At 38.2% G+C, this 72,089-nt stretch overlaps 2 protein-coding genes across 6 annotated transcripts; one reads left to right on the forward strand and one right to left on the reverse strand.

Annotated features, from left to right (window-relative positions):
• Positions 1-9,767: 9,767 nt before the first annotated feature.
• TBC1D17 (TBC1 domain family member 17) lies at positions 9,768-58,176 on the reverse strand. 4 transcript variants are annotated; one of them, XR_011922650.1, is made up of 18 exons: positions 58,111-58,174; positions 52,926-53,024; positions 50,382-50,456; positions 46,106-46,223; positions 45,557-45,761; positions 42,291-42,402; positions 40,964-41,125; positions 38,577-38,708; positions 38,275-38,378; positions 36,778-36,872; positions 35,932-36,048; positions 35,755-35,855; positions 33,769-33,868; positions 29,635-29,732; positions 27,470-27,586; positions 20,705-20,791; positions 17,501-17,961; positions 9,768-16,118 (listed from the first exon to the last, which is right to left on the reverse strand). XR_011922650.1 is itself a non-coding variant. In XM_072425687.1 (18 exons), exons 1-17 carry the CDS (start codon positions 58,129-58,131, stop codon positions 17,749-17,751), a joined length of 1,956 nt encoding a protein of 651 aa, XP_072281788.1. In that variant the 5' UTR covers positions 58,132-58,174; the 3' UTR covers positions 9,768-16,118; positions 17,700-17,748. The 4 variants fall into 4 exon arrangements, 3 of the variants coding, with proteins under 3 accessions (XP_072281788.1, XP_072281787.1, XP_072281789.1); XM_072425687.1 differs by having other exon boundaries at positions 17,700-17,961; XM_072425686.1 differs by lacking the exon at positions 9,768-16,118 and having other exon boundaries at positions 17,134-17,961.
• A 3,147-nt stretch (positions 58,177-61,323) lies between these two features.
• On the forward strand, positions 61,324-67,878 carry AKT1S1 (AKT1 substrate 1). Of its 2 annotated transcripts, none has more exons than XM_072426279.1 (5): positions 61,324-61,474; positions 63,312-63,807; positions 64,782-64,862; positions 65,768-65,913; positions 67,479-67,878. In XM_072426279.1, the coding sequence occupies exons 2-5, from the start codon at positions 63,333-63,335 to the stop codon at positions 67,611-67,613; spliced, it is 837 nt and encodes a 278-aa protein (XP_072282380.1). In that variant the 5' UTR covers positions 61,324-61,474; positions 63,312-63,332; the 3' UTR covers positions 67,614-67,878. The 2 variants fall into 2 exon arrangements, with proteins under 2 accessions (XP_072282380.1, XP_072282381.1); XM_072426280.1 differs by having other exon boundaries at positions 61,370-61,485.
• The last annotated feature ends 4,211 nt before the right edge of the window (positions 67,879-72,089 follow it).

A 72,089-nucleotide genomic window follows, 5' to 3' on the forward strand; every position in this document is an offset into this window, starting at 1 on the left:
GGCTCTGAGTCAATTAAAGTTTATTATGTATTGACATATTTCAGATTCATACATAATTATTCATAACAGATACTGTGTATCTCCTGTTCTGTTAACTCATGATATTGACGGTACTTTCTAAATAAAATTCTGTCTGAGAGTGCTGAGGGAGCCATAAAAAGTTTGATGTTACATATTTAGACTTGCAGGTCTCAAGGATGCATTCAATCAAATCATCCAGCGTATATTTGGTTAGTTAACTCCGGTTAATTGAGCCAGATATGAGGATTTATTGGTCAATGCGGTAAGGATTATGGTGTAAATGGTATATATTTATATATTTTCACCGGGGAAAATCAGGGTAAGAGTAGGAAGATGTATGAAATCAGTGGAATGCAAAATGAGACGTCTGCATGGTATGCTGCCACGTGAGTTATGGATAAGGCACAGTGCCCCTTTCAGCTGTTCCTTATCCATGTACCCCTAAAGAAGCCTAACCGTGGTGAAACGCGTCGGGACATATATGGAAATATGGTTATAAAAACCACTCCTGCTAGCGCATATCTGTATAGGAATTGGTATCCCAGTTCTGTGATTATTAACAGAACAGGGGTATACAGTATCTCAATAATATGAATAATTATGTATGAATCTGAATGATGTCAATACATAATTAACTTTAATTGACTCTGAGCCTCCAACCTCTTTCTTTCCTCTCACACATTTTGCATATTTTGGCATTTTCAAAGAGGGCAGCTCACACTCATACCCCCCTGTGAAAGAAGATCTCAATACCTGTGATCTATTTTTCTTTATGGTTGTTCATTCTCTTTATTTGTCTACAAGGGGTGCACAGCCCAGCTTGCCATGTTGATGGGCTCCTCTGCCCCTTACCGTGGAAATGCACTCCTTCCTTTGGGGGTTTGTGTTCCAAGTGATTGTGGTGGTGTGCACCCTCCTGCTGGCATCTAATGTTCCAGATGAGGTGTGCTGTGAGATGGCATACCTGTAGGTGTGGGGTTTTCTAACATACATCACTTACGGTGATTGTGGGGGCCTATTACCCCACATGGAACACCACGAGGATGGCTGGAGCCTTATAAGGGAAGGAAAGTGTTGGAGAGCAGATCTAGGGAGCACAATTATTTTCACTAGAACTGTTGGCATTGTTGACTTCTGTGGATCAATCAAAGCAAGTTTGGATGATTATTTTGTATGAAGGCATATAAGCTGAGAATCCGGTAGACTTCATTGTACCCAGGTTAGGATTTCTCTGGAATAAAGTGGAGATATGTTTGTCTCCCATGCTTTATATACATTTGTGTCAGTTGCTTAGCTTACAATTGATTCAATTGAATATTTGATTTCCATTCCATGCCCTTATTCATGTGATATGTTACATCCATCCTAATTCATTAATTCATGTGATAAATACATCTTAATTCTTCATTTTTATAGATTAGTATATATCCTGTTTAAGCTATGTGCCTGTTTCCTGGATTTTTTCCTTAGTCTATTTTCCCTTGCTGTTGGTATTCAATGTGAAATACATTTATTCATTATACTTTTTTATGTCACTGGGATTATTACTATTTTGTTATGCCTAACAAGCCAGTTTAATTTATTTTGTGCACTTTTTTTTAATATGTTACTTAATTTGCCAGATCAAAGTCCCTGTCCATTAATTTCCACCCCCATAGTACTCCTGGGCATTCCTAAGGGTCATGGACCAATAGATTAACTCTATGTGACATTTACAGCAATGCATTACAAGCAACATTCACAGTGGTATATTGGCCTATGTCATGAAAGAATATAGACACGGAATTGAACAATGGGTACATTTAAATACTAAATAACTGTTGCAAGGAAAAGATAAATAGCCAAGAAGATGGATAGAGATAGAAAAAGATGGATCTGAAAAAGCTGCCCAACTAGTATGCAACAGCCAAGTGCTTTCCTTCTTCACCACCCCATATCTAATTAAAGGTTCTTTATTGATCCCACCTAATGCCTGAAGGGGGTTGTGCTCACTGAATGTATTTGCACTGCATGGTTAACATGCTTACACCACCCAAACACTGTGTATAAAGCAATGGCACCCTCTTGAAGGCACAGGGGAGGGAAATAGATTTATCTAATAAAACATTCTAGGTAAGAAGCCATATGATATTTCTATTCATGAAACTTTTTTCAACAATGTGAGAACCTGTTTGGAGTTCATCTAAAGTCAGATACTTAAGCCACTCATTTGATCCACTTATGTATTTATTACAAAAAGAACACAAATCCCATAAATAATTAAAAGGTAATGGTATTTCAATGGTTATTTTGACTATTTATAAATCTTGAGCTAATATATTATATCACAGCTATATTATTAAAATAATACTTGGTGATTTTGCCATGAAGGTTTTTGTTCCAACTGTTACTAAGTTTCTAAGGAAATGTGTGTGCTTTTCTCTCATTTGTTCTGTGTTGTCACCCTGTCACATGAGTTTCCATTGAAGACATGATATTCCTGTGTCATAAGCGAAGACAAAAATATAGGAAAACCTGGTCATTCAGGTAGTCAGCTTGCTTCATTTCTTGGGAACATACCAATGTTGATCCTAGTCCTGACCAACTGAAGCAACCCAGATCATAATACTGCTGCCACAGGTTAGGGGTTTTTTTTGGTCATGCAATGTATATTGGCTGCTGTTGCTGACCATCTTTTGTTAGGAGACACGCTTCTGGCCAGCAATCCTGCGCTGTGCACCACTGACGCATAGCACGCCCAGCTTATGCCCTCCAGTGCCAATGCTTGCAGCAGAAGAGATCTAGGAATTAGTTGTAGCATCCCCGGCTTCCCTTTATCTGTGCACTTTGCACCTGAGATACATCCTTCTGAGCTTCCCCAGCTCATACACACAGGCTGTATACCAAAGGGGATTTGATGTTTATGCTGCAGCCATTGAGTAGAGTTGTTCCTTGTCTCAATCCTGCATTGTTGTTGGCTGCCAGAGCTTTCTGCTGACAGTCTCCAGTTGCCTGTTGAATCATTATGCTGGGCTGACCAACTGCTGGTGTGTTTATGTTTTAGCGTTACCGTTGCTGACCCTGCTGTGTATGCTGCCTTACCCTCCTTTTGCCTGTAACCCCAGCTTCTTTTTACCCTCGGACACCTTGTTCGGTGGACTAATTACCTGTGTATGACCCCTGGCAGTGTATTCTGGACTTGCCTTTGGACTTGATGGAATCCTGTCAGTCCTTCCTCAAATGCCATCACTTGTGCACAGAGGTCCAAGGGGCAACTGTGTGCTAGGATGGTGCAACTAACCTCCCATGGCTGAGGAGGGGGATTGCTATAGGTAAATAGTGCAACGTTATATTGGAGGACTGGCAAGCATGCGGACAGTGACTAGTCTTCACATTTATAGCAGATCTCCACAATTTTTTAATCCAGAAATAAATGTATAACAGCCAACAAAATAGCATGATGGAATGGTGCCCCTATACTTCTCTTATAGTAGATTTCTAACTTCATTCTTAGTACTGAAACGTCTTCTTTAGGGGAGATCATATCAAATGTGTTGTCAAGCACCTTTTTCCTAGAAAAGATAAAACTCCATCAGAACAAACTGCTGCATTCTATGAGATTATTGACTTGTCACAAGCTTCATCAATCTTATTTTACAAACACAGATAAAAGGTTTGACACAGAACAAGCAGTGGAACAACTGGCAGGAGAGGTTTCTGCCTGGCAGCTCTGTCATCAGTCTTTAGTCAAAGTCTAGGTGTCAGGGAAGAGATCTTCCATCTAAACTTACAGAATATTCTAGAATAGTTAAGTATCATGCAACCCTCATTTAAACCTTACTATTGTCTTCGGAAAATGATGAATTTTTACATCATAAACTGCTTAATATTATAACAATTACAAGATTATATAGTCTCAGCTCTACTAACACAAGGTCTGAGTACTAGGATGTCTTGGGTTATAATTCCTGATTATACAGTAAAACAGTAGTTATACAACTAAATATTGGATCAGTGAATTAAAGGTAATCAAAATCTTGAAACATTTTTTCAGTTTATACAGAGAATATTTAAATTTGTAAAGAAGAACGCAGACACTGCTATTATTTTGCACGGATATTTTAAAATATGCCTAATATTTTAGGAATAACTAAGGAATAACGCAACTTTGGTTCACTTATGTTTTGATTTGGAAAAGAATGTGCAGTGCTCTAAATGCATTTGTGTGTATGGAAATAAAAGTTAATAAAGAGGAACTATACTCAAAATTAAAAAAAAAAACAAAAACACACTTACCTTCAATCCCGCAGGGCAGTCCGATAACTCCGGGGGTGTCCTGCATCGGGTCCTGCATCCTCTCGGCATCTGTCCCGCCAACTTCGTCTTTTCTTCCAGGTTCTTCGTTCTTCATCCTACGTCACCCGACCCAGGCGCGAGATCAGGTGAGGTAGGATGATCTGAGATCTGCAAGATTTTCCTTTTGAGCAAAAAGGCTCAAGGCGGCCGAAAATTAGGGGGTGGTGTTGTTTCTTTTTTTTTTTTTTTTTTTTTTCAATTGGGTGTTGCAAAAAAAAAAAAAAAACCAGAATTCTTACCTTGTCTACCACTTTTATGTAATGTGAAAATTCTGAGTTTTGGTACGCTTTAAGGGTTTTGAGCTTTATTCACTTTTTTAACTGCTTTTATGAACACAACTGTATATACTGGTTTTAGCAGTTTGGTGTCCACCTTTATAGGCTGCGTGCCATTAGTCACCCACTAGGCAGTAAAGCAAGCATGTTGATGGTAGTCATTGTACCACATAGTACCACAAAGCCAGCTCCTGCATTTCCATATTGACAGGTTCTCCTAAAAGGGAAACTCAAATTTTGCTTCAGTTCACTCTGCTCTATGACTGACAATTTATTTACCACATTCTGTGCATTATTGTTATTATTATTATTAGTAAACAGGATTTATATAGCGCCAACATATTGTGTATGTATTCGTGTATATTTAAAATGTAAAGCATGTAGAGGTCAAATTCGCATGTGCATTCTGCATCTCATATCAGCATCTTCTAGTACTGAGACTTTAGCTGGAAGAATTAGATTTTTTATTTGTAGCTCTGACATAATGCCCATCATTCAGGGCCTATAGGGTAGTAAATCTGGTGCGAACTGTAAATCCCAGCCATAAAAGAAATGACTTTCTGGTTCCTTTTGTTTTATGATGCCACCTAGTGACGGCCTAAAGAAAAAGCTAAGCCATACAAAGGTGATGATCTGATCTCCCAGGGCAGGAATGGGTTAACAATGCAGCATTTCCTATTTGCATTAATATAGTCTTTATTGTGTCACATCCATTTTCTCACAATAATACCTGTTATCTATTTTGTTAGTCAATCTTATCAGGTGCACAAAAAAAAAAGAGCAAAGTGCAGTACCTCCAATTAGAAATCAGCTTTCATTGTTCTGAATTGTTATTAAAAGGTAATATCTGATTGGTTGCTCTTGACTTCTTTACACACCACCAATTGCCCCTACCTTGGTAAATGATATTTTGTTTTCTTTTATCTTTCTGGATGCTCCCCGTGACTGAAACACAAAGACTTAACTTAGGAAATGTTCCGTTATTCTGGAGCCGCCTTTCTCAACCTTTTAAACCACTTACATTGCTGGCCAGTGGGAAGAATGTCACCATTACAGATAGCCAAAATATCATTACTGTCAATAATAAACAACCTAAAAGGTACAAATGTTTAAGGCTCAAACAACCTCTAGAAACCTCTGAAACAACACTACTCTGGAAGTGGCTATAGGTTCCTCTCACTGTGCCTAATTGATCTTGTATTTGATTATGTTGTAAAGTTTTGGGGTCGACACCACTTTGCAGCGCCAGCTGCATGATTCTAATGATGTGTTTAGTTGTTTATAAAGGAGTATTCTAGCCACCACTGTATACCGTGTATGCTTTCCACTGATCACCAATTTAAGAGGTTTTTTTCCAACTAACCCCCAATTAATTGATGTTAGCAGGGGCTCCCCCATGACCTGAAAAATAATTTATGGATTCCCCAGGAGTAAAAATGTTGAGAAAGGTTCATCATATAATGTATCACTTTTAATGGACTTAGACTTGCAGCGTACTATCAACCAAAGACCAGTAATGAGTACAGGGATAGTGCTACAAGAGGTAAGGAATAATAATTGTGTATATTCAAGGATAGACTATGGAATAAAAACAGATCAATATCTATTATATGGCCATAACCTTACAAATCCCAGCCCAGTTCACTGTTCTGATGCATGGATGGAACCAGGTAGAGGTGGAAGCAGTTAAAATTCCTGATTCAGCAGTTTTGTTTCCTGTGTTGCCTTATTGCCTGCAGCTTGCCCATATGAACCAGTATTATCACCTCTGTCTAGTCAGCATGGTGCTGATCCGGTAACCAGGAATGACCTTGCAGAGATGGGTATTTTAGGAGAATGACTGGCCAAAATTACAAAATGCTTTGGAAAGTAACTTAGTAAATGTAAATGTGTTGCACTCGTGTATTTATAAGTTTGTCTGTAGATCTACTTTAATTTAGGAAAATGTATACAATGAATAGTACTTCTGGGGTTCTCTTTGATCTGAGTCTATTAGGACCCTAGCAATATCAGTCCTTCTTCACCTTTTTTCTCCTGAGGAATCCATGAAATAACTTTTAAGTATTGAGGAACCCCTGTTCAATTAAAATGTTGAATTGTTTTTTTTCTATAGCAGCTTCTATTAGCTGATAGCCTTGTATTTCAAATGAAAGCAACATTGCGGCATTCAACATAAAGTAAATCTTTAGCGTGCACTATTATCAGTGGTGAACATTATTTATTGGACTGAATGCATTGGCTACTTAATAAAGATGGCATACTGCACTGAGTGCCAGTTAAACCAAACCTGCCAAAGGTGGCAATTCAATTCCGTCTTGGAAATGCTGTTTTACACAGATTCCAGCAGCTGAAATCTCCAGGGCTCTTTGTCCTGATTACACAGCATGTTGTGCAAATGTCTTTTTACAGTGTATAGGTTTATGTAGGACAGGGAGCAGCTGCAGCAATTTCACAGTATAAATACAGCACTATAACAACTGTGCAAACACAAGGCTTCATTATCAGACACTCAGACAAGAGACCTGTCCCTGCGGCCCCCAGGGTTAATACACAAATGAGTCGTCTGATTTTCAACTTTCAAATTTTTGTAAAAAAAAATAGTTATATGCACATTTTTGGATTATCGATAGAGAGCTAGGAACGTGAGCATGTTCAGGCTTAGCAAAAAGCTGTAGTACCTGACAGAACCTGCTACATATCTGGTAATTGGAACAGAAAAAGTGGGGGAAGCTCTGAAATGAAAGAGAAAAAAAAAGCCCCAAACCTCTGATTCTAACCCTTCATAATCTAAAAATCTGGTTTGAGAAACTCTGATTTTAAGTGAACATGTACTAATCTAATGTAACGAAATTGGTAATCCCCTTCTGGTGGCTTTTGGTTTTGCATACATACCATGGCACATGTGCCATGGAATATGGGGCTAGCAGGAATAAATCTAAATGCTAGGGACAATGTAACTCAACCTATTTGCACCAATGGCCAAGCAATTGCATTAAAGTGGACACAGAAGAGTCATTGGCAGAGATGGTGGTTTCAGGAGATGAAACAGAAAAGATAAGTGTGTGTCATAATTAGCAAGTATGTTGTACATAGCTGCTGATTATGGGTATTAGACCATCCCCTCCAGTGAAGATTTAGTTCATTAAATCAGGACAGCCAGGGAACTAGTGTTAAGTCTCTAAGAGGTCGCTGGTTATAGCCTCTATACATCCTCAGTACAGCTTTGCATTCAACTATGAGAAATTCCTCCTTGTTGACTAAATCCCAATCTTCACTTTCACAGTGACTGTAAATATAATCTTGAAAATGGTAGCATGTTTATCGCTGCATGTACATTCCCTTCTATTGTTCATGGCTTGCTGTATCCTTACACCCTTACCTACTGTACCACTGTATCAAAAGTTGCACAGTACAAATGTGAGAAAAATGTGCAGTCCTATCTAGACCAGAAACACAAATGTGCCTGTAAACATATTCAAACCTCAGATTTTATTTATTAGTTCTGATTCATTTAAAATGGGGGGATGAAATGGGAAATGGGGTACATTTTTAGGTTGTTGTTCTGTATGTCAGAAACCTATGCAATTAACTTAATATTCTAATCGGTGTTATCCTATTTTCAAACACTTGCATCTTTGGCTTCACAAAGGTTTTTTATAAAGAAGGATAGAATGGGTTTTACTCCTCCTCACTATATGAATGTGTCGTTATATTGAGCCACCCCTATGTAGTATAAGGTAGATGAGGGTTTACCTTTTGGACGCGGGTTGTTGAGTCACTTGTAAAAGTCAAAGCGTTTGAATCTGGATATTATAAATCAAATCTCTTGATAGTAAACCAGTGTATCCACCCCCTTCAAACTGACTGGGTGATCCGCCCTGACATGGGGACGGGATGGCTAGTACAGCGCGTGCTGCACAAGAGCCGAAGCGCCATATAGCCAGGGGGGGTTCTAAAGGAATTACCCAGCGGATGCAAGGACCTGCAAATGTATGGGGTTACAATATGTGGTTTAAACAGATGCTGATGAGTAATACATTCTGGCATTTGCAATCAATATGTAAAACATTACAAAAAAGTGCTTACATTTCTTTGTACATTGCAATATTACAAAAATAAACAACCATGTGTGTATAACATTTTTACCCAAACTTTTATGATTGGTTGTTTATTTTTGTAATACAGCAGTTTAATGTGTAGTTTGATAAAATTAGTAGCATACGAATGTTCTTCTTTGCTACTGTGTAACGCTGGTTTTACATCACGAAACATCAGGGTTCTAAGAAGAACAGAACAAATAAAAATATTGAAGATAAATGACCAGATGGAATTCCACATCTGGTGGTACAGAGCATTCTATAATTGGAATCTAGAATTGAAAATGAACATCTGAAGTCCTTATTTGGCAATGTATGAAAATAACCTGCTGCTGCTGCTTGTTTGCTGCCTGCTTGCTGCCTGCTTGCTGCGGCCTGCTTGCTTGCTGCTGCTGGGTCTTGGTGTCCAGGCCAAGTGCCCCAGGTATGGGGTCTGTTACAATGCCATCTACATTTAATGTCCCTTTTAAAAGAAAAACACTGCCCCCATACTTAAAATCAGTAAAGCACAAAAAGGCCCAGTCAACAGTTTGCGGTCTTAGGGAGAAGTGAGCAATGACTGGTCCATTGGATTTATAAATGAAATACACTACCATTCCATACTGTTCTCTAATTTGCAGCATAATTGTTTGACCAACAAAAGAGCTGAAACGAGTAATGATATCAGACTACCATCATCCGAAAATGCCCGTGGAATATATCTAGTACCTTTGACAAAGTAAACAATTCTTCAAGAGGACTGTATAAATGCACATATATACACATTAAGTGGGGTGGGTTTATGTGGTTTAAGTGTGCCGGTGCAGTGGTGTTAACAGAAGTCAGTGCTGTAATCCTTTTAAGTTAGACACTCACTGTCTAACTTTGTATGTGTGTATGTACAGATTTCTAACATGGGCTGGAGGACTTTTAGTCAAGTGATTTAAACAAATTGTTATTGAAAAATCAGGGTTAACATTTCCTTCAAGAAAAAAAATAAATAAATAAATCACAATGTCATCTCACACCCAAGTCAGTATTAAAATACAATAAGAGAATATCTGGCAAAAATTGCTTTACATTTAATGCATTTTTAGGAAGGAAGCCATTAAACAAAGAGGTAGACAGCATGCCAAAAGTAAGTGTTTTATGTCATTACACAAGGGTATTCAAAGCAGTAATTTTATTTCTCAACTCACAAGGTGAATATAGTTGGCATGTGGCGAGCGGGAAAGGCAGAGCAGAAAATTAAATGACTGAATCCCGCGCTAGCCAGTTTTCCCTTTTACAACAAATGGTAACAAACTATATTAGCATTTACGCCAATATAGTTCTCTGCAGGGACTTCCCTGCTGACCTGCACCAATCTATGCAAATATATAATTGTGTGTCAAGTACACAATACAAATCTAAACAGATATAATACATTTAGAAGAAAGGTATACAGATGTATAAAAAGTGCAAAGCATTATAACTGGAAAACCTTTCTGGTCAAGTAACTGCCCCTCCCTAATCCATTAACCAAAGCTCCTCCATTTTGTTTTGTTCACTGCAGACAAGCATAGATACTGATGAATGAGCTCTATCTTGGGATTTTTTTGTGTTACAGACAATTACCTGCTTCCATCCACCCAACCCACCCCACCCCACTAATACAGCAGATGCTTACATTGAATTTGAATCTATTACTAACAGCTACGTGTCCATAAAAATGTAATGTACAGATAATTTCACTTTGGAAATCAACCAATTTAGGTCTTGTTTACACATAGCAAACATTTTAAAAATTATAATCAATTTATATGACTGAATATGTTCCAGGAAGTGTTGTCAGCAGGATAGAAAAAAAAATAAAGAAGAATAGGCTACATATAAATGGCTATCTGCCTAGGGTGTAGAGTGCCTGGAAGTTATTGTGCAGGATTACTAGAAAAACATGCAACAAATACACCATTTTGATATGACAAACCATATATTTCATATGAATACTAAACCAGTTTTTGCTTTTTTCGTTTACTTGTTATACTAGAAATATGAAAAAGTAAGAATTTGACTGGCTGCTATGAACAAAATCTGTTGTTCCGTCCTACAAATTAACACTTGATTTATTGGTGCCAAGTAAAAGGCATGATTAAATATGGTGTCACTATTGGGCACACACTACTAGTAAATAAAATAAAATACCTTTAAAATAGATAAGCTTCACCAAATAACATATCCAACAACCCCCTTTTAAAAGCTCAGTCCTATTAAAATGTATCCTGCAAGGCCTCAATTTAGCACACCACAATGCATAGATGTGGCATACGTACATTGTGGTGCATTGAAAAAAGTGCATGTGCATTTAAAATTCCATTGTGGAGTGTTGGCGGGCCATTTAGAATGTGTGCAGTAATGGAACACAAAAATGTAAATTCAAACTGAACAGCTAGTTAGAGGTTTGCATAGGAACCCAAATTTAAAACCATGGTCCAACAAATGGATTTGTATTTGTAGCTTTTTCCTAAGAAAACTTGGGATCTAAAGGAGTGGTTATTCTAGCTGTTAATACAAAGAGGAAGCCATGAACATTCTTTACAACATTCTCCTACTTTTATAAAAATAAAATATGCTGTTAGAAAGTAAAGTGATATATTGATTATATGAGTTAACATCTATTGATCACTGGAATCATATTACCAAAATTAGAGAGTTTTAGGAAATCTACAGAATTTTCCTCCCATAATGTATTTTGATTCCTTTTAATGACCTCATGGTGCACATCATTTTATTTGTATGTAATCTATGCATTACTTGCTTGGACAGATGTACTAGATACTCTATGCCTGCAGCCTTCCAGGCTCTATTTGTGGCATGTTTTACTCTATTAGGCTGCTATAAAGGCACCTTAAAAAGGTGAACTTTCCATATTTTCCAATGTGGGGCTCCTCTCTATTTCCACTTTCTCAGAAAAATTAAACATTCATTCACAGCAAAGAAGAATAATGGAAACAGACTATGATGTTTAGTGGGTAGGTAAGTAAAGTAAAGGGTGAGCAGGGTAAAAATCAGAGGCTTTCACAACCAAGTGAAGTGCAAAATTATGACCAAGGTTAGGACAAAGGGGTGCTCATTTGAGTAGGTTGAAAAGCCTAGGGCTCAGATCCTATGGAGTCAACAGAAACTGTGCAGCAGTTAAGCAAAAAAAGCTAGCATCAGTAAGGAAAAATGTAGAGCATACTGGTAGGAAACTGGGAGCAGATAATCCTCTAAACAATCTCCACCTGTAACACCAGGTGATGTAGACAGTTCCATGTTAGGCAAAATAAAAACAACAGGGAGACATAATTTCCTGATTACAGTCAGAAACTGCTAGAATTTCTGTGTCAACTGGGCCAGAGGGTTTCAGTGTGCACAGCAAAATAAATCATTTAAATATTGACCTTTTTCTCATTCACGGCTCTTTGTGCCACCCCATGACTGACTAACATGGTAACATCTAACCTCCAATAGACTGTGGTAAAGTACACAATTTAGAAACCAGACCGATTTAATAGATAAAGGGAAATTTTGGGACATGCACATTTAAAGCAGACAAAGTTTGAGGCCATTTATTTCCTGCCAATGACACTGCTGATTTTGGCAGGGATACAGCAGAGGATTTGTTTGAGACTACAAGCATTTACACAATTGGGGAGCAGACCTTGAATTGCACTTTACAAATTCTATGGGCTAAAAAAATTCCACAGGACTTCAGGATATGTAGCCAACCCACAATTGGCAGACATAAGAGGAAATTCTGCATGAAGTGAATTGAGCTGGCAAACCAAAGCTCTCATAATTTTATGCTTCAAGTCATTGAAGATGTTAAATACCAATTAGAACAATTAAATTGTGAAAAGATGGTTTCTGACACCACTTAGAATACCTAATTATTTAAAGACTGATACTTGCATACTAGTTTACACTGAAATGACCAAAAGGAAAATTTGTTATTTTTACAACCTTGCATGAGTTTGTAACAAGGGCAGGATTAGGACACGTATGCTCATTCATATCTAAGTGTGTTATCAAGAACCTGGAAGATACTGAAGTTAAAAATTGGTAGATTTCCAAGAAATAGGCAAGTACCTGATGGTATATGACTTGTAAAAAAAAAAAAAACATATGGCCTTAAATCCATTTAAATTCCACCCTAATGTCTCATGATCAAGCTACGTAACCCTATCAAAGTGGGATTCTCATGTACAAGCTTTTGTGTCCAAATAACCTTCACATGCAAAGGATATCAGTCATTTTTGTCAAAATTCCTTGATGTTCAGACAGCAGACATACTTAAAAAGCATGAACTTTAGTCCCTAAAATTGATGGGCTTACAGCCAGTGGCATTTTTTCCTTTCCAACATCCCATGTCTCTACCTACAGGATTTAATTTTCAGGGATTTGACTGTCAAAAAAGGAACTTTTTAAAGTTTTTTTTGCAATCCTGATGGTGTGGAGAGAACCGCGAGACCATCTAATCGACTGCTATTGTTGCCGCGTCAACAAAAGTAAATTCTCAGGTAAAACGAAGCACAAAGTTGTATATCCCAGCCTCGATTCTGCAATTAGGCCTGTTCCCTCCGATGATTCATGAGCCAGTTCCGGTACCGCCACATGATGGACTTGCTTCTGTAGAAGGTCATGAGAAATGCGCTGGAGTTGCAGCCAGTTACAACCCCAAATCATCTGATCCTTACTACTTGGCCGATGAAGATTCAGAACCAGAGACCTTTACACAAGCAGAGCTTAATGATCTCATTCATGATCTAAATCTCTCCAAAGACAAAGCAGAACTTCTTGCTTCAAGGCTTAAACAAAAGTACTTGCTTGCAAAGGTTGTAACTAAAACTCACTACAGAAAACAAAATGATAACTTGACAACGTTCTTCACTAGTGATGGCTCACTGTGCTACTGTCATAATATAAATGCACTCTTTACCAGTTTGTCGCAAAAGCATGTTCCTTCTGAATGGCGTATCTTCATTGATTCCACTAAAGGAAGCTTGAAAGCAGTCTTACTGCATAATGGTAATTCGAAACCAAGTTTACCGATTGCCCATTCCGTTAACCTAAATGAGTCCTTTGACAACATGAAGTTACTACTTGAAGCAATCCAGTATAAAACACACCAGTGGAACATCTGTGGGGATCTAAAGGTCATTGGCTTGCTGATGGGAATGCAAGGAGGATTCACAAAATATTGCTGTTTCCTACATCTGTGGGACAGCGGATCTATAGGAGACCATTATGTCAAGCGTGATTGGCTAGCAAGAGATACCTATAAGTCCGGAACAAGCAGTGTCAAGTTTCTGCCTCTGGTTGATCAGCATAAAATATTTCTGCCACCTCTCCATATCAAGTTAGGCCTAATGAAGAACCTTGTAAAGACCATGGGTAAATCAAACTCTATGGTTTTCAAACATAAGCACTGCAAAAATGAAGGTAGGGATATTTATTGGGCCACAGATCAAGTCTGTTTTGCAGGATGATGTTTTCAAACAATCTCTCCCAGCAGCTGAGCTAGAAGCTTGGGATGCATTCAAGTGGCTGTGTGAAAACTTCCTGGGCAACCATAGGTATCCTACATACAAGGAAGGAGTTCAGAATCGGCTTGATTATTACGAGAAACTGGGCTGTCACATGTCATTAAAAATACATTTCTTGCACTCACATTTAGAATTTATCCCAGAAAATCTTGGTATGGTGAGTGACGAACAAGGAAAACGTTTTCAACAGGACATTCAGGTAATGGAACACCGCTACCAAGGTTTTTGGAATGAAAGTATGATGGCTGACTACTGCTGGATGCTGTACTGCGACAATCCAGACAAGGAGAACACAAGAAAATCATACTCTAAGCATTTCCGAAGAAACAATGGTACCTGACTGACACTGTTCAGTAGATCTATACCACAGTGTGCCTTTTTTACTTCACACTGAAGATGTATTAACATTCACTTCAATGGTTTCAATTACATTTTAGTACAAAATACATGCATGTACAATGTTAGCTATAATAGTACTCATAATTCAGGAACTGTACGTGTTAGGGTAAAACTTAAAACAGACCTGAAATCTGGTTTAGAAAGCTTTGCTGTGGTTTCTGATGATTATCAGAAATAATTGTTGATTATCAGAAAATACTGTTGACCTGTGTAATTGATGAATCGGTAGGGACCTTGACTAGTATGGTATGCCTTGCCGAATGCTTCACAGCTCACCATCCTGAATGCAGCCACACAAAGGTACGTAAGGTTTCCTTGGCAATTTTAACTATAGTTACATTGTGGATAGTATTGTAGCCTGTAGAAGATTAATCTGGCTTTAAGAACTTAAAAAAATAATTTCCTGTTCAGGTATACTTTTTTATAGTCCTACCTGTTCTCTATCCTGTTCCCTATACTAAGTTTCTTCATTGTTTGTTCTGATATTCTACATCTAAACCCTAAAAATAGAGATGTCTCCAAAACATTAAAATATTGCCAATATTTAGGCTATGAAATGATAATACATCTTTCTGGGATACTGGACTGTGGTGTGCTAGCAACATTGATCTTTTATGTTGGTAAACATGATGCCACTAAATGGCATGCAACCTGTGGACTTAGGTGCTTATAAGTATTAGTGTTAGTTGTTATTTGGATGATAGGGAATAGAGACACCCTGTCGAGATGACTATGGTTGACCAGGGCAAACCCTTCTGAAAAGTTACCCAAGAATTCTTTATATATTTACCAAGCCAACATATGTGGAGACCCAGATACAAGGAAAATGTATAATTGTCAAATCCTGAGACCTCAGAAAAGTACTGTTTCCTAAATAAGACAAATGTGCCATGTTTTGCCATACCAGTAAGGCACCAATTTAAAAGATTTGGTATCATCTGAGTCCACTATCATATCTTTAAATGTATGCAGTTCAGACAACCAGTCACTGACTAGATCCACTACAGTGGTAGATGAAAGATGGATCTAAGAAGATACAGGATAGGTAGAATTGTCAGCAAGACAGGGAAAGTGAGTGGAAGAAGGGTCCATTTTACAATTGCTGTGAGGACCTTGTAAGGGCATCTCACTCCATAGGGGCACAACTTTAAACTCATGCTTTCCACTAAACTCTGGTCTGTAAAACCACAAAGATCTAATGGTCCATCAGCAAACAGAGCTGGTCTGATGACTAAACTCAGATGTCAGTACTATAAAGCCATGGAATAGCAGCTCTGCACCTATAAAGGTCAAAATTAGCCCTCCATGGAGATGCTAATAAAATTTGTCAGGGTTAAGTCTGAGATGACTGATCTGGGAGGAGCTCAATGATGGGATCTCCAGGAAGGGATGGTGGTAGCAGCAGCTTTGTCAAGTTTTGGGTTTCTGTTCTTCTTTAACAGCTTCTGGAAGACAAAACCACCAGCATTTAAAAGAGGTGTTGTGAACAGCATCTAACTCTGCTCTGGTGGAAGGGTATTAAATGTTTACTAACAACTAAGGACCTCCAAGTGAAATTGCACAATAAGGAAGGAGCAGCTGTCAATCTAGCGAGGGAACAATGGACAGAGCAGAAAACAAAGTGTGTGTATAACCCACTTCTAAAACAATTTCCATATTTGCAGCATAAAGGTGCACCTGAATGCACCTAGAGTCAAAGGAAATGGTCTCTCCTATTACCTTTTCTACTGAGCAAGTTGCATACCCATTATCATTGGAAATAATCTCATCCAAAGCAGGTCTGAAAGGGCATTGTTTCTGAAAGCTCAACTGGATTACGCGTTATTTGGAAGTGAGATCCCCAATCCAGTGACAGCCATACAAATTTACACAGGCCTATGGAATGCAAGGCCATATAAAACTGAGGTAAAACAAGCCATCACAAATGCTAAAATTTTGTTGACATTTGTAGAGAGCTCTGCAAAAGGACTTACCCCACAATACCATAGTCTGGAAAAAGCATAGTTGCCTTAGGAACTTGATTAAGAGCAAAGCCTGCTGGGTGGAACTAAGCTATAAAGAGAGGCTCCATCTGCTCATCTAAAATGTCTTTAAAATGGAGGACTCCTGTTAACATTTGTGTCCCCTTCATAATAATTACAGTTGGGTACATTACAACCCATAACCCACAACCAACATCTATGCCTAATACACAAATTTTTGGTGGGTGTTGGCTCTTATCTTTGCTTAGAGTAAGTTTTGTAGAGCCACCTCCTAAATATTTGTTTTAGAACATATTGTGTAGATATAGAGGAAAGAAAGAAACCTCTTTCTTTCCTCTATATCTACACAATACGTTTTATACACAAATATTAAAAACCAGAACCACAACACATTAAGGAAAGTTAATGGTCATAAAAATGTGCAGAGAAAAACACTGTAAATGCCCGGTTATTAATAAGGTGCTATTCTAGTTAAATAAGGTAGTCAAAGTTATTGCATTTTATTGTGCCAATGGAAATAAAATAAATGGGAGTGATGGAACACAGCTACATACTGCATAGCTGCAATATTCTCACTGGCACCTTCTAAGCAGATAAAATCTTATTATGCAGTCAGACATACCATACCTCACCTGACAGTAACTTTTTACTTATAAATGCACCAAGATTTAAATACTACTTTCCTGGTTTCTAACTGCAGGCATTACATCCCAAATAATTCCATATTGAAGGCTATGTATATTAAAATTATCTGATTGCCACAAAGTTAAAATCCTGGTATATTTAAATATTTTATACATCACTGTTTTTTGTACAATGTGTTCTTAAGGTTTTTATATACTTACATACTCCCACTTGGGTGGATGGGGGACTGTTTTTTTACACTTGTCAGTATACAGACTTTGAAAATGCTTCTATTGTTAACAATAGATTTGTCCATTTCCAATAAAGATGCACTTTTAGTAAACAATGGATTTGTGAATATGATCACATAACTATGCAGAACCTTTTTAGGGCTGAAGTTCTGGACATGAGTCTGCTTACAATGTGGATGTGTTATAGGGATGTGTAGCGACACCAAACACAGTCCAGGTCAGGGGGACAGGCTCTGTGACGTTGTAGTGTCCTCTGTTGGAAGGATCTCTATGCTACTGTCAGGCTGGCTGGGGGATACACTTTCAGTGAGGTCTATTTCGTGGTCTTGGCTTGGAGAGAGTGGCTGGGGAGAACTGCCAGTGTCTGTGCTGGGTGCTGGGCTCTTCATCTCACTCAGGCCGAGCAGTTCTTGAACATTAAGAGGCAAATCCTGCAGATTAAAAACAGAGGTAAGGAATGAACATTCATCACTCAATTCATTTGGAGGTGCTTGGTTTTAAACAATTATGCAAATGTGTTGGGAACAATCTGACTGAAGATGGAATGTCTGCTACTTGCTCCAGTCAAAAGAGAAAATGTAATTATTTTGCACCAAAAGCATTACAAAAATCCTCTTCAAGCAGGATTCGCCAAGAAGATTCTAGGTTAACTTTCTAAAATGTATTTGCACGTTTTGACATCTAATTCCTATTATGCTCATATAACAATACTAACTCTTGGAAATTGGCTGTGCAGGTCAGGAGCCTTGATATAGAGGCTGAAACATCTATATATCTTGTAATTTGCCTTTATTTAGGTTTTATACTGTACAGAAAAGAAGTACTAAACTAGCAAAAGCTGTGCCAGCAGTTTGAATATAATATTAATGAAAAAACTACCACTGAGCAAGCATGCTATGCTCCCTGTATGCATCTCAAGGTATAATTCTGACTGGTATATACCTTTAAGATTGTTATCCTTTATCTATATAACAAAGTTCTTCGCAGAATAAGGGATTGTGAGTCTAAATAATTAAATATGGAAAAAAACACAAATCTCAAATTACTGCAGAGGATCACAGCACAGATGAAATCATGCCCTTTGTTTAACAGAAACCTAGATACATAAAGCAGAATCTATGTTTAGGATACATTTTACTACCCTGCACTTTCCACTACAATGTCCTTGCTTTCTTGGTCACATTGCAATCATTTCAAGGATATTTCATTCCCCTATTTGTGGTGGTTTAGAATAGAGAAATCTACACTTGCAAAAGTATAATAGTAGTTACCTAATTCACTATTGCACTATTAACACATTTAGCCTATTATGAAAATAGGTAGGTAAAGGGGTGTCATTCCCTATATTCAAAATTTTATTACCCACACACAAACTCTTTCATGTTCACATGGGCAGCTGAATTTATTCTAGCAAATAAAAACTGGTATTGTGACATTTTCACTATAGATCTAATAAAATGATTATATTTAAAGTGAATCTAAATCTAAGGGAAATCAACAGCCAAGCAATCTTAAGAAACTGATTTTTGGTCTTTGATTGGAAAAGTTGGTGGACATCGAAAGTACATGTCATGTGTACAAACAATTGATAAAATCTTATCCAAATTCTTATAACTTACTAGGTAAGAAAAATGATTGCAAGAGCAAAATATTGTACACATTTATGCAGTGTTTTGGATTACCAACCAATTACTGTTTCAATCAGATGGTCAAGCACCAAACCAGAAGCGGGTCTGCTTGTGTGTACGAGGCCCAAGTATTTATGTAAAATACAGCAATTCAGGATAGAATACGTTAATTCTAAAGTCAGCTACCAGTGGTATTTACTAGATGGGATATTTTAAATGAACCCAACAAGCACATTTAAAGTAAAATTGTAGCTGAATATTTTTTTCCCTATTTTTAATAGAATGGGTCAGAGGATCTTTAAAGATGTTGTGTCTCTATCAGTCATTAGGACATAAAGTGAAAAAGAAGCTCACTTACAGACAGCAGAAAAAAAATACTATAAAAGACTGGGAGCCTATAAATGGGAAAACACAGAAATCTATGTTAGAGTAGCCGTCTGTGTCTGCAGCTGCCTGACAACAGGTCCTCGATTCTATTGCTTGTCCAGGTCACTGGGAAGAGAGGGGGGTGTTCTAGTTTACAAATTACTGATGGGTACAAGCTGGCACATTGAAAACTTGAAATTGACTACATTTCAAGCAAATCCAACAGCAAAAAGAAACGTCCTATGTATTTGTTTTTTTGCCTAATGAATAGGTTTAAAATATTTATAGGGTGTTAGGAGACCATTCACCCTATAAAACAGTTTAGTAGAAACATACATGGTTTGTATATCAACTGATAACTTATTTTACCAAGTTACTGTTACGTTGATCAGTAATTATAGTTAATATATTAAAAGCATATGGTATACAACATAAAAATTCTTTACATTTTATATAGCAGGCCTATTCATTAAACATTATAATTATCAACCCTCTATCTACAGCAATTACAGCTTTGCAGACCTTTGGGAAAAAATAATATTTAGGGGAAACTGCAGCCAACAATTTGCAATTTTCAGAAGTGTGAAAGGAATTTAGAACATTTTTCTTACCCTAAGAAAGTTTAGATTAGGAGTTAGGGTCTGGCTATTGTGTGAAACAGTACAATAACACTAAAACAGCACTACAACTACCTATGAAATTCATGAAAAAGGTTTAACATAGCTTGCAGTGGTATATTGTAAACTCAAGGGGAAACCTTTTGAGTTTATTACTTACACTCTGAAACCCTTTAAAGCCCAATTGTACTTTTATAACTCTTATTTTTTTAATACCTTACTGCCACCAGCACCAGCATCCCATAATCTATGTGTCACATAGTCACAGGTCCTAGGTCACAGCCTAATTCTATCTCCAAACTATACGTGTGTCAGCATTGTGGCATGATAGAGGAGTAAAGATTTGAAAATTACACTTTGGGTTTGGAGAAATTTTGTTTTTCAATTATACCTGGTGTTATGTCTTTTTTTAATGACATATTGACTTTAAACAGAAAACATACCTATAAACACTAATACCAATACCAATTAAATCTCAGGCTAACTGGCAAATAAGAGGCAATAGTTAGGTCACAAAGCACCAGAAGTGCTGCAGCGTTAGCAGCCACAACCCCAGCACTCACCTGACAGTGTGCCAGCTGCTGATTCAGAGCTTCAGCACGACACAGAATGTCCTCCACGCTCATCTTCATGGTCAGCTCGTTAATGTGCTGAATAGAGGCAAAGCAACAGATAAATAAAGTCTGCAGTAACATACTGTATGGGGCTGCAGGACACTTAGCATTATAGAAAAACTAAAATAATGGTACAAGCAGAACATTTTGTGCATAAATTTACTTTTTTTCTACGCGAAACCTCAGCTTTGTAATTAGGTCTTACTGTATTTCTGTGCCACTTAAAGGGACAGTCTATCCCAAAGTAAAAACTCATTTAATTGTTTTTAAAGAAAGTGAAGAAAACAATCTACAGTTTCTTATATCTCTTGGGGGGGGGGGGGGCTCTATTAATGAAATCTCTGCACCTTTTCTTCTGAAGGTGCACATGATAAGTACCTTTACTAAGTGGAGTGTTTTGTCAGAGCAAAAGGGGTCTAAGACAACAGCATCTGATCTGAAGAAACACTTGTGGAATGAAGTCAGTTACTGGAGTAAAGTGTCAAGCCTGGAGACAAAAGCACTAGAGGGACACTTTTGCAACAGATTAGATTGTCAGGGTGTCATGTAATTTGGAGTATATAGGGAACAATTGCAATGGAGGGGACACTTAAATATCCTGTTACCAATTTAAACATTTGAAATTAAAAGCACAAAAATATCCAACAACTTTAAATGCTTAATTGCAGTGTTTTTGTTATTATTTTCTGTGCTGACTTGACACCTCAATCTATCACCCTCATATCATACATAAAAACTTTTCTGTACCTGCCTGTAGAAGAACAAAGGGAAATATTATAGTATAATTTGAATGACACCTCTACATACACTAGGTCTGTTGACATCAAAGCTCAAGATGGCTTTTGGATGACAATATATCAGCATGTCAATCTTATCTTAAACATAATCTTATGGAAAAAGTTTTGTTGATATCAGTGGTCTGGCAACAGGTTCTCTTTAAGGTTTTAGAGGAGCTATTTACACTGATGAAACTGGTGGTTTTCATTGTGCAACATGGATTTGAGCAAAGAGATAAATAATACTGGATGCTGGGAGAGGTGTGCATTCAGCAGGCAAGTTCTGCTGTAATGCAATCACATATAAGAAGCAGCCTCAACTTCGTCAGCAGAGATATTGCTGAAAAGAATATATTCCAGTTTATCCTGCTCTTGGTAAGCTCAATTCTTGCTAGCATGGTTTCCTCCCCCCACCACCACTCTATAGAATAAAAGCTGCAGTCGAATGAAAGTGCAGCAGATAAAATAAACTAACTATGTACTGACCAACTTGGCTGCCTCCAGGAAGATGGCAGATTTTATGTTCTTCACCCATCACTGCTATACTTGTACTAAGTAACCTGATGGTGAAGTGGCCTGGTTTCTGCAATAGCAGTGATCAGAGAAAGGGATAATGCTGCCCAGGTTTAGGGCTCTGGGGCAGGGCAATGTGGTGTTCCAGGCACTCCTGCTATTTATTATCTTTATAATGTCATTATCCCTACCCAAAGAACAAGACTCTGTGCCAATGTTTCCATTTCAATGATTCATTTTAAATACAGTGGTGCCTCGGTTTACGACAGAATCTTGTTACGGAATTTTCGGGTTAGGAAAGAAAATTCTGCTTACATTTTGTTTCTGAAACCGAAAGGAGCTCCCGAATACGAAACACGGGTACAACATGTATGCGCTTGGCTCGTCTTGCCTCACTCGATGCTTGGATGCATTGCCTAGTAAACATCTCTGACCGCGTCTTGAGTGATTGCTGCGCTGTATTGCGATTTTTTTTTTTTTTGCGTGTGCTGTATACTGTAAATCCTAATTCCAAGAAAGTTACCAAAAAGGAGCCAAGGAAGAGAAAACACATGAGAATTACACTAGAGACGAAGGAGATCATCGCTAAGCATGAGGCTGGGATGCGCCTGGTTGATCTTGCCCACCATTTCGGTAAATCGACATCAACCATCCGTACTAACGGTGTTGCTGTAACGATGAAACAATGCCCTCAAGTTATGGAAGATGTTGAGAAGTTCTTGCTCGTTTTGATAAATGAGAAGCAGCTGCCTGGAGATAGCGGCCCAGAGGCCAATATATGTGCAAAGGCTAAGCAGCTGCACACTGATCTTGTGAAGAAGACCCCTGGAAGCACTGAAGAAGTACTTGAGGTATTTAAAGCCAGTAGAGACTGATTTCATAAGTTTAAACTTCGCACTGGTATCCATAGCGTTGTGAGACATGGTGAGGCTGCTAGCTCAGACAAAGCAGCAACTGAACGATACGTTAAGAAATTCAAAAAACAAGTGTAATGATGTAGGTGAGTCCTATGGCCTGATATGTGTTCAGATGTCCTGTCTGCACTCTCCATATATGCTCCAATCCAGGGACATCATTTTGCACACCACCTAAAACTAGGAAGTTAGTTAACCAGGCAAGTTGAGGCAAGTAACTGTTGCAGCCAGGGCCCCTAAAACGGATCCCATTTTCTAAAGACGTGCAGGAAAAGGAGCCATTTTGGATCAAACAACACGCTTGGGAAGGTCTTATTTGATGGCAAAGCGTTTGCTTGAACTAAAAGGCTTTCTTGAAGAACTGGAGAATGAAAATGTTTTATTAACTGAAAGCCAGCTCTGGAAAATCTACTTTATAATCCCTTTACTGTCACCAAGAGTTTGAAATCTGAAGGTGTAACATGTAACACCTGGTAAATTCTTCTTGAAATGGAAAAGCTTGATATATTGCCTGAACAAAAGTGGAGGGTTAATAGCTGATGGGTATGCGTGAAAGATAAACGACCAGAAAATGTCCAAATAAAGAAATTCCAGCAGGAGTTTTTTATGGAATTAAAAGAAGTAGAAAAGTATGATCTCTCATCGAAACTGACTGTAGAAGAAGGCATCCTTGTTTATCCCGAGATTATTATGTGATGTGGTTAGAAACGTAACGGCAATGCCACCCACCCAAGGGATCATAAAAGACACAAACATGCGTGATGATAAATGTGGCAAGGTGAAGGTTTAAAACCTTGTTCAAGTTAGTGCTCCTTAAGCCTTAAAGAGGATTTCGGTATATTTCTATAATGATGTACATAAATGATTTGTAAAAGCTTTGGTACTCAACAAGGATTGGTGTTTCATTCATCCATCAAGATTGTAGGGATGTATAGGAGAGGCACAGTCCTTCCATTGCAATTTTAGAAACAAGTCTTGTAAGCTGAAATGAATAGGGTCACAAAGGAGTATTGCAGAGAGATGAGAGCTGAAAGCACCTCCTTTGTGACACTATTCATTTCAGCTTACACTTCATCACGCATCTTTGTGTCTTTTATGATCTCTCATGGACCGTAAAGTACGTACAAAAGATATCCCAGAAGAAGCCCAACAGTGGCGAAACGCGTTGGATTTTTGCACAAACTCTTTACGGTTGGGACTTTTGCGGTCCTTTACACATTCATTTGTTTGATGACATAGAAGTACTGTGTCTAGTATATAAGTACCTAGGTCCTGTGAAGTGTTAACAGGACCAAGGTAAAATGCGTTATGTAATGTTTTTCTTTGATACTATGTAACAAATACACATATATATTATTTCACACAATCCCTGAACCTCATTCTTTTTCTTCTTTTACACATTATATATGATTGCTTAATGAGGTGTCTCAACATATAAAGTTATTAGTGAAGAGAGGAGAACACCCTTATTGAACCTTATTATAAAATGAAATATAAAACAATATTTTTAGCAATAAAAGTTTTTCTCAAGAAACATTAAATAAAAATAAGTATTAATTTTTGAAATGATTTATTATTCATTATTGCTTTCTTTTTGCTAAACATTTTTGTATAATAATTTGAGCAATCCCGCTCGCCTATTGTTAAAAATAAACTATTGATGCTTTCTACTAAAGCACTAGCCTATTTCTCCTTACTACTTCTTTAAGGATTAGGAAATGGAGAATATTGTGGTAAAAATAAGAGTTGGTGTCCCTTACTTTCAACTCTTTTCAGCTCTTTATCTGGCTAGTTTGCCCTATAGGAGATCTTCCCCTTTTGGTTCTCAATGAGATGTGAAAACCTACTTCATCAAGAAAGTAGATGTTTTTTCCATCACCTTAGCAATGAGATCAAGGATTTTGTTAGCATAGCTAAGGATTTTTTGAAGAGAGTGGGAATCAATGTGCCTTGCAGGAATCAAAGAAGTTCTTTTTAACGACCATTGGAATTTATCAATGCATCTATTGTTGAAATAGATACATTAATTCCAAATTTGGCAAAAAATTGATCCTTCATTTCCTTGAGGCCTATTCCGCAACCTTCGGACATTAACCTGCGTAACTCCTCCTTATGGGCTTCATCCAACTTTGAATTTCCCAGACCTCCTCTTGGTAATTTTTCCACTCTACTAGAAGATTTATAGGTCTTAAACATTTTGGTAATGGTTGTACGATTACAACCCAAATCCATTGCTATCTGGGAGGCATAACTTCCATTCAGATAATTGTCTACCACTCTTTGATGTTCTGCATTACTTAATTCTCTGTCCATAAGGGTAAATGCAATACTAAATATAACGCTAATAAACTTTGAAGATAAAAAGAAAAAGATGAATAATATTGTTATCCTAAAACTTAGTATAAATCCATGAAATAAAGATATTTAATTTTAAAATTATATAAAGTAAAAAACATAATAATTGACAAATCAATTTATTTTCATATATTTTTATTAATGTTTCCTGAGAAAAACCTTTATGGTAAAATTATTGTGTTATATTTAATTTTATAATAAATTTATTCATTTATGAATAATTAGGGAGTCTAAGTTTTTTTGTGAAGTTTGGTTGCAAAAGTGTTAAGTTTCAATGCAAAATGGTGAAGATAAAATAAGAAACCCTGTAAATACAGAGGAGTTGAAGAGTCGGAGTCGGGGGTACCAGAAACTGAGGAGTCGGAGTCAAAGGATTTATCTACTGACTCCACAGCCCTGTGTACCTCAAAATGTTTTTAACTGTGATGAGACCGGCCTCTTCTGGAAGAAGATGCCGAAAAGAACCTACATAATGAAAGAAGAATAGGCTTTACCTGGACACAAGCCTATGAAGACAGGCTAACTCTTGTGTTGTGTGGTAACGCAAGTGGTGACTGTAAAATTAAGCCTTTGCTTGTGTATAATGCTGAAAATCCAAGGGTTTTTAAAAAGTATAAAGTGCAAAAGCAAACGCTAACCATTATGTGGAGGGCTAACAGTAGAGCATGGGTCACAAGGCAGTTTTTGTGAATGAGGTGTGGGTGAATGAGGCTGTGGGCCCATCAATCAAAAAATATTTATTGGAGAGAGGGTTACCACTCAGGGCTGTGCTTATCCTCGATAATGTTCCTGCTCATCCTCCAGGTTTAGAGGAACAGTTGTTGGAGGAATTCACCTTCATAAAAGTCAAGTTTCTTCCACCCAACACCACTCCTCTCATCCAGCCCATGGATCAGCAAGTCATTGCTAATTTCAACAATCTCTACAAAAAGTCACTTTTCCACTGTTGCTTCAAAGTGACATCAGACACTGAGCCTGATTTATTAATGTTCTCCAAGGCTGGAGAGAATACACTTTTGTCAGTGAAGCTGGGTGAACCAGCAAACCTGGAAAAGATCCGGTCCAGAATTGAAAACATTTGCTAACAAATAGCTAATAAGTTTTAAGGAATCCACTTCAGGTTTGCTGGATCACCCAGCTTCACTAATGAAAGTGTATTCTCTCCAGCCTTGGAGAGCTTTAATAAATCAGGGCCACTCAGATAACCCTCAGAGAATTTTGGAAAGACCATTTTAATATTTTTAGCTGTATCAAGCTTATTGATAAGGCCTGGAATGGAGTGTCTCAGTGGATACAGAATCTGCTTGGAGAAATTTGTAGCCTGATTGCATTAGAGGATGGGACATTGAGGGGTCTGAGAATGAACCTGATACACCTATTGTCGAAAAAACGGTGTCTCTAGGCAAGTCCCTGGGCTTGGGGGTGGATGATGTGGACGTGGAGGAGCTGGTGGAGGAACACAAAGAAGAGCTGACGAAGAACTGCAGGACCTCCAGCAAGTACAACAGAAGCATGCAGTTGAGGAACTTTCATCAGGGGAGGAGAAGCCAGGAGAGGATGCCCTTTTCTCATTGAGGAAAAATTGTGAAGCTTGGAAGGAAGTGCAAGATTTTGTGGAAAAACTCATCCCAATAAAGCAGTAGCAGGATCACCCAGCTTCACTGTTGAAAGTATATCTTCTCCAGCCTTGGAGAGCTTGGAGAAACAAGGAATGAATGGATGAATATGAATTAAGAGTGAGAAAACAGAGAGAAAGAGATTTGCATATCTGAAAATACAGAAGCTTATGAGAGATAATGGAGGACAGAGATGGTGAAGGAAAAAGATTGAGAGAATAAAAGCTGTACTATATAGTTGAACAAGTCAGCAACTGAGAAGATGTCATCGGCTTACCTGTTCCGCACCTATATTTATTATACCTATAATCACTCATCCTTCATTATGTCACATGACTCATTTTTTATACTCGTATTTTTCTACCTCCACCCACCAATAGCAAAACCTCAAGGATGTGAAAAGTGGGATGAAAAGAGATGGGATAAGAGAGACAAATAGCTTTTTCAATACAAACATAATGTTAGACCAGTGTTATTAAACCATTACAAAAAAAAACAAAAAACGTGCGGTTTACAATAAAAAAAAATAAATGTGCTTACTTTAAGGATCTCGTTGAAACCGTAGTCAGAATGCATTAGTGCATCTCTCTCCAAGTCGAGTATACCACAGGCAATGAGCAGGTGAAAATTGGGGCAGGGAAGACCTGTCCATAATACCTTGATTAAAACAAATAAACAAAGCAGAGTTTTTTTTATGTATCTGAATCAGAATGAAATTTGGCATATTAGGAGATGTCTGCAGAATTTTACACCGAACATCTGATATGTGGGCAGCCTGAAGCTGTTTAGAGCAATGCTCCTAGAAAATCATATTTATTACTGTAGTGATCAACAATAGGCTGATAACAAATAAGATCAGAATTTAATATGGTAATACATTTTATTACTATTTATTTTGCAACTGCACAGGTTGAGGTCAGCATGTGCTCCTTGACGTTAAATGGTAATTTACTGTCCAAGATAACTTTGGCAGGATTATAGTATTTTCTTTAGTTTGGACAGAGTAGAGAGGTGCTAGACCCTTTGTTTTGTTTTTGGTTTTTTTTTTTACACTTTTTGTGTCCCTGTTAGATACATTTATCTTCACATACACAACAATCCTAATAAAAATACCCTCCCATACAAAACACAGCCAAGTAACAGAATATACTACAACACTTCAGATCTCGGCAGACAAAATGCCGCTTCCACACAGAAAGCAAGGATTGTTAGCAGGCTGAAAGGTTAACCCCAAAAAAGTTCAAGTTGTCCTTAAATAAAGCCCCCGGCCCTAGGTGCAAGTAGGCTGGAATTTTACATACTTTGAGCAATAATCCAGAAGTCTCTCGGACAAAATGGGACTAGTCTCAATTACCACTGAAGGCTGCCATGGTTGCAGCTACACACAGAAATGAATTGAACCATAGTGCACATTTGTGGTATAAAAAAAAATACATAGAGTCCATGTTAGTGGTAAGAGCTGAATCAGAGCTGAAGGCATGTATAAGGGCAGGCTGCCTTTACTTGGGTGTGCAGAGTTTATTTAAAGAAAACTTCACCAAAATATGTATTACTTTTTACTGAAATTTAAGTTGTGCTTTAAAAATGATTGCATAAGAGTTGAGTACATTTTTGCTTTAGGAAGTACAGACTGCAAAATAAGTGTTAAAGAAATGGCAAAAGCAATTTAGCCAAGGGTTTTGTATGGCTAACAAGAAAGTTTGTATATTTTTGTAAATAATGGTGTTAACGTTAACAATCCTGTATCACAGCTGAGTGGTTGTTCAGAACAACAAAGTATTTATAAAATAAAATGATAGTCATCATGCCAGCCACATATCATTTGTAGGCTGGCTAGTTATTTTTTAGTAGACATAAAACACCTATTTGATTATAGAGACAAAATATCCATGGAGATAACTGTAATAACTGTGTATATGGTCTCAGATCCCAACACGTTTCACCCCAAGGGCTTCTTCTGGGGATTAAGAGAATCGTAAAAAACATGACTGAAAGTGTAGTGTAGGACAAGATTTACCTGGAGGTATAGGACTGACCAGGAAACTCTGGTAGCATCCAGCTGTCAATATCTAGTTACCAGAGGCAGCTGCCCCTGAATTTAATTTGGTTTTCCTGAAATACCTTGGAAGATGTTATAACTCCAGTGTTGGATCTGTCCTTGGAACCTTTTTCCCTGTACAACAATTACCCTCTTGCTCTGGGGAAATGGGCAGGTTCTGGCATCATGATATCACTCTGGGGGATGTTTCTTCCCCTTTGAATGACACACGGCTCCCTGCACATGCGCAGTCCAGAGTCCTTATATTTAGTGGTCCGTGAGGTACAAATGGTAAACGACCACTCGACTAACAGATCTATATATAATTGGGGAATCTGACATTCCCTCAAACAATCCCTAATGGGAATCAATTACTGCCATTGGAACATGACATGACATGCCACATGGACCTGGAAAATTCCCACAAGGGAATAGGGACCTAGGTGCTCTCAATTCCAATAATGCCACTTGTTAATGAGTAGGACGGGCATAGATGTCTCCAGAATCTAGGCCAGGCATAGAAGTCAGCAGAATGTAGTTCACATCAAGGAACTAGAATATCCAGAAGGCATTTGTACAGGGCTGGACCATTAGTTACTCAGACCTGACCTTTATATTAAGAGAACGTTTTCAACAGATGCTGTCTAACATTGGCCACTGTGCTTACCTCCCAGAGCAGGAGGATATCCTGGAAAGAAAATTCACGTTTGAACCAGATGAGGATCCATCTAAAGCAAAAACTTAAGTTGCCTGAATCCTTGGAGTCTGATGGAAGAAAAAAAAAAAAGACATCTATCACCTGAAAATAATTTAGACGACTGTAATAATTTTTAAATAAAACTGTTCAAAAATTTTTTTACTGAACTTTCCATCCCCTTTCCTAATCTAAGCCTCAACCTCCCTACCCAAGTGCTTACTTACCTTAGTAACAGCCTTTTTTTCCAAAATCTTGTCCGGTACTGCCTGTCAAGTCTATGAGTAGATACCATACACCCAGCATCGGACTAGATTTTAAGAAGAATACAGTAAGCAACAGAGGAGAGTGCCATTGTTGGGAAGAAGTATATAGGCATCTGAGTGCGGGGAGTTAGGAATTAGAAAAGGTTAGGGGGCAAGGCAGGAGGAAGGCAAAACTTTAATATAGCTCATGAAGCAGGGTCAAGTTCAACACAGGAAAAGTCTAAACATGCCTATAATTCATCTGCCTCTGGATCTGCCTATATTTTTAGCATGCAACTTTTGCACACTTTAGCATGCAGCTGGCTACACACTTCGAATTGCCCAGGTTTGTGACAGATTTACAGCTAAACAAATACACTGACATCTATTTTGCAAGTGTAATAACTAAAAGTTAAAAAAAAAATCAATAAAAAAAGATAATACAATAAAGCAAAGTAGAGCCTTCCTAAAACACAGGGTGTTTATTTCTCCATTTATAGCAATTGATGAAGCCTAGCACATTTTTTCCTATGCTCCTGTTCCAACTGTGCAACTAGGTTTACAGTACAGATACAGCCTTTGATTCAAGTGATAATTACTCTAAACTACATTCAGCTAATTCAGACTTGTTGCCAATTATCAGTGTATTGGTTTTTATGGTGAATATTAATAGAAAAATAAAAATAGAAAAACAAACCTAAGCAAAATTATGGAAGAGTTGATTCAAAGAAACCAAAATAAACATACGCTATATAATGTGATACACAGTAAAGCCATTCCTAAATATACTTTACAGAAAACTTTGTGGAGGACCATTTAATATAAAATTGTAAAAAGTTCTGCATAATAATAGTGGACACATATACATAGTTAGGTTCAAAAAAGACATAAGTCCAATTAGTACAACCACTAGGGAAATTAACATGTCCCAGTTAAAAATTCTATAGATATAGTTGATTCATAGGATGGCAAAAAAAAAATGGTTAAATTTGCTCCAACAGGGGGAAAAATTCCTTCCTCATCCAATGATACAATGGCATGTTACTTGGATTAATGGTCTCTGTTGCCTTTGTTTTAAAACTTTATTACCTCGTTAATTTCTTCTAGAAAAGCTTCTAGAAAAGCTTCCAGCTTACTAAAGTACTATATATCCAGCAATTTATAGTACTTGCTGAAACTACTTCCAGAGGAAGCCTTTTCCACATTTTCACAGACCCTACTGTGAAGAACCCCTTCCTTATTCAGAGATTAAATTTCATTCATTCATTGACCTTAAAGTGAATAATTAGAAAAGCAAGTTCTCTAGATGGACCATTTATATATTTATACAGGGTGATCATATCCCCCTTAAACATCTCCCCTCAAGGGAGAATAGATTCAGTTCAGCTAATCTCTCCTCATAGCTGAGCTCCTCCATTCCTTTTATTTGGTTGCCCTTCTCTGAACTTTCTCCAATTCCTTTTTGTGAAATAGTGCCCAAAACTGGACTGCATATGCCAGATAAGGTATGGACAATGCTTACACATTCCTGTACAGGGGCAGGATTATGTCTCAATCGCTGCAGTCTATTCCTCTTTGAATACAACAAAATACTTTGCTAGCTTTAGAAACTGCAGCTTGACATCGCATTGAACATAGAATTAAAAGAAAATAGAATATTTTAGACTATTACAATTTTTATGCTTGTCCCCTTTAATATACTCTCCATCTGTAATTAAGCACCAATGCAGTCTTGTTTTGCACTGGTTGAAGATGTGGAGCAGATCAATTTCTGTCAGCTGTTTCAAGATATCTAATGTGTCTTTATTTACTGTATCCCTTAATTTAAACTGTGTTCCTTTAAGCAGACATTTCAATTTAGGAAAAAGAAAAAAGTCACAAGGTGTCAAATCTAGTGAATATGGAGGATGTTCCAATGTAGTAATGTTTGTCAGTCAAAAGTGCTGTGTGATAAGGAGCATTGTCCTGATGAAGAAATAATCCATTTTCCTACATATCTGGCTGTCTTCTCCTGACTCTTTCAGCTTTGTCAAAACTTCCTTATAATAATGTTGGTTCACTGTTGAGTCTTCTGGAACCCATTCTAACAAATCTATGCCCTTCATGTTAAAAAAAAAGACTATGAGCATGGCCTTGAGTTTGTCCCACCTAATGTTGCTGCAGAATGTCAGCGTAAATTTCTTTGGGGCACTCTTTTTGCTCTGGTGTTAAATTTTACTAAAATTGTCAAAATGATGCGTTGCTCAACTTTTAAACATCATGAGAACTCGTGTACATTTCTTCTGCCCATAGAGCCTAGACAGGGGTGAAATCATACTTTTTCAGTTGGGATACTGGTCAGGGGTAAGGTACATATATTACCTGCACATTGGGAAGTGTTCCCGGATAAAAAAAACAGCTTGCATATTACGCCAAGGTCTGCTTTATTGCCCATCTTAACCCTAAACTATCTTCTGTAAACTACATTGCAATAGAAATGGGAGGATAGGGAGGTGTTTGTAATCCAAATCAGGAAAGCAGCCTACGGTCACACTACTGCTTCCTCCATACAAACAGTATAACCAGAAGGAGTCACCTAGAAAAAGTGAGTGTGTTATTGACATCTTACTGTGAGAATAAAAGCCCGAAAATGAAAACTAAAACAGAAATCACATCTAGAGGTTTCTAAGATGGTATATATTACATTTTTGTTTTGGGTTTACATAGACTAATATTTCAATTGTTATTGAACTAATGGTGAAATGATTGATCCCCATTGGCTTATCTACCTTTTAATGATTACAGGAAGTCACAAAAAGCTTGCTGCTCCCTACCATTAAATTACTATAAATGTACTTTTCCTGCTGAATTTTGTAAATGAGAACATGAAAAATATGAATTAAATTGTGTAGATGATTGTGGTCATTGGTGGGAAAAGTTGAAATGCTCTCACTACCACAGATCCGAAGAACTAAACCACGGACGTCATATTAGAAATATGTTTTCAAATTTAAAGGACCCCGTCACCAACTTATGAATGCTTTTTTTATTTTCTTGCAATATGCAGTTGAACCCTGTTCTTTTGTAGGGAGTGTCTAATTACTACCTGTGCTGGCCTGGCCGTCACCAGGCTTTTTTAATGCCAATACAACAATTTATGCCCCAGGCTGAGAATGCTCACTCACTGTTCTGTAGCTATGAAAGAGCAGCATTGTCACCCTAGGAAAAAAAGTGCAGTAGGATTACAAAACACTTTTTCCTCAGGTAAGGGTGTTCTGTAACTTATATAGAGCTGTGAACAGAGGCAAAAGAAGTTATTAGACTAATGATTTTTGGTAGTATCAACAGGATTTTTTCCACTTTTATAACAGATCAAAAATGCTTTCAGTTGTTTCTTTAAACAGACCAAAAGGTAGCAAAAAAGTTTGTATAAGTATTTGTTTATATTAAATATTTAATATATAAGGTTTTATTGGGGTTTATGTACACTTTAAAACAATTGGTGTGCATGATTTACTTCCATCACAAAGCTGCCACAGTACTGGCACTATGGGATTTTCTCTCAATGCTATTACGATAAACAGAATAATCAACATACAAACCACCTTTTAACATACCCTTGTTTGATCATCAATCTTGATTACTATAGTTTATTTTGTTTGCTAGTCTTGCTTGATTAACTTTTGACTGACATTCTGCACTAGTATATCATTATAAGACTATCTCAAAACTATTGCAAACAGACAAAACCTGTACAGATCTCTTTTGTCATTCATTATTTCAGATAGGTAGACTCCATACTGCAGCACCAAATCAGTTTCTTTAAAAAAAAAAACAAGCTTCCTGCTATACATATAAGTCAAACTGTAACAGTTAAAAATACCTAGGAAATCGCAGAGTGCAGGGTCTAGTACACGGAGAAGGAGGTTTAGCTGGGCAAGCTGTTTCTTCATACTCTCCTGGCTTTCCTCAAAGTTGTGGTGCTGGAATGCAGGAGAAGCAGATCAATGTATTGATTAGTGTACTCTCTTCAAACAATGCAAGCCTTGATAGGCAACAGCTGCTGTCAGCAAAATGAAAAACGTGCCTCCTCATTCATGTGGAATTATTTCACATCGCTACAGTTTTGTTTTTTTTACATAGACTGACACTTACAATACTGCATAATATTAAGCAAGTTTTTTATGTGCAATGTCTATTGAACTTGTTTTACAGACCCTTTGCATAAAAAGCATTGTCTATTCTCCTTTCTGCAGAGGTTTCTGTTTAAGTAAGGCTACTTCACTGTCACCGTCTATTATGAAAGAACTGCATCACAGAACAACAATGTGACTGTTAAGTAACAAAGTTTTTAACATTAAAGCTAAACTCTAACCACATACAAAAACACCTTCAAAAAGAAAATTACATTTATTTTTATTGCAACTAGTGAAAATACCTGAATTTTACTTGGTATGGGCCCCTTGTAATTCCTGTACAGCAGCACTCAGAGTGGGAGAAAGAGGGGCAGCACTATGAGGCAATCAGGAATACAACATGCACATGTGTAACAAGGTTGACAAAAGGAGATGACCCCCATCAGCCTGTTGCTGCTCCTCCACCGTCTAATTAAAGTTGGGGACAAGAAGAGGACCTAACCCTCAGGTCTCCAGCTTGGGTGTGCTATTTGGGGGAGCAGCGTAAGGACTGCATTGGCAGATATAAAAATCCATTTTACGTAAAAACATCTATAATTGTGTATTCAGTCCCCTGCACTGAGTTTAGCTTTAAAGAGCTAGAAGTATTCATACAGCCCATAAAACATGAAGACAAAATAAGAATAAATTATAAGTGACAGTACAGTTCTCCAAGATGCAGGCCGGAACATACCGGTCACCAGAGAATGTGAAGCACAAAGACCCAGCGTCTGGTGCAAAACAGGCATCCTCTGAAGCAACATCTTATCCCATTGCTCCTGTGTGCTACCCCAACAAGTTGATGAAGCCTATTAAAGATCATCTGTATACAGTTACTTATACAAAGGCATTATTTGCATTTGGCTTGGCAGACCCCAATGTCACAGTACTCAGGTCTAGCTGCTTAAGCATTAACCACTGTATTATGGGGGACCAGCAGGAATGTACACTTGTGTCCCATATTCAGAAGTACTGTGTTTCTCGGGTTTTAGCAACAGATCTACAGGATGGAAAGTAAAAAGTACCTTCTATGCATTGGAGTTTTTTTTCTACTGGTTTCCCCTCACATTTCAAAAACATGCAATTAGGTTAATTCGCTTCCCCCAAATTGACCTTACACTGTGGTAATGACATATGACAATGGTAGGGACATTAGATTGTTAGCCCCTTTGTGGGACAGCTAGTAATATGGCAATGGACTTAATAATATTAAGAATGATCACAGCTTGAAGAGAGCATGTGAGGACAGAAACATTACTGCTAACATGTATTTTAAGGTGCAAGTACCTGGGCTCTCACACTATATGAATAGAGTCACTAAACCTGAATTCCCACAGGAAAGCTAGCAGGCAACTGAAAAGAGTTAGTATTACTAGCTCCCATAGTTCTAACAGATGTCTTATAACATCCAATACATCTAATTCTTTTGAATCTGAAATTTAGTATCTTTAGGTACTTTAGGTGAAAAACTGTACTAAAAGGGTTTGCTCCTATGTGAACAGAACATATTAGCCCCTGGAATCTTGATGACATATGCAAGTAATGCACAGTAGCTACATGAGTGATGCAGAAGAAGGTACATTTACATTAAAGTCAATTTGCTGGAAAAATGCCAAACCTAACAGAACCTTCTTCTGTCCTAACTTGACAAGAATTTTTTTATAAGCAGACATCCACTTGTGCTTCATACTAACCACCAACTCCATGAAGCCAGAGAAGCACCAGAAGGCATCCACCTCATTCTGTGTGACATAGAGAATGGGAGACAGAAGATCGCTCATTCCCTGGACATATCCTAAACAGAAACAGACTCAATAAATGAAAACTGCTAAAAGGAAAGGGGTTCAGAGAGTCGGTTCTTGGAAACATACCCAAGTCAAAGTTAAACATGCAGTATGTCATCAAGACATCATTGAGCAGACCTAAGCCTGGGTTATCATTCCCCTCATAAAACTTATTGTTTCTGTCAGTGCGGCTGACATCTCTCTCTGTAAAAAAAAAAAAAAAAATACATGTGAAAAGTGATTAATGGCAATCTGATACTTTTGTTTATTTAGACAGACACAAGTGATAGATGATAGTAATTTACTTAAGGGCCTGTGTCAAAAGGCTTTGGTCTTCTGTCAATGGGCAAATGCAGTATGCTTTTTGCTAGTAGTTTACTTACTGCTTTTAAATTTTGCCTGGATCTATTCATCAAAGCAAAACAAATAAAATATGTAGGCTGCCACTGCTGACATCTAGGAATGATAATGGCTTAGCAGTTATGCTGCTCAAATGGTGAAATTACCGTTTAAATAACTGACCAAGAACAAGTATTTAAATTAGGGGGTTTTGACATTCAAGTCAAGTTAGAGATAGCCAGACAAGAAGCATTTTAAACAGGAAAATTACATATATCTGGCAGTACAGATTTAAATATACCTTCAAAAAGCCTCAAAGTGCATTAACAAAATATAAAGAAGACTGCACAATAGAGCTATATAAATGTTGAATACTTAACCTTAGGGGCAGCTATAGTTACAGTTCTCAAATTATATTATACTGTGTTTTTCAGTAGCCTTAGCTTTAGTACTAAAGGACAGTAATCAAAAACCCGCAATGTCCTTTCATATGAGCATTTAACACAGCCCTTCTGATTGCCACCTGTGCATTACACAGGAGCTTCCTGATTAACCTGCAGCAAAGCCAGCATGACTCCATCATAATACACCAACCTATTAAACTGCGATATCCGCGCAGCAGAGAATTCCTCCTCTCTTGATCTTCACTCACTGATTTCCACTGCAGCTTCATACGGAAATACTCATCCCTGCAAACAGCAAGAGAAACACTGGAACATGTGTTGAACAGTGTCCCACGGAGATGGCACTAAGCCCATGCTATCTGTATGCCTGTTTGGTTCTGTCACCATTTACAACTTGCAAGATGTGTGGGAGGGACTGTTTTAACCCCTTCATGGTTAAAGAAAGACACACCAAACACAGATTACATAATCATAATGAAGTGATGTATGTTAAAAGAACTTTTATAATTCTTGTGAAGTTATATGGAAAAAGAATATTATTTAAAAAAAGGCAGAATGCATGGAAGTTTTTTTTGCCTTTCTTTCAGTGAACCGTTTATGGAGCTATTAGACCTATCAAGGAACTGCCACTGCCGACCTGAAAAAGCCAGTTGCCCAGCTCTTATATCAGCCTTCTGATCTGGAAAAAACATCCAGGTTAAGAATTCCCAATCTGCAAAAAGATTAACAGCCACAGGCATTAAAAGTGATTAACAATAGCAGTCACTTTGGGTGTCTATTAATGGTTTCCTTTCAGACACAACTGAACTTTTAGTTTCAATAAATTTAATACATTTCAGGTGCATTAAAAACCAAACTAAAAGTTACAGTTTAATTTCCTTAGAGCACCTGCTAGCATGCTGCAATGAAAGACGTGTTCTCTGACTGAACAAGCCATCTATATTTCTTGTGGGGTAAAGGTCTGAATCAATGGAGGATGTGTTAGACCTCTGCAGAGACCATGGCTTTCACTGAGTGAACAGGGGTCCCTCTCCGTAGCATGATGGAAAGGGACAGGCAATCTTTACTAGGCTGTTATTGCTTTCTAAGCAAAAAAATATGTGAAAATACAATCACTTTGATCCAACTAGAATGCATTAAGCAAATGAAAGTTCAGCAGGGTAGCATAGAATAAAATTTTGCCACGGCCCAGTTTATGTACAGCCTACTGCACTCTGCTATTCTCAGCAGCTCCCCCTGCGGTCAGCACACTAGATGAAATTAGCAGAGTAGTGTAAGAGAGCTGGGGTGCTGTCAGGTGACAGCATTGCTGTGATTCTTAGCAGCCCAGTGTGAGGAGAGCCGACCCTACTCCCGCTGGTTGCACTTCTGCTGTCACACTGTCACTAGCTTTAGAGCAGTGTAAGGAGGGCAGCCGCTCTTGGTACTTCTGCCTCTTGTCATTTGTGGCCCCCAACTCACCAGCCATGGACCAGCACTGATCTGGGGGTTGGGGACCACTGACCCAGTGAACATGAAAGTTATCCCCTCCTACCCTCCCTAAAAATGCATCTCTGGATCATTTAGCCTATGTAAGCTTGGGTCAAGGTCTGAAAAATGTAAGGAGAGAAAATTAGCTTAAATGTTGTAGTTACAATGTTCTCCATTAGAGGTCTTACACAATCATGCGCCATACCAGCCTGCTTACGTTTTCCTACGAACTAGAGATTTCCTCTCTTCTGCTGTGCTGTCCCATGGATAATAACCCAGAAGAAACTTCCAGGCATCTTTTCGAAAAGCTGAACATAAACCCTAAAAAAAAAAATCAAGTGGAAAACATATATTTAATTTAATAGATCCCAATGTGCTTCAATACATCTGCAATGAGCATTTTGCATTTTCTCTGCAAGGTAACAGCCCCATCTTGTGTGCAAAGTTGGAAGTGCAGGTTCTGCAGTGGATGCTGCAGTGTTAGGAATAATTCTCCTTTCTACATGTAGCAGGACTCACCCCTGAAAATATCCTCTTTTTCAGACTGTCCACATCTATCACTCGTCCTTCTAAATCAAATTGAGATTCCCATTCTTGTTCGCTGACGGGTGCCTGGCGCTGTATGACTGGCCGTTCGCCCAAATCCACTTGCTGCAATAGATTTTTTGGTTGTTAGCATACAGCCAGAAACCCACAATGACAATCCACAAAGACTCAGTATATCACTTAACATACTGAACTGCGGCAGATGCAACTGTAATTACAATATCTCTTTCAAGGATAACTGCACTTTTAAAGCACATTATCTCATTTTCAATACACAAGCAAACAAAGCAAGTTTGACATTACATTCATTTACCTTTTCCTTTCTTTGCTGTTCTTCGATATCCATCAAGTGTTCTGTCTGTTCAAATTATATTTGGTTAATATTAGGTCCATATGTCACCTATAAGAGGCTCTCTGGAATCTGTGTCTGAGGAATTAGGACGCCCAATTAAATATGGTAGTCTTTCTCAGATTTGTATCAGGTCTCTCAGATAAATGATTTTCTATATGAGAGATTGTTCCAAAAATGGCTCAGCTAATAAAAATTATACCCTCAAAAAACACTTACCAGTATCATAAGGATGCTTTTGATTACAGAAAATACTAATGTGCACAATGTAATTATTATGGACTTTTTTTATGATACTAACTGTAATATGAAAAATATAAAATGTGTGTCAGGATTCTTTGAGACAAAAAGTTGCACGTATGAAAAAGTAATCGTCTACTGGAAATAATTGGAAAAAGATTTCAGTTCTACAGAACAGCGAGTGTTTAACTCAAACTTAAGGCTGCTGACTTTTTAGACAGGCATAAATCAAAGAAGACATGCAAAGACCCTTAGCATTGCATTTCTGAACATTTCACACTTTCTAAAACTTCACTGAATAGAGCTGCTGTAAAAAAAAAAATTTTATTACTCCCATCTTTGGACACATTTAGTAAACTAGGTAAGATAAGCAACAAGACAGAGCTTAAATCAGCCAACATCATTCTAGGTGTATCAAATTAAAAGGTGTTCCATGTCTTTTTGTTTGTTTTATCTTTAACATAGCCACAATATGTATAAAAAAACCTTTGACCCTTGCCAACAACTGCAGAATAGGACTTACTCTTGCTCTTTGTAGGGAAGCAATGATCTCTCTGAGAAGGTCTAATATGCCCTTGCATCAGAGCTTTCCTATCAGTAGAAAACATGAACTTTGCTGAATACAGAGCTATGGGTCAGATTCAGCAATTCAAACTCATTAGAGAGATCATTGCTTCTTCTACAGAAAGTAGGGGACCAACTATGCAGTATGATGACAGAAATAGAAGAGAAGAGAGGAAGGTGTTTTGTTGCTGACAATGCAGATGAAGTATAGTATATGAGCACAGTCACCCCGCCACAGCAAATGTGTTACTGGCAGGGTGACCTGGTAATGCAGGGGATGAAACTTAAAGAAAATAATACAGTCACAATAACATTTTTGTTCTTAAGGTTGGATATACTTTAAAAAAGCATTCTTCCTACACTTACTATTTTGTTCCCATCTATCTCTGCATATTGCGGGTCACATCCACGTTTATGTTATAAAGAGGAAGAGAGGTGTTCTGTAGTTCTGCAGTCCTGTACTAGGCTAACAATGCTGTTCCTTTAGCGAAACATTACAGTGAATATACCTTGTCACCTTAGGACAGAAAGTCTATAACTGGTAGGAGCACTAGGAAAAATTGATGAGAGGTAAAAAAGAAAAACAATGCATCCAAAATATAAGTTCAATATTTTCATTTTTAGTTTAGACACCCCTTAATAAAATGTAATCTATTCATGGAGTACACCGTTTTAATCCCTTACTCATCAGAGGCAGCTTTTGAGCCATTTAGACTTGCTACACTGCACAGTGACTGAATCTAGCAAATGAAGCATATGGATGAGGCCTTCCTCCCACACTCTCCTACAACGTCTGCCCCTCTCACTCCATCCTATACAACCAGCGATATCTTCTTCACAGGGAACCAATGAGTCACTCAGCCCTGCACACTCCATCTGCATCTCAACCCCTAAGAGGTGACTAGACTAACTACATTGGAGACCCCCACCCTAGTTGACAACCACACACAGTTTCCCTCTAGAGAGCTGTCCTACTTCCTCCCATGGGAAATATCAGTATCCACCATGAAAGTGATGCTACTATCTTTAAAACAATCCTTGCAACAGGACATGGCCTGCATGTCTGACTCATGAAACACATGCATTGGTGTACATACAACATGGCAATGCACCACAAAGGTGAAAAAAGGGACCCCAAATTAGGAGATTTGTAAATATGTTCTATGACAGCTATGCAAACTGAAAAGCCAGCACATGCAAAACTTACACAGGTGATAACCTCGAAACCTGGCTCATCCTCCAGGCCGACAGCCATTTCAGATAGGGGTCTCTGGTGAGGAACATCTTGGGGTCGCAGAGCTCCTCTGAAAAAGTTTGTAACTTTGGAAAAACCACCGAATGTGGCAGAATATGGATCCTGGAAAAATCTCTAAAGATATAAAACACATATTGAGCTTTTTTTTTTAAAGATGGTTTCATTGAAAAGGATTATCATTAATGACTTGCATGGAGCATAAAAGCTTCTGTGCTTTATTATGGGTTATTTTCTGGTAATCATGTAGGCTAAAAAGTTTCCACCAAAACTGAATCTAATGTATGTGCCTTCATGACTATGGAAAGGATATTAGGTTGTAAGCTACATGGTGGTGAAGGCGATTGTTAATGGTTAAACCTTCTATATACAAATACAATAACTTGGTGCTACATGACTGAGACGAAAAAAATTGCAAGCAAGGATCAATGTCTATATTTAAAAAGCATATTTAACCCCTTACTGACAGTTTCAGCAACGGTAAACAAGAGATCATACTTACAAGCACTTAGTCTCTTGTGGGTAGTTGAGTTCTTAGTACTTAATGGATATTAGCTATGCTGTAAAGGAAAGTGCTGTCGGCTGCCACAGATACTTATGCACTTCACTGAGTATGTACAGCAGCATCTTTCTTAAGAATCAGTCGATCTCAAAATAGATTTTATTAGATAAGGGATGAGACTTCAAAAACTCTTAGCTCTAAACTTTAAGCTAAATCACCAAGCAGACTCATTTAAAGATGGACATAGGGAGACAATTATAGCACGAGGGAAGATATCCGCCTGTCCTTGAAAAAAAAACATACATAACGGCCTTCTCACGTCCGGATGCCTCTAGCCCATGGTACAGAAAAGGATTGAGCCACCTCACCTAGATATCTTGCAGCATGAATGAGTTCAGAAAAGACTCAAACAATGCAAGCAATCCATGAATCAGAAGTATTTCTTGTTATAGTCTATGGCCCGACAAAATGGAATAACACTTTCCTGAAACCTTTACAGATATATCTGTCCAAAGATAAATAAAGAAGCACTCTTTGTCTGCTTGTTTGTAGACCTTTGCTGACTTTTAGCACACACTCCTTTTGGAAACTACTACTTATCAGAGGGATCAATTGAGAAGAAAAAACCCTGACAACCATCAAAGTGGGTGCAGTAGAAAGCTGGAGTAGGTGCCCTAAGAGAACAACTAACAACTGCAGCATCCTGTCAGTTCCATTATCCCTGTGAATTCTTTACACACTTATACAAATTTTGAAAGAAGATTTAAGGGAACTGCTTACAGACACCAGGTCAGAAGAGCCGTCATCAAGCATCTGAAGCTCATCGAAGGAGTGGGACAGGGCATGTGAGTCATGGGGATAGACCAAGAAAAGGCGGGAATCCTTTGGAGAACTGTAGAGAGAAAAAAACTGTGTAAGTAAAGAGTTACAATACTGATAGATTTTTTTTTTTGTAAAATCAGCGGAATCAACAATGGTCACATCTCCTTTTCAAGTGTAATTCCATCCTTCTAACAAACTGGAATAACATAACAATGCATTACTAATCATGCTCACTTACACTAAGATAGCATTATAAAGTTTCCAAACTGCCTAACAAAGATAGTTCAATTTTGAGTTTACTAGTTATTTATGTGGGGGAAAGTGTCAAACAGAACACAGTGGCCATGCAAATATTCCAGGGATTCTGTACATTGTACAGGGGTTCCAGGATTAAAATCGAAAAGAATTAAAACTTTTATTTTTTCAGATCTTAACAAGTTCAATTCTGAGTCCTGGAGCCCAGATATTTATAAAGGTTTAGGTTGGACAAAGCTTCTAGTTCTGGGGCTATATTTAATTAATTTGTTTCAGCTGTGCACACACCTGAGCATTCTACAAAATTAACACAATATTTTACCAGTGTCCATTTGATAAAACACAGTACAGTACACCAACATATAGAAATCTCCCGTCACCCGGCAAATGTCAAGCAATTTACTGCTTTTCTTGTTGCAGTGCAAGTCACAGTAAGGACACCTAGGCTCTGTACACATGTGCAATGGTTCTCGTCCGATAATCGTCTCAGGGCTGATATCGGATGAGAATTTTGCGTGTGTACAGTGCTCGTAATGATCGATTGTAATAGAAGAGAAGGGGGAGCGAACACAGCCAGGTGCCGCTCTGTCGTTCTCCCTCCTCCCCTCTCCATAGAGCAGAACGGTGCTGTACGTACAGCACTTGTTCATGCATCGTGCAGTCCTTTCTCGTTGGAAAGGATCGTGAAATATTTTGATGATGCACAGTGCACTACCAACAGTCAAAGTCAAAGCCTGACTTATTTTACTTACTGTTTGCTGACTGAAAAAAAACTCAGTGAAAACATCCTTTAACAGACAGGACAGTATTAAAAAACATTACATTTGATTAATCAGCTTTGTCCTGTTTACAAACTAGGCAGTCAGTGCTTGACCTTATACAATTTGATCTTAAAAAAGCTGTAACATACAGGGTACAAAGTTTTTATATGTTATTTGATCTGACAATCGGGCTCATTAGAACTGAAACCTAATCTGCAACTAATTTATATTCCATGGCTTCTTCTGCCAGCAGCTATCATGTTGGTAGGTCGGAAAAAAAAAAAAAAACATTCCCAAGTCACCAGCACCACTGGTGTTGGTGCCCGCTGCAACAGTGCAAGGAGTGGGAAAGGAGCATAGACAAGGTATATAGGGGTTTTGCAGAGACACTGTTACACAACGCTATGTTGGCAAGGCAACATTGGGTCTTTAAATAAAGTTTACTTTTAAAACCCTGGCTGCCTAATAGCCTGATTCAGCACTCACCAGCAACACAAAGGTTTCAATAACAGTAGTATTACAAGAAAGTAAGGGAAACTCTAGCAGTTATGACATGGTGAGCAATTTTGCCAAATGTATTTGCTCTGGTAGGGCAGCATACAATATACAAACAAAATAATTACTGTCAAAAGTTACATATTAGTACTCACATTTTGCACTATATGTACTAATTGATAATAATTATATACTTATAGATTGCATACCATTTGCAGAATACAAGCATCATGAGTTACGTTCCAGTTAGCTTAGAAATGGAGGACTAAAAATCAAATCTATGCAGCTGGCAGTTAGAGGAATGGTGATTTCACAAAAGTAAATTTTTCTAGTTCAGAAAAGGCTGTATCAATATTAGTATTGTGTCAAATAGCTATTTTAGATACAAACTGTGCTTGTGACTACACATGGCAGTAAAGGTAGGGTAGACAATCCTCACAGCCTTCTATGACTGAACACCATGCTGTAATTTTTTTTACTTGAAAGTGTCTCTAAAGTCAAATGCAAAAAACATTTTTTTACATCCTGAAGATACAGCCCTTCCTCCTGTCCTTTTAAAAATATGTGTTCAAATACCTAATATCTTTTGCAAAGAACTGCATGTCTTTATGCCTGTGGCTACAGTTCATGCTCCATTCATATAAATGTGTGGATCTTGATTTTTAAACTCCTTTAATAATATTAAATATAACCTTTCTATTTAAATTGGCAGCCTTCTAAGATTTTCCGAAAAAAAAAGTTGGTTTAAATTTCTTAACATAACAATGGCACTAAAAAGGTAATATAGTAGACAGGCCCTTGCACTTGGTAGTTTCTTTTACCAAGGGCACTAGCATGACCTAGTCAAGTCTCTCTAGCACAGAAGTGGGTAGATCCATCAAATAAAATGTATATAGCGGACTGTGATGCCCATTACCCATTTTACCAGGTTTAAAATCCAACTTATTGTGGAAGATATATTTCAGTTTTTGTGTTTGTACAGTTTTCCCTTCTCACTAACCACATCAATCACGAATGTAATGTATGTAACTGTATGTGAACAAATTCAGCCACAAGGGCTAGCTTTTTTGGTAGAGAGCAAAGCTTCGAACCCCTGGATTACTAATTACTAAAAGGTAAAACAGCCAATCTTCTAAAACCCCAACTGAAATATTAGTATTGGACTCTAATTCATGGATGAAGAGGTAGTATTACCTTGTTCCAGGATTTTATCTTTATCTCTTTATCCTCATGTGATGATTTTGCCGCTAACACATTTTATGATCTAGGGTCCTGTCGACAGGGTGCCTGAAAGACTGCATTGTATTTTGGAAGGAGCAGCTTTGTCATCCCAGGCTGCTCTCCTAATATGGGCTACAAACGACTCCCCCTCATTTACATTAAACAGAGGGAGGTTGCTTTGCGGGTCACAGAAGATAGCTGAAAGAGCTGGAAATATTATTTAGGATCTCAGTCTACTGGAATTTACATAATATTTTCAACAAGAGCAGGAAATTTTTTTCTGTGGGTGAAGGAAATGAACTTGCCTGAAATGTATGCCTGAAAAAAGAAAACATATGCCACACCACATCCAAGGCCTTGTAAGATGTATTATACCGTATTAAAACGTTGTTCTTGGGGTTTCAATTTAATTTAAAGACTTGCAGAGATAGGCTATCCTCAAAGATAAATTCAGCACCAATATTTGAATTGGTAAATATTTTCAGTACTTACGTTGCCAATATGACATATTTCCGGAGAGTTTTCAGCAGAGCTCTTGTCCCGCCCAGGTGAAAATGCAGAGCTTGAAAGGAGACCCCCTCCTTGGTAATAAATATGAGGTAGGACCAGCTAAGGCCAGGTTTGCTCTTGCGAATGGACTTAAGTTCTGATAAACTCAATGTAAATGCCCATTTCTCACGACTACCAGGTTTTGCAGCTGTAGGATAAAACAAGACAATCACAATATTGAACCAGAAGCACAATATGAGTGGATATAGGGCTTAGTCACTTGCTCTGAAGGAGCAACATGACAGGCCACTCTTCATATTAGGGTCAGGGTTTCCTGAAGAAGATGCTTTGGGTTCCTGAAGCCAAAGCTGACTGACCTCCTATTTTATGGTTCCTGCATAGTTCTGGGGCCAAAACCTCTTGGCACAACCAATTCTATGACATGTGGGAATTTTTAGCTGTTTTTATTAAAATGTTTTTTGCAAGGAACAAAGGTATCTAAAATATATTTCAAGGGTTTATCTATGGTAAAAAGCCTGTTTTAACACAAACCTGATAGTTCTTGGGGGCGGACTTTAGTTCCTACTGTGCTGATGACAGCCCAGTCTGGCTCATAACCAGGGTCAAATAATTCCTCTTCCGCTCGGCATGCTGCGCTACCTGGAGATTCCTGTTAGGTAAGTGTAAATAATAAAAAAAAATAAATAAATAATAAAAAAAAGACAAATTACATAATTCTAATTCCATTTCAGCAAAGTTACTTTTCTGAGAAAAACACAATACTAAAATGTAATACTTAGTGTAGTCGGTATGTACATACTTTCAAATGTGTTCTCCACCCCCTGGGAGTCCTTTATGTTAAGTACATGTTATGTCCTATGCAAATTAAAATATTTCCCTGCAGTGTCACAGACTGGCCTGTCCTCTTCAACCTCCTGCAGGCCAGCAAGCAATAGGAATAATATGCAGACCCTCCACAAATTACATTTTGTATCCTACATCAGTGGGTAACCTAATGTTGACCACAGGCATATTACACTTTTTTATATTAGCTCAGACATTTCTAACAAGTATGTAAAATATATTTCTTTGTGATGCCCCAATGTTTAAAGTTTTATGTTATTTGATGCAATTTATCTTTTAATGCTTTTATGAAAACATTCCTCTGAACATTCATATTCTCTTTTCGAATGTGTTCATGACTCCTACAAACCAGTTTCAGTTTCACAAAATCAGTTTCCTACGCAGGATGATGGTGTCCTCTACCTGTGTTGTTCTATTACTTTAGTTGACTGAGGGCCAGGACATCAGTATGTAAGAAAGGAAGTTGCTTACAGAAATACCAGTGCCTGCCTGTACTACTTCATATATTTTTAGACTCTCTATAGTTTGTTTCTGTTTTCTTTGGAACCAACTAATGACCATTTTTTTCTGCAGAGGGTAAACATGGGGCTACCCAAAAACTGACACCTGGAAATCAGTGCAAAACTGACATCTGTAGCCAATCATCTGTGGTACAAGGTCCTTGGAGTAAAGTAATCCCTGGGACACCCATCTGTCACTGGCTTATTTGATATATTCTTCATTTTTTTTTCTTTTCCTTTCCAACGTTCCTTTGGTTATTGTTGGAAACTTTAATGCTATCTCCCCACCGCTGGAGGATAGATTGATTTTTCACCCCCCTAACGCTTGGTTAATCTTCAAGACATAAACCTCTCTATTTTTCTGGAAGGTGGGAGCTTGAAAACACCTCCAATCCTGAATAGAGAATACAAATACTATTCTCAGTCTCATAAAACTATTTTGCAAATTGAAAAAAATTCAACATCTAAATATTAACCAATATCAAAATGGTAGATATAGATGATATTGTATTTTTGACCATGAACCCACACCCTTTATTTTGAAAATGGGGTGGGGGTTGAAGTGTGGAGATTCCCTGCCCTTTTTGCATTGTATGATTGGTAAAATCTTGGCCTAGGCCATTTCTCCAAAGAGAAAAAAACTTTCATTGGTATATTGATGCCTGTCACAAAATCTGCCTGGCTTACATCTAATTAAAGATTAACCCCATTAGATCTCACTGGTTACAAGACATAATATGTTTGCAAATTTGGTAATAAATCTGGTCTTTTATTGTCTAATTTTAGCCAACAGGGGACAACCTCCTACTCATCTTACTATTCTCAGGGATAAGCAGGGGTGCAATTTTTTTGCATAAATTTTAATGCCCTATACACTTCTAATTTCCATAGCTCCCCATGGGTGAGGAATCATTTCTATTCATAATATTAATTTTCTTGATTTCTTCTCTTCATCTACAGAGGATTGTGATGGCCTTAATTTTGATATCTCATTACATAGGTCATACAAAATGGTATAGTGATATGTCAATAAGAATCCCCTAAAGCAAAGGCCTTCTTGATCAGGGCTCCTACCACTCTATCACCCTCTTAAATTAACTGCGAAATGCCTTTCAAAAATTATGATCAATAGATTAGCACTCCTAATACTTCCTAAATAATCTCTTTAAGCAAGCTTTTACATGACTATTCAGCTGTCAACAATGTTGCCGCTTTAGAACTTTTTAGGGTTTCGTAACCTTTGCCAGTTCTCAGTCGTACAGGACTGTTTTTGTCTTGGATGCAGAGAAAGAGTTTGACAATTAATTGGATATGGCAGAAAGTCATGACCTGTATGGATATAAAAGGAAAATTTGGGGATCTGGTATTTCATTTCGTCTGTTTGCATCTTTGTGTCCAGTTACCTCCTTTTACAATAGGGTACATGAAAGAGCTGCCCATATTTACCACTGTTCTTGTGCACTTGTGAAAGGCAATAATTAGTTTGGAAGAAGGTGCATTTTATGATGGTCCATACTTTTATTATATGCCCCAAGCTTCTACTGCCAACGTGGTTGGTTTTATATCCTAAATCCACATTTCCTTCACCTGATTTACCTCACTTGCGGTGGTCTTGTGCGGTTATCAAATATTTCTGGAAATCTTCCTTATTATATATGTCTACTATTATAGGTATATTATTACCCTTACATCCTTCTATAGGTCTTTTCCATAATATTGATAATATTGAGGACCAGGCATCCTTATCCTTAATTTGATGGAACAATGTGTCTCCTGAGGATCAAAAAAAATATATTGCTAAACTTGCTTACTACCAATCCCCTTATTAGATGTTCAAAGTATTTAATCCAGATTATACTTTTGGAGAAAATAAATGATGTCGATCATGAACTTACCCAAACATTTATGTTTAAGACATATTAGTCTAAATTTAACACAGAAAAATTAAATGATACATAGAGGATGCGCAAGGCAGTATAACATTACAATGCATGCTCTACCTCCAAGATTTGTTTCTTTGATTTTTTTTTTTTCTTTCTCTACTTGTACTCCTGTAGTCTGACTTAGTATTATCGGATCTTCCCTTAGCCATTTGCTGTTTATTGGTTTTATCTTTAATTTCTTGTTTATTGTTTTTCTGATCTATCATTCATGATCATTTTCTTAACCCTTGTACAGACATACCATTTCTATCACTGGAAATGACCTTTCACTAACAGAAGAACAAACTGTTCTGTTTTATGAAAAGGGAAAGACAAGCGCTCTCCTTGATAGGAAAAGAATAGTGGTGGCCTATGCTCAGTTCTTCTTTGATCTGCCAAGACAGACCTGGGGAATGCTGTACACATGCGAGATTTTTGCCCAATACAATCACGATGTTCTTTTAAAGAGACGATCATCTAGGATATGTATGTAACTTACTTTAGCTCTAAATTGGACTCTTTCAAAGCTCTCTCAATCTGTAGTCCCGACTTAGAGAGGTGCCATTGTAGCTATGTCTGTCAGTTTATTCATTTGATTGTCTGTAAACCCAGCCATACAATTGTATTCATATATATATATATATATATATATATATATATATATATATATATATGTATTGTCTTATTTCTTGATAGTCGTTAAACAGTGTCCTCCCATACAAATATGCAATCTAGGTTCATCCAAACTACTATCTGTATATACTGTATGGGATTACATATTTAATGAAAATACATGGGCAAAAAAGAAACGACAACTCATGGGCAGACAGAAAGTAAACTATCAGATTAGCAATCTGATAAAACAATGGCTGTTTAGTAAAAAAATCAGTTCTTATGTTGATAAATCTTGATCAAAAGTACAATAGTTTGTGTCTTGTGTACAAACAATCCTGCACATGCCCACTAAAAACGTCAGAACGGATGAAAGTGTTGCATCTGTTCACAGTGTTTTTGGGTTAAATATTAGTCATAAATCTGATTGGATCAGCTGGTCAAGTGCAAAATTAGCAGCAGATGTGCCCATGTGTGCTCAGTCCAAGCTGCCGTCCTGCAATTAAAAGAATTGTATTCAACCTGCCATGTGTACTCCTTCAGTCAGCTGCTGCAAGAGGCAGGCTCAAACCCAACACACAGCCCAGTGAATGACTGGTGCACATTATGAGACAATGGTGTCAGCCTGCAACAGTAAGAGCTGATACCGACAGCATCCGCAAACGGACATTATTTCTGCATTCATTTTTGACTATTCTAGGCAAAATTGGGGGAAAAAAAAACGTTTTGGCCTCTATGATATCTAGGAGGACAGAAGAAAGAAGAATTATTTAAAAGAAAGAATAGAATCACCAAAAACTCAAAATGTGTAATTTCATCTGTCTCTGCACCACTATTTGCAGGTCTGGATCTAGCTAGAGACTGTAAGAAACGGTTTGTTTAAACATCATCAGCAGATGTGATGTTAGCATAAAAAAAGTATGACTTTACCTTTTTAGAATAGTGAATTTGTGTTGTCTCTCCATCTTCTTCTACAGGAGTCCATTGAAGAAGCACATCTGATCCCTACATAGAAGGAGACAACATAAACATATATTGCAACAAGTAAAAAATTTTTTTGTGAAAAAAAAAACGCTTTAACTATTTTAACTTGTCCATTTCCACCTTCTGGTTTAAAAAAATCTTTCCTGCCTGTTCAGAATTTTTTAAGTACACTCCTCACTCTGTCACAGGCCCTGGAATCTTTACCCAGTCCTGTTTCAGGTTTAGAATCTTTGGCAATTGTGATTGGTCTAGCTAGAATGATGTACCTCCCACATACTTCAGCAACCAGGTATGCACACGCACAGCTCAGTGTACATTATGATGAAAAAGAAAAATGTGATCACACAGGTTAACTTTTATTGCAGACAGGACATCACTTGTCGCTTCTGCAATCCCAAATAGCCAGAAAAATATAGGGTCCCAAATAGCCAGATAGGTAGAATCATCCAGTATACTGGTTAATTTCTCCTAAACGAAAAATATATCTAGCTTAGACTCAACCTACTTATAGGAGACCCGAGGAGACTCCTAGGTTCAGGTTGTCGCAATCACTTGTTTGGCCTCCATGAATTCAAAATTAATTAGCTTTCAGTAAGGCTTTCAGACAAGTGAGGGCCATGTCAGGTAGATGCCATGGATCAGGTCCCAATGTCCTATGTAACATGATTTTTAATAGATGGTACACATATTTGTCCCAGGTCTGATTATGGAGTATAGGCAGTAGGGAAGACCAAGGAGAGATAAGATGAGCAGAATGTTTATAGGGATCCCAGAACCTCAATGAATTTGTCATAAGAAAACTAAAAATTTTGTGCCAAAATGAGCGTATCTAGAAAAAAACAAAAAGGCATTTCATGTGTGGCATGGAGAGCTGTCAGTTGGCTAATATGCGCAGCAGCAAACAATTTTATTCCCAACCCACCCAAATGCCTATGAATATACTATATATAATATTAGTAGTCTTTAAGGTATGGTACGTTCTAGGTGTTTTTAACCTCAAGGTACGGAATAGCTGAGGAGAACCACACAAAGGGAAAACCTGACAGAGAGAGAAGGGTAAAGAAAAATTAAACACCACATATTTGTCCATGTTGACCTGAAAAGAAGGAAAACTTTTCCAGACTAAGAAGATTGGGAAGAGTTTAGAGATTGAGTTAGAGTGAGCAACATATCATTAGCGTAAAGTTGAAGTAAATGCCTCCACATCGATTCAATGGATTACTTTGTATTGACAGATATATACAGGCAGTAGGTAGTTGAATTTGTATGTAAATGACAACAGGTACATTATTTTAATAAATGCAATTAGGACAGATGTTTGTCTCAACATATTATTAGACAGCATGGTGTCACTATGGGTTAATCATAAACAAAGCAAAAAAAAATCCTTATGGAGCCAAGATATTCATTACCTTTTAAAGCAAGCTGTGCTTTGCAATAAGAAACAACTGCAGAATTTGTCTTGGTCATTAAAGAGTTACAAGAAGCTGCAGAAAGAGCTCAGCCCCTAAGATCACCCACAACCTCAGCTGTGTTTAGCAAAATATTTCTTCAGCAAGTCATGCAAACCTCCCCCCTCCAAGCCTCCAAAGCAGGGAAGCCTTTGTCTTGCACAGGAGCAGGGAAGCCCATTTGTATCTAGGAGTCATCTGTTTTTGGGATGTCTTTAACCCCGGAACTACCTGTATAGTCCAGGGTTCCAAGGATAGAGTGAATAAGGCTGGCGACAGAGGGCATCCCTCTTGAGTGCCAATCAAAAAGAGAGTGTTGGAAAACTAACATGCATTTAACAGACTCAGTGGGCTCTCTATATATTGATGTTTTTTTCAACACAGATCAATCACCTAAGAAGTGGATGATAGATTGAATAATGATAGTGGATTCCAGAGGACCTATTTATACATTGATCTTAATATCGATCTGAAATACTCAAGAGAATATGACTTATGTATGCCTTGCATAGGGTAACTGATTATCTTAGTGGTCGATCCGAGGGATCGTTCAAAATTCCGGACATACAAAAAAAACAAATGAGGGAGCATTTAGTAAACTAGCAAAGTAGCAAAATATGAAATACAATAATCCAACTATAAAAGAGCAAATAATAAATAGAAATGTGACATTATTAATAAAAATAGGGGTTTCTCCCTCTCCCATTTTAAACTCTGCTATACAGTAATCTACAAAAGGCCAATAGCAGTTAAAATTCAGTAGCTTACATTGGCTGTAATAAAATACATTTAACTTTTATTAATGAATACAAAGATGCCGTAAACTGTATCCCCTGTATTTCTGTTTGGAGTTTAGCTTCAAATAAATGCATCAGTGGAGGGTTTGGACTTAAAATAATATAAATAGAGAATTACCAAACAAGACAAACTCTTCCATGACTATTGCTGGGTGAACATTTCGGATATATAACAAATCAAAGAGATATTTAAGAAGCCAGATTTGCACGATATGGGTATTTTGCCTTTTAAGCATATTTACCGTTTCAATAATGCGGATGACACCAGGGATCATAGACTCTTGATCATTCTGCCGTTTAGCACTGGTATGTAGGAACACACCTTGTTTTTCAAAGACCACCTAATGAGGAAAAAAAAATACTTAATCAACATGTCAAAACAGCAAAAATCCTGGTACCAAAAGAACAGCAAACCTAACTAAGGTAAACATTTTTGGAGTACAACCAATACAAGGTATTGGACTGAGGTAGATCCCACTTGGACAATTTTCCAAGAGTTGAACTTGGAACCACAGTATACCTACCATTCCTTTTTGGGGGCTCTTTAGGGCCATTTAAAATGTATGGATATCAGAAATCAAATATGTAAATAAGTAATTAACTCAAAAGTTACTAAGGCAATGTTTACCTTTACAATAAAACACTGTACATACTCACCTTTCCTCTGCCCACATAATAAATCTTTAGGTGACAGGGGATAGGATGCTTCCAGGAGTGTTGACCAGCCAAGTGTGCTTCTTCTGTTGACAGGTGGGCCATCTATTAGGTCTATCGAATAAGTAGACCAATACGGTCAATGCTCTTAGCCTGTAACAGGAAGTTCTGTTACTGGTAGGCTATTAGGCTTAGAAACGTTGACATCATACCGGTACCTCATTTTTTTGTGAAACTTATATAAACAAATTAAACATGATTTGGGGTTTATTTACACTTGATGTAAATCCTATAAAATTACATTTGATTTGCTAAAGATCTGTGTACCCTTAATAATTGCCTTTTTTTTTATAAAGTACTTTTTATCCATTCTTTGTTGCATAATGTGCTGCTGACCTCCAGTAGGCTCACTGCAGACACTTCTGGTCTACATGTATGAGCTCCAACAATGGCTGCATGGCATTTACCAGAACGGGTCCTTGAGGCAGAAAACTGTGGTCCATGCCTGTGTAACGTATGCAGAAATGGCCACAGCTCGTCTCTATTGGAAATCCATATGACAAGGTGACAATACAACTGGAAGGCATGGACAGAGCACAGTCACCTATGCCAGAAAATGCTTAGCAAGGATCTTCAGGGCAGTATCACCAAGGCCATGTTTAATAGAAGCTGAAGTCAAAAATATAGAAAACAGCATATATACTAACATGTGAAATGTGTATAACATTTAGATGATTTGCTTTATATATTTTAGAACACTGTAATTTCTTCTGACTGTATGAAGGGAACAACGGAAGCATCAAACATCAAATCATATTTTTTTAATGATCATAGATTTAGGTTAAAAGCAGAATTTTATAGCAGCATTTGCTTCAATACTAAACTGTCATATTGCCTAAGATACCTCGCTAATCAGCTCAGAGAAGCTTGCAGCCCGAAAATCATAATCATGTTTAAGAAAGTCACCAGAAACAGCAGTGGTGAGCAATTAAACAGCTACAATGGAAATGCTTAGAAAAGGGAGGCCTGCAGTGCAGTCATGTATGATTAAAGACATTTCTGTTATCCCTCTGGATGTGCCAGCACCTTGATCATCACTGTAGGAGATTGAAGTCCGTGAGCTAGAACATCTCGAGAAAATGCTGGAGATGCGTTCCTTAGAAATTATTTTGTATAGGAAAAAAAGTCTGTAGACGGTTTATAATCTATGAATAAGAAATTTGTACTGGTATGACTGAGTATCCATCAGCGCTCACATAAAAAAAATGATTTATTTATTATATAAAAGGGTGGCTAACTCTTTAAAATAATGTTACACTTTTTGAGGAGGACCCTCTCTTGCCGTTTTTACCATTGTGACTAAAGAGGAAACCCTAAGCCTCCCTTTATACATACATTGCATATTGCAGGAGGCTGTGGGCTTCTGCACAAGCCCGGTATCAAGCATACATCATGAGCGGCTTTCCTGGAATAGAAAAAAAAAAGTGCCACCAACATTTTCGGGGTCACCTGATCTTCCACTGCACAGGCATGAGATTGGGTGATGTAAGCACGAACCCAGAAGAAGGAAGAAAGAAGAACCACTGTCCTGTTTGCAACGGAAAGAAGAAATAAGCCTGGACGGTGCAAGACCTATTGGAATTGGTTTGCAAAAAAATTGAGATCTTTTCATCAGTAAAGGTAAATGGTGTTTTTGTTTTTTTTTGTTTTTTAATGAAATATCAGCTTTAAGTGAGGCAGAGCTAAACCATTCACAAGGTAATCAATGTAAAAAAAAGCCTAGTATAATAGCTCATATAATGCAGGAAGTATTAGCAGCAGCTGGAGTTTGTTATGGCCATGCTGGAACAATGTGAATGCGGTGGCTTTTCTGTGCCAATCCTTAAAAATGTCAGTTGACAGAGTGGAAGAGAGGGAGGCAAAACTTGCCCATTGTGCCCCAATCTGATGTTTTTTTAATCTGGTATATCATCACAATAATGTAAATCTTTTTAATAAATGTAAAAAAAGAAAAAACATGATCGGACATGGTTTATGGGGATGAGAAGAAGGATAAATCAGGAAAAAGTAGACAGAGCTGACACTTGGGATTTTAGTATTAGCTCAAAATGCACTGTGCTGTCAGCTCCAAAAGGAAGGTAGATGCAAACTATATTTCTGACACGTCAACAATTTTTTTGAATGTTCAAAGAGATAAAACATATGGAAATTTGCATGCTTTACTAAATATAGTTTTGTGCCTTGACATAAGCTTTAAAAATGTAGGTATTTTTGAAAGAACTGCATGGAAATGTATACAGAGCAGGAAAAATGATTCAGAGATGTTCAGAGATATTTTCCGACTCTGTTTCCCCCCATACCGCCACTAAGAGGTCATAAAGTACATCCTCCCTTGGAGCTCCTTGTTGTTTGTTCATTGCTTTTGTGTGATAGGTAGGAAACTTCCTCTAAAAAGTTTGCAGGAAGTCAAATGACCAAGGAGCGAGAGACGGCTAGCCTGGGTGGAAGAAGCACACAATGCAAACCCTTAGTCTCTAGATGGGATAAATGTAAAATTTATTCCTTAGAAAAATAAATGTTTCTAAACGTTGTTCTTAGTACTCCACTTACAAGCCAGGCCATGGTAACTCACTACACTTGAATTTAAATCAGTTTAAAAAGCATCTGATGTACACGTGCATTTTGATGACCGGGTGAGGGGAAGTGAGTTTGGGCACATTATTATTATTATTATTATTATTATTATACAATGCAGCATGTCTGGTTTGGGAATGCTGTTTGTTCCTTAATTCATCTGCATTCACTTCCTCACGTTCTTCTGGTATACAAGGTATCTGCAAAGCCATTCTACTTGAGCTCCCCAAAGGAGTTAGGATTACAGAAAAAAATTATTTTACTGCATAACAATAACAATTCAAAATAGAAAATTAGATTATTAGAAATGCCAGTTAAACAAAAATACTCCGATTCAGCACACGGGAGAATCAATTTTATTGTTATAGTGATCTGTATTTTGTGGTTACAAGAAGACCTCTCACACGGATAAGTGTCAGGTATTGGCATTCATCTTACATGTCCATTAAAAGCACAACTGAAAATGTTTCCAATGTGAATACACACATTACAGCAAAGAAAACCGAGAAGTTAACCAGTCTGAAAAGTTGGTTATTCCAGATTTGGTTTCACAATTACACAGCCTACTCTTTTCACACCTCAAACCACTAAGATATGTACTCATGATAGATGATTGTCACTCAAGATGAACTTTCATGATTTAGCATATGTACAGCAGAAATGGAACTACATGGGGCTAACCCAAGTCTGGGTTGTAGTAAACAATATTTATAACAACATTGACTCTTGCTCTGCCTTTCCAGTGTACACTGCCCACACTTTATGTTACTGACCTCAGTTGGATCGCACCTCCCTAATTCTAGACACAACACCACTGGGCACAGCCAGTGGCAAGAAGTCGTTGTCCTATTTAGAAGTCTGTAAAAGTAGAATTATAATCCACTACTTGGTTCACTCAATGACCACCGGTGGCATTCTTCTCATTGACAAGGGTTAATAAAAATTATTCAAGAGTTCTCATAAAGTAACGTTGACACAGAGTGTCTGAGGGTATAAAAATTTAGCCAAGTGTGTAGTTTTAGCTCAGAAGCATATTGGCTGCCTATAGTTACTTATAGCGCTCTAATGCATTCCTTCTCAGGATTATGGGTTGATGCCACAAAGCAGTGCCAACTATACCAAGGAAAGTGCAACTGATCCATAATAGGATATAAATAGTAGTACAGGCTTGCACCTTAAACGTAACGTCCTGTTTAACATTTTTGGAGAGGTGAATTTAAAGTGAAAGTAAACCCAAAACAAAACAAAAAAAAAAACAAAATCACACTTACCTTTAATTCTGCAGATCAGTCTATCCATTGGGAGGTTTCTTCCATCGGGTCTCACGTTGTGCCGGTATATGTCTTTAGCCCAGCGCAGAGGGAGCGCCAGGCGTCGATATCTTCTTCTCTCTTCTTCCTAAGTCACCTGATCTCGTACTGCGCATGCATGAGATTGGCAATTTTTTTTTTCAGATTGAAGAAAAGGCTCCTTCTGGGCATGCCCGAGATGCTTGAGCATGAGCAGAAGGAGCACCCAGAACCTCCCGGGAAGCGTGATAGGTATCTAGGCTCTGCGTCCCCATTTATTCTTAGGGGGCGGTTCCGCACCATGTTGCACTTAAAAAAACACACAAACAGAATTTTTACTTTAAATAAAAGGGTTGTCTTCTCTTTCATGTAAAGTAAAAAATCTGAGTTTCAGTATGCTTTAATTAAACAACTGTGACATCACTTGTCCCTTCTACAGTAAAGAACCTGCGAGCTCTCAATATTTCATTTTCTATCTTTAGTTCCTCTTTAGAGATAAATAAAGGCAGACTTGTTTGACAACAGTAGCACCTTCCACAGATGGAGAACCCTGCCCAGTGTAATCATCACAGGTGGAAATACAAACATGCTGAACATTCTACCCATTCTGGGCTATGTTGTCAGCAGAACTGGGAAAATCACAAGACACCGATCACCTGATTATCGCTAACACTCTGCAGCCTCTAGGCCCCTCCAGCACCACCTAGTGGCCGTCCTGCGCGTCCTCGCCACAACAAACTTGTTAGGGCGATTCACCGCTCATCTCAGCATCACATATGGCCACACAACACATACCGACCTTATCACTCCCAACGCGGGAACCAGAACAGCCCGCTATCACCGAACTCACCTTGCAAGCCTCTGACTCCATGACCAGCTACTCCAAAACTTCCGCGTTTACTACGTCACTTCCTTTCCTTTGACAGCTCGCTGTCTTCCATCTCAAGCGTTGCCCGGGTAACAGCCCCGCCCCCTGTCTGAGAGTTGTTTGTATCTACAGATGTTAAATGTCATTGGTTTGTAGGCTCAGGCTCTGTGCATGCTTCAACGTCTCTATGATTCTTTGTCACAGACAGAGGATACATGCAAAGTCTCTATTGCCAAAAATAACTGTTCCCCTGTCCTAGGCGCTGATAATGTGACTGTGCATATATATATACACATAAGCATATCCAGAGTTACATTGCAAGGCATTGCTCTGTATACACTGTATGGTCCATGCAATGTTCCGCTTCAAAAGAGGAAGTAAACCCAAAAACTACCCAAAACAAAAAAATCACACTTACCTTCCATCCCGCAGAGCAGACCATCCATCCGGAGGTTTCTTCAAAACATCAAATTGAGTGACGTCGATGGGAAAAAACTTACCGATCAGCAATTTCTTTCCCTTTTGGCGAAAGGGCTCCTTCTGCGCATGCCGAAATGGCAGGCATGCGCCGAAGGAGCAGCCAAGAGCCTCCCAGGATGCATGACGTAGGTATACTGGGAGGCTTTGCGCTCTTATTCATTCTTGATCACCTAGGCGATTGAGAATTAGGGGCCGGTGCTGCGTCCTTTTTTTAAAAAAAAAAGTGTGTTGCACTTAAAAAAAACACAAACACGATGTTTACCTTACATAAAAGGGTTGTCTACTCTTTTATGTAAAGTGAAAATTCTGAGTTTAGGTAAGCTTTAAGGAGGTTTAAATTCCAAATTTTCTATTCTAAATACATCTTATCAGTATTCTTGCCAAGTCAACTTGCAACAGACTAATTGGGGGCTATAGAAGTAGAATATTGAATACAGATAAATAGAAAATAGATGGTAAATATTATCTGCCCTACATGGAATTCTATTAGATGTAGCAATTAACCTGTATGTAATCTGCTAAATGTGGCCATCCTAAATGTATTATTATTACACAGTATTTATATAGTGCTGACATAATATGCAGCAGTGTTCAAAGTCCATAGTCACGTCACTAACTGTCCCTCAAAGGTCCCTATATATTAAATATATGTCTTTAGTACAGTATAAGGTCAATTTTGGGGCAAACCCAATTAACCTAACTGTATGTTTTTGGAACGTGGAAGGAAACCCACACAAACAGAGGGAGAACCTTCAAACACCAAGTACACAGTGTCCTGGCCAAGATTGCTAACCACTGAGCCACCCTTCTGCCCACTGTATATGAAGTATATTTAGAAAATAACATTTCCTCTGTTTAACTCATTTGGAAGCTCATAAATGTTGGGTAATACACACATAGTTAAAGTAGACCTTGTGTCTTCATATCACTTTTTATGGGCACTCATAGTCTTCAGGGTAGGTACAGACCTGCCTTGGGATCAAGTGATCCTGCATGGCTCTGGTCCTCTGGCACCTGGCCACTAGGTCATGTGCACTGCAGTGCTGCTTCTTTAAGAACCATTGTCTACACATTTGACAGCTGGCGCAAAGAACCTGTACTTTAACGCATAGGACTTGTGGTCAGTATTAGAATTTGCCACCTACTAGGATATGCAATGTGTATCCCAAGTAGAAAAAGTAACCCCCCCCCCCCCCCAAAGATGAATATTGTGATTGAGGAGGGGGGCATTTCCATAACCAAAAGCTTAAATTTTATCAAAATAATTATTTTGAGTGCTCACTCACACTATGTGCAGTACAACACAAGGAATCTGACATTTCTTCAAACATTCCCTGGTGGGGATCAAATACTGCCATGAAACACCTATACCTGGTAGATTCCCATGAGGGACTCTTTGAGGGATTGTCTGATTCCCTGTTTTATAAATAGAGCCTATAGTATCTAATAAACAGAAACATCAGCAAGCAATGTCTAATGTTCTCAGTATATGCAATGCAATGTAGTGTGTCGTTACAACACACTGCTGCACATATTTCTGTTCAGTTCTGTACACTGCCCTAATTCAATGTAATAAATTGTTTCAGTGTCACAATGGAGAGGCGTGCAAGTGACTGTGTGTTGCTGCATGTTGAAATATAACAATTGAATTCACTAAGCCATATGGATGCATGGTGCCACAACCAAAGCTGTGGTCCTAACTGCTCTCATACATTTTGTGCCCATGGGCAGTGGCAGATCACTGTGTGGTTCCTACAGAGACAAGTTGAAATCAACTGTTCAGGGACCAACTGTCCCTTCTGCAATAAATGCGTCTGTTTGCACAATAACACCATTGAAAATATTTAGGATGTGCTGGAAGTAGACTTTACACAGCAATCCTTTTCTCCCATTATCAATACAAAAAATAATGCAACTCTTGACTGAAATAATGTTGTAACTTTGAATAAGATTATAGAAATGATACCATAGTGAATGTGTGCAATGTTTAGTGCTAAAGGCAGTCTGAATAAATATTTGTGCGGCTTTTTTGGGGGTTATGTATTTTTATTATGTAGCACTGTTTAAAGAGAAGAAATGTTGCTGTAATAATCAAAGCAATCTCCAACACACAAATTCCAGCATAATAAGTGTTACTGCACTCTGCAAAAGTTTATTACAAAAGCTGCAACTTCAAAAATGAAAATTAAAAACATCTGGCAAGGCTGATTATCGTCTTTAAAGCTTTCAGTCCTCTTCCTGTGAGTCATGTGAGAAGACACTCAGGTAACCTAAATGAATGTGCAAAACGTGTAAAGACAGATGAGTCTGCAAACACGTTTTCAATGGGGCTGTTTCTTTTAAACAACTCAGAGCAATGGAAAGTGTCAACAACCTCCCACACATGCACAACTACAGGCTGGTGTCGCCATTTTTAGTAAGGGCAACCCCTATTATTTCACATAACACAGTAACATTTCAGAAGCATTTGACCATACAGTCTGTTCACACCCTAAATACTTGTCGTATGACGCGCAATTCCACTGTCAAGTGCCACAGAAAGAGCACTATAATTTACAGTAACGCAGTACCTAGTGAGTGAGGCAGCTAGCGCCATATTTGTTGTGGGCGATTGTAGAATTTGGGGAGAACTTGTTTACATGGAAAATTAGATAATATTAGATCCTGTTTTTCTTGACACCTGTGGTGATCTCCTGCAGTGAGTAGCAATCAAGTTAGTTAGGGGTGTGGTCAATAAAAAGGGGCGGTCCAAGTAGGGGTTTAAAAGGGGGAGTGAGTGGTTCGTGGGATAGGCCAGTGGTGACGTTGGTAACTGCGCGACCCCAGGGGCTCGGGGCTGAGTGTAAAGACTGCTGGATATTATCAGGTATTGCACAGGTAGACGATCCTTGTTGTCTCCCACCTGTCTTCATATGCATGTTCCTTTAGGGGGGGACGGGGGAACTCTGTATGCGCCTTAGTGGTAAGGGGGTGTAGCTTGTCAGCTAGTCCTCAGCATGTTTTGTTTGCTTGCAATGTAGGTCACGAAAGCCAATAAACTTGGTTATCCGTGTTAACATTATTGTCTTGCATCGGCCGTGCTGGGGGTTGTAGTCCTTCATGACCCACCGTCCTTTGGGTATGTTATTGAGTGAACACTTTGTATTGTTACTCACCATGGAGGTGGTTTGATATACAGTTGTATGCTGGGACTTCTGGTTCAACAGTTATTTTCACTTCAAACCCAAACAACTTCAACAGAATTATTTTATTAAAAAATAAATATGCCATCAACTTGTTTCAATACAATTGATGATCACTGCCCTAATAATCCATTGAAATATCCATCAAAATGCAAGTTTAAGAGTTCTTGCTGCATTTGTTTCCCTGATTGACTGAATTAACTCTTTAAAATGTTGCCAAGTTTGATTATTGCATTGCTTGAGTATCTATGGGGTGATGGAATGCTTCATTAGTTTTTATGCTTGTGCTAAAGCATATATCCTTAGAAATTGGAGGAGTTTGTACTATTGTGGTCATCCCATACAAAGACACTTTTGTTCAACACTGTTGTGGGGTTTTTTTTCCAGTTATGCCCCATGTAAGAGACTTGCTTCTAGCTCAGGGGTGGGCAAACTTGTTGGCTCAGGGGCCACAATGAGTTTTAAAATTTGACAGATGGGCTGGGCCAGTATCAGATGAATGGAGTGTTTGTATGAATTTATATATAAACATGTGTAAAAGCTACAATAGTGTGGGGGAGTGACTCTAATCTATCTTGTCAGTAATAGATCTGCCTACCCCTTAATCAAAATGAAGAAATGAGGACTGGGGAACCCCAGTCTTTGCTCATTATTTCTTCTGTATAAAAGCTGTTTACTAAAAGCAAAAGAAAACATAAGTTCAAATCGCTTTCCATTTTTTTTAGCCAGTGGACAACTTTGTACCAATATTTGATGGGCCACATTAAAAAGCCTGAAGGGCTGTATTTGACCTGTGGGCTGTAGTTTGCCCATGCTTGTTCTAGCTCTCAACACAGAAGGAAAATCATTTCCAAATGTTTTGGGTTTTTTTTTCTGGCAAAAAAGACATGCAAAGTCTCCCTTGACTTCCCTGCACTTGTGTTTTGCTTACACTCTTAGGTGTATCCACAATTTCAGTGTGGTACTGCTTCAAAGATATTGGAAACAATGTAATTTCTGTACAGGATATCAAACCCTTTCTTCATTTGAAGTGGAGACTAAAGTGTTGGATTTAATTTGCAACCAGTTCAGACCAGGGCATGTTGTCTATTTCTGTGGGAATTTGATAGTAAGCACTTATATTTTAGTGCATTTCAACAGAAACAACCACCTGTGCTATATACAATGATTGTGGATGGTCTTCCCATTACATTTCATGGGGTGATCAAACCAGTTAACTATGCATATTTGAATCCCTAGGTACATAGAAAATAGGTCAAAATTGAATGCTCCTTGTCCTGATGCATATTATGGGGGGGGGGGGGAAATACTTGGGAGCACTTGCAAATTTTTATTGAGCTTTGGACTTCAGTGGTCTTGAAGTGACAAAGCACCCAGTCGGCATACTGTTTGATGCTTCAGCATCATTTATTGGTGTTGCTTCATGACCGCAGTTTAAACATATTTTATGCACATTGATCTTTTGTGCCAGAGTATGTAAAATTGTCCTTAAGTAACAGAATGTCCATTCTCCATTGGCAGGTTGTAACTGACTGCTTGAACATGACTGACATGGCGGATAACCACAAGGAAGCCTGGGAGGCCTTGATCAACGCTGCAGACAAATACCGCAGACTGACTGGAAATGACATTGTGCTAATCACTGCCTACAAATCTAAGTTGCTGACCACCTATTCCTATACTGTTCATGGTAGTGGGGTGCTACATGAGGCTACTCAGAGGTATATTGATGACATTGCTGTAGTGCACAAAACCACTGCTTTTACCAGCCCTTTGCCCATAAACAAGACCAGCAATGAAACCACTGGAGGCAGACAGAACTCTTACTCCAAGAGCTACCCTTCAATTTATGGCAAGGAGGGCTTCTCGGTAACTGAGGACAGTGAACAATCAAAGCCCCAAAATCAACTGCCTGAGCAGCCACTGCCACACTTTAATGCACCTGAGGAAGAAGATTATGATTACAACAAGCATAGCCAACTGCATAAAACAGATAGTGATCCAAGTGACTCGACAGGTGAGACTCTAATGACTTTTTTTTTTTCTCTCCACCCCCATAGTAATGGAAGGGGACTCTATCTTGGCATATGTGCTCAAACATTCCAAAGCAGCCACTCTTTGAAGCTGCTTGGCAAATTGCATACAAGATCACACTTTGACCACACAGCTTTTAATCGGGAGCTGGCACTGATGACAGGAATTCTGTATGATGGTGTCAAAAATGTACCTTTTTTTTTAAAAAAAAAAGTCCCTCCCCAGCAGAAGCAAGATTTTTCTGCATGTATAATGAAAGGATGTCATCTCTACTGTCCTGGCAGTCTCATTTAACTTGAGGCTCCCCACATCATGGGTGTACTGACCTGCACAGTGATTCATGTCACAGGGGCATTCTCTCTAACACTTGGCATTTTAAGATGGCTTTTTACTGCTTGCCCCAAATCCCTGGTTTGTGCGATATGTGGTTGGGGATAGACTAGTCTCCTTTAAGGTGCCTATATAGGCTTTAATGGTGTATAAAGATATGTAGTGGTTGCTAGGCTGTGTTAAGCTGTCTGGCTTCCACACCTCCTACCTTCCCCACCCCACCCCATTGCAAGAGATAAAAGCAGGGTGGGGAGGATCTATACTTGTACTTCTGAGACCACAGGGATCTAGAAACATGGAAGCCTGGAACACCAGTTAGGGTCTTATTCCCTCCCTGTTTTAGATTTAATTCTAAGGAAAAAGATTTGGTAGGGAAGAGGCATGAATTTTGGTAAAAGGGATTTTCTCAAACTGTAACCAGGTTAGTGACTTGTTTTATGTGCTCCTGAAATGTTTAGGCTGACTTTAAGTGACAAGGATCCCACTATAATTGAATTGGTGGGGCTAGTATCCTTACATACCCAAGGTAGACTTATTAAATTGTACTACTTCTCCACTAGGTGGTGCATTCTACTAACTTGTATTGGTGTTGGCATGTGAATTCCTAAATGTTGGTTCCTTTTGCAGGACTCTTTGTGATGGATGAAGACTCTAACAGCCAAGACTGTGAACCTTTCTTTGAATCTGACCAGGAAGAGAGCACTGATGGTAGGGGTTGAATTTGTTCATGTTATATAGAGCTTGATAAGTAGTTTTGGGCTTCTTTGGTTTGTTTTTCATTGTAAGGATAGAACAATAATCATCTGTTGCATGGAGGGGAATACATTATTCCTTTTCAATGCCTTTTGTCATCAAGAACCTCTTCTCCCCCCAAATACATCTGTGCTGGCCTAAAGAAGAGGTGGTCTCATTCCCGTTGGGGTTCATGGCTGTCAGTACTTGTATGGGCCTTGATGGACCACATTTGTACCTAAACACATACCCACCGCATCTTTGTAAATCTGTATATCTCAAAGCGGCTACACTGAATGCACATTGTTATGCAAATCAAAATGCCTGTTACTGCAATGTAGTGGTGCAAATGGGGGTCACTAGTACTAAAACATGTCAAGCCTCATGACTTTGACATATGTTGTATTTGCCCTTTTGTTTATTCTAAACCCATACATTCTTGGTTTGCTTGTCCCACCAATATGGGAGGAAAAAGACCACAGCAATAATGCAAAGACCTTTACTCTTTCCCATTCCGTCAGAAATGCAGCATGTGGTATTGTGCAAACCTGCTTTTAATGTAGATATTGGGCTCTGATCATGAAGTCATACCACTGTTGACAAGTACAAAATGGGTTTCTGCCAATAGAACTGACCTGTGAAAAAGTGGTATTGTATTAGTCTTTAAATGGGCTCTGTAGCAAACCTATACTGAATCAATCCTAAAACACCAGGTGTGTGTGGAGCAGCAGGTTCCACTCTGCTGTGTGCAGTGTTGATTGGGTCAGAGCCTTATAGATTTCACTGACAAATTATGGCTTATGACTTCATAATTCATCAGTGTAAATTTTCAATTTTATATATTTATGAAATGTCTAACAAACCTGCTGGTCTCTTGACAGATGGGAGCTTAACTGACGATGCCCCTGGACACCCTCCCCAACGCAATCTCCAGCAGTATGCAAAGTCCCTTCCAGTCACTGTGCCTGTATGGGGCTTTAAAGAGAAAAGACAGGCAAACAAATCCTCAGATGAAGAAGGTGGAAAGGTCAGTATAAGTGGAGAGCTATAATTTTTTTTTCATGGTCATGGATTTATGCTTTATTTGGCATTAGAATGATGTGGCTTATACCACTGTATAACACAAGACTGTCCTCAATGCTATACAGGTTGACAATTGAAAATCCGGTCATTGATAATCTGAAACCTTAATTTCTCAGCATGATTTTCAGGTTGCGGTTTCAATCCAGGGACTGCAGTACACTGTTTGGTCACTAATGTTTCATGGTGCTGTTTTGCTGGTTCTTGCTTGCTAAACTAAATACACCCTGAGACATGCCAGCTCACTGGAACTGGGTCAGATGTCTGCAGTGCTGCAAGAGGAAGGCTGGCTTGTGTGTGTGGGTAAGTATAAAAACCTGAAATTTTTTAAAATCTGACACTCCTCAGGTCTGGAGGTTGCCAGATTTGATTGTCAACCTGTATAAGATCAGTAAAACGTACTACTTGTGGCTCTTGCCAATTGGTAAAATTGACTAAAATGCAAAAGTGCAAAGTTTCTTGGCATGGTGAAGCATAAAAAACATCCATGTTCCACATATTAAAACTTACTTGCTGTGGTAAAAGTGCCTTGTGCACACAAGTGATCTACTCCTGACTTTTTATACAGAATTTTTTTTTATATGCAATGCTAGTACACTGGATTACTTTCAGCCCATGTCTAAGCATGGTTATTTATTAAATGCTGTGATGAAGGGCAGTTTTGTAAAGATTGTGTTTTTTTTTTTTTTTTTTTTTTTTTGTGCCAGGTTGCAAATTGTTACTTGGTATTCCTTTATGTAAGCTGCCATTACTTAACTGGTCTTAAGAATAGCAATTCCTAGATTGAAAGCCTGTTTAGGTTTTTTTAGTAGCCTTACACAGTAGCTAGCAGCACAACTTGTATACAGGCCATTGGCATAATACCTGCACTGCATTCACATTCTGGTTTAGTGCTTCAGTACCCAAATCAGCAAAGTGTTTAACAAGGTCAGAAATGTCAGTTTATGTAATCTAAGTCCTCCTAATTTAGTGCCTGACCCTAGGCAGACTATAAAAATAAGTACATTGAGCTTCTCTAATAGCATTTGTTGGACAAATAATAACATGGCTGCAGCACTTGTATGTCAAAGTGAAATGCCCATCTGTGTTTAGACTGGGTGCCTTCCTCTTGACTAACTGCTTTAGCAATGTAAAGTCAGTGCAAAGTGTGGGCATAGGGTCTAGAAGTGGCCTAGCAAACCACAAGCCAAACACCCTTGGTCTGTAACTTATGTGTGCTAGGAGCAAATAGAAGTGTTCAAATTGGTATTGCATTAGTCTCAGTACAGCTTCTGAAGGACAGCCCTATGCAAACCTTGTGCTTAAGTAAAATTAAGGTGTAGTGGCACAGCTACTGTAATTCCAGTTTTCTAGGATTATTCAGGAAGACTTTACACCTTAATATGCAGTATGGATAGACCATACTGCACAAGTGAACAATCTGTATAGAAATGGTGTATTGGCTGTTAACACATTTACTACCTGATGTGTAACTTGATGTTAATGTATTGCCTACTAATTGGATCCTTTCAGTTTCCATCTCCAGATCTAGACCGGATTGCTGCCAGCATGAGGGCTCTGGCCCATGATAACACTCAGCCTTTTGGGGATCTTCCTCGCCCTCGACTGAATACTGGGGACTTCCAGAAAATATACCGGAAATACTAGGTGATGCACAGGATCACCTGCTCACTGGTCTGAACACTAAAGACTTTTCTTACAAGAATCAGCAAAGAAGCTTCCCATATTTTTTTTTTTTTTTTTTTGAAACTCCAAACCATTAGGAGGTTGACTGGCTCACTTCCTAATGTAGTAAACTTCAAATTTTAACTTTTTTTTCTTTCATAGGCCTGACAAAAATGGGTACCCTAATGATTGTCAGATTTTACCCCCACTTTTTTAATTCTGCCTCAATAAAGAGGAATATACCTTGTTTTGTTGTCTTATTGCTTGTGTGAAGTCAAAGCGTCCTACATTCACCACTTCTCCAGGAACACTTTTTACTAAAAGGCAGCACATTTTCAGCATGTGACTTGCTGGCTTCCTTTGGAGGTATTGCTCTGTTAAGATGAGTACCCATTGTTCCCCCAAAGAAGTATCTTTGCTCTAAATCGTTTAAGTGTGACTGCTATTACTGTTTCTGTTTTTTAAAGAAAACTGAATGTAATAGAAAATGATCTCTTGTGAACTTCCACTCAATTATTTTGAATGTATATAGTTTTAATAGTGGCCTTGCTTGCTATGGTAGGTCAAACCAGGCTTGTTGGTCTTGCAGTTTATTATCTGGTTGTAAATGTGGTTTACTTGGAACCAGAATCAGTAACTAGTGACCAAAAGGGAAAGCTATATCTATTGGCTGGAACAATTTTTAAATTCTTAGCTATAACATGGGACAGGAATTAGCGTTGCTGAAAGGTTGACTCGCCACCACCTGCAATTTCAACTTTTGCACAATTACCTTGGTTATTTTAAACAAGATTGGGGTTAAATGCATTAATATATATATTATTCAAATTCCCAACTTGAAAGAGAATTAAAAATCAGATGTGGACTTGATGGACCAATTGGTTGTCTTCTGCCATCACATAATGTTTCTACTGTGGGATTACCCTAGCACAAAGCTTATTGCAAACCCACTGGACATGGCCCTGAGTGTATCTTTATGCAAATGGATGTGCTTTTAAAAATGATCTTCTACACCTCCAGCAACTTTGGCCACAATACTGAGTTTTATGGCTCTGCAATATACTTAAAAGTTGGTAGGACATGGAGTGTCTTAATAATATTTAAATTTTTAGAAATGTGTTTTTAAAGTCACTGGGGTGGTAAAGCTGCAAGTCCCCAATTAGCCCTAGACATTTTTGGTCACAATACCATGTTTAGGCTTTGAAATTACCTTGATTTGGAACGTTGAAATTAAATCAGGTGCCTTTAAAGTAGTCTAAGAAGAATTCCTTAAGAGAAAAACAAAGTAATATTTTTAATGACATGTTCTCCTGGTTTTGACTTTTTATGAATACAATATTTATGAGCTTTACCATGAGCTTGTAAATTAAGCAAAATAAATTCGGTGTGATAAAGGTTTTTTTTTTTTTTCCTTTCTGAAAAAATGCAATACATTTTCTATGGAACGAGATATGCTTTTAAACTACTTGTATCCTTTCTTTAATGCAAGTTTAGCCATAAACTTGTTATGGAGGTGGGGGTTGACTGAAAGAGCATGTAAAACAAAAGGATAATTACTTTCCTGGTGTCCTAAACTCCTTTTGTGTTGCTATGTGACATTTTGGCTAGGTTGAAACCCTTGCCCTATACTATGATTCCTCTCACTTCCTTGTATGTCCAGGCTCAGTAGCTGGTATTCATTTCTCATGTAGACAAGGCTCACCAAATCAGGCAATTTCCCTGTTGGAAGGGTCAGCACATATACATGCAGCTTAAACTAGTTTATTATATTTTTTTTTTTTAAATGTTGCACCTACCCTTTCTGTCTTGATCACCAGCAATCTTGTAATATATCTTGATTATACATTTGTATTATTAAATATAATACAAGCCGATTAAATATGCCATAGGATGCATCCACATTTGGAGTCTGACAAGTTCCAGCATGGTTTGGCACTTTAGGTCCTGCTTTATTTCTGTTCACCACTAGGTGACGCACCTGGATGATTTAAGAACTGCACTTCACTTGGCTACTAAGCAGTCCCTTTTTATTAAGCAACTTGTGCAAAGCAATATGTACACATTAAGCCGGAAGGCCCTGCAGGCAATATTTGTGAAAATGGCCCATCGCAGACAAGCTAAACCACTGTACTGCTGTTTCAGATGCTGCACGGCTGAAGACAAATGTGTAATTGATGATAAGTGCTTTGCTTGTGCCAAAGTGTAAACATTTTTCCTGGCTTCAGTATTGGTTTTCCTATGAGAGCTTAAGACTAAAAACATGGTGGGAATTTGTTCAATGATTTAGAGTTTAACAATTGGAAACACTTTTAAAAGAAACCTTTTATGCAGGAAGCTTTGAGGATGCCATTGCTGACTTGAAAACACTAGCAGATTTTGCTGATCTGAGTCAGTGATGGGGTGCTGTGCTTACTGGAACAAGTGCACAAATCCGTCATCTTCTGATCAGCATTATTTTTCTGAATCTGTGCATGAAGTACTAAATATTAGTGTTATCAGAAGAACAGCAGCATAATTAATGTGTGGGTTTTTTACACATCTGTTTAATACACATTTTGTTCATTACAAATCATCTGCTGAGTGCAGATTTGATGCTTTCACACAATCAAATTGCATATAGGTGGCACAGGGTCCGATTTGCAGCAGTTTTAGTTTCCCCCTCTAAATCCAAAATACTGGATTGTTCTTACCAGGGAAAGCTTCTGGCTAGTGCTGAAATTTGGTTTTCTAGTTAACCACCGACCAGGAAAAAAGGGATCTGAATTCACTTGCCGCATGCTCACAAAGCAGGATAATTGGCTTTAGAACAACCATCTCTGAGCCAACTCATTCAGGGCATGTTCAGACTCATGGCATTTACCAACCAGGGTGCCCACTGTCTAGGCAGCTGGGAGAAGTAAAAGGCTGATAATATTAGGCCTTTTCATTCAACACATGTGCAAGCGGTTTTAAGCAGCCTAAAATGCCTAGAAAGGCAGTTCCTTTTTTCCTAAAGCTGATTGGAAACAGCACCAGTTCGTCTATGAAGATGGCAGGAAAGGCAAACCACCCCCTTTACATTACATTTAGCCTGCACAAATGCATGGCAGTTCTGCCTCCTTCTTCCAGATGTAAATAGGTTAATTACTCGACCCATTTGGTCCAATGTTATTCATTTTAAGCTGTAAAACTGCTTGTAAAAACCACCAGTCTGAACATGACCCTAATAAGTATCCGAAGATACCATATATGATGTATTACTATCCTCACGTCTAATCATGCTGAGGACCTAGAACCCCCCTGCCCCGTAAGCCTTGGTTCAAAAAACAAAAATGTAGGGGAAACAACTGGACTATCAAAGCCATAAATCAGAAAAATCTCTTCTGAGGGATGACTTTATTAGTTTCATCTTTAGGACAGAAAGCGAACCTACATCCACATCCAGGCAGGTAGCACTCTTTGGAATTTGTTAATCAATGATAACTGAAAACAAGAATGAAGATGGCAGCTTGCTACAACTAGTGAGCAGCAATGGCTTTCCTCAGAAACTAGTCTCCATTTTTTTTTCTGTTGCTATTATATGAACAGATGTTAAGGTCTGGTCCATGCTGTGCTTAGCATTTGGTTTCTGTTTGGGCACTTTGATCCTTCTCTTCAGCAGAATCACATAATACACACCAAATAGTGATTAACTTTACCTCACACGAATATCCCCAATTTCTGCAGGAAAAAGTATCTCTTGAAGTTTCCTTGACTTTTCATGCATTGATCCATTTTATCCGAAAAGGTTGTCCATGAGACAGGAAGTAAAGGGAAAATTCTCTAACAGAGACATGAACAGCAAGAAAACTCCAACAGGAGTTCAAATCATACTGCACCCTATCTAAATTCTTATGACCACTGTGAAAGGATACAGTTGTGAACCTCAGGATCAACCCATGCACAGACGATATGATTGAGGTGGGACCTCCCCGGAACTCACTCCTGTAAAAATCGGTAGAGGGAGTGAGAAAGGGCAGGTCTCTTATTTCCTCATGTATGAAGTAACACATTTCCTCACTTTACTTCAGGTATTAGCAGAGGGCAAACTCCCTCTTTCCTACCCATATTTTGATACTTGTTCTTTCTGGATTAGTTCACACTCCCTACATTTTATGGACATTTGTGGGTAATCTTTACATTAGAGCATTGGTGGTATTATTTCCTGTAGTTATTACTGAGTAGTTCTGAAGCTGGTAAATTAGATTATCGGAGAATTGGAATTTCATGAGTAGGCCAACAATGGCAGTCCCATCTCCATAGTGCAGCTCTCTCACTTTCCTAAAACTGTATTATGTATTTCAACATGTAGGCATTTTGACACAATACTCAACGTGGGTTTTTTTAGGCAGCTCAACAATAAAATTTATCAACTGATTAAAAACAGTAACAGGCACTTTATTTTCCAATTAAAAACACCTAACAAAATTGGTCTGTTTT

Source organism: Pyxicephalus adspersus, chromosome 11 (assembly GCF_032062135.1).
Source record: "Pyxicephalus adspersus chromosome 11, UCB_Pads_2.0, whole genome shotgun sequence".
NCBI classification, from domain to species: Eukaryota; Metazoa; Chordata; class Amphibia; order Anura; family Pyxicephalidae; genus Pyxicephalus; species Pyxicephalus adspersus.

What these genes read in the sequence shown, in the direction of transcription:
- TBC1D17 (XM_072425687.1), bottom strand. Translation starts at nt 58,131, where the DNA reads ATGGAGTCAGAGGCTTGCAAG. An exon ending in AAAAGAGGATATTTTCAGGG is followed by an intron (nt 38,379 to 38,576) that starts GTGAGTCCTGCT and finishes TTTTTTTTTTAG; the next exon opens with GGTTTATGTTCAGCTTTTCG. An exon ending in CATGTTTAACTTTGACTTGG is followed by an intron (nt 35,856 to 35,931) that starts GTATGTTTCCAA and finishes GTTTCTGTTTAG; the next exon opens with GATATGTCCAGGGAATGAGC.
- AKT1S1 (XM_072426279.1), top strand. Translation starts at nt 63,333, where the DNA reads ATGACTGACATGGCGGATAACCACAAGGAAGCCTGGGAGGCCTTGATC. An exon ending in TGATCCAAGTGACTCGACAG is followed by an intron (nt 63,808 to 64,781) that starts GTGAGACTCTAA and finishes TTCCTTTTGCAG; the next exon opens with GACTCTTTGTGATGGATGAA. An exon ending in CAGATGAAGAAGGTGGAAAG is followed by an intron (nt 65,914 to 67,478) that starts GTCAGTATAAGT and finishes GGATCCTTTCAG; the next exon opens with TTTCCATCTCCAGATCTAGA.